Source organism: Nelumbo lutea, chromosome 8 (genome assembly GCF_056320005.1).
Source record: "Nelumbo lutea isolate HS-2025 chromosome 8, American lotus-T2T, whole genome shotgun sequence".
In the NCBI taxonomy this organism is placed as follows: domain Eukaryota; kingdom Viridiplantae; phylum Streptophyta; class Magnoliopsida; order Proteales; family Nelumbonaceae; genus Nelumbo; species Nelumbo lutea.
The window spans coordinates 21,953,769-22,022,256 of NC_142691.1; the positions used below are offsets into that span (position 1 = coordinate 21,953,769).

The 68,488-nt window shown below is 38.4% G+C and overlaps 3 protein-coding genes across 9 annotated transcripts; 1 reads left to right on the top strand and 2 right to left on the bottom strand.

Annotated features, from left to right (window-relative positions):
- The first annotated feature begins 8,854 nt into the window (after nt 1-8,854).
- LOC148843297 (putative WRKY transcription factor 40) lies at nt 8,855-10,401 on the top strand. The gene is made up of 4 exons (XM_088959871.1): nt 8,855-8,899; nt 9,024-9,281; nt 9,398-9,514; nt 9,838-10,401. Exons 1-4 carry the CDS (start codon nt 8,864-8,866, stop codon nt 10,180-10,182), a joined length of 756 nt encoding a protein of 251 aa, XP_088815997.1. The 5' UTR covers nt 8,855-8,863; the 3' UTR covers nt 10,183-10,401.
- Nucleotides 10,402-20,965: 10,564 nt separating this feature from the next.
- On the bottom strand, nt 20,966-25,006 carry LOC148843298 (uncharacterized). Of its 3 annotated transcripts, none has more exons than XM_088957637.1 (9): nt 23,251-25,006; nt 23,102-23,152; nt 22,917-23,019; nt 22,743-22,817; nt 22,502-22,652; nt 22,329-22,398; nt 22,154-22,219; nt 21,427-21,549; nt 20,966-21,333 (listed from the first exon to the last, which is right to left on the bottom strand). In XM_088957637.1, the coding sequence occupies exons 1-9, from the start codon at nt 24,488-24,490 to the stop codon at nt 21,161-21,163; spliced, it is 2,052 nt and encodes a 683-aa protein (XP_088813763.1). In that variant the 5' UTR covers nt 24,491-25,006; the 3' UTR covers nt 20,966-21,160. The 3 variants fall into 3 exon arrangements, with proteins under 3 accessions (XP_088813763.1, XP_088813765.1, XP_088813766.1); XM_088957639.1 differs by having other exon boundaries at nt 23,102-23,146; nt 23,251-24,998; XM_088957640.1 differs by lacking the exons at nt 22,154-22,219; nt 22,329-22,398.
- A 17,243-nt stretch (nt 25,007-42,249) lies between these two features.
- LOC148843299 (putative CRM domain-containing protein At3g25440, chloroplastic) lies at nt 42,250-52,587 on the bottom strand. 5 transcript variants are annotated; one of them, XR_016102860.1, is made up of 6 exons: nt 51,420-52,478; nt 47,437-47,911; nt 46,688-47,089; nt 44,774-44,928; nt 43,735-44,401; nt 42,250-43,140 (listed from the first exon to the last, which is right to left on the bottom strand). XR_016102860.1 is itself a non-coding variant. In XM_088956688.1 (5 exons), the coding sequence occupies exons 1-4, from the start codon at nt 51,527-51,529 to the stop codon at nt 44,776-44,778; spliced, it is 1,140 nt and encodes a 379-aa protein (XP_088812814.1). In that variant the 5' UTR covers nt 51,530-52,567; the 3' UTR covers nt 42,250-43,140; nt 44,774-44,775. The 5 variants fall into 5 exon arrangements, 2 of the variants coding, with proteins under 2 accessions (XP_088812814.1, XP_088812813.1); XR_016102858.1 differs by having other exon boundaries at nt 43,735-44,928; nt 51,420-52,587; XR_016102859.1 differs by having other exon boundaries at nt 42,250-43,177; nt 43,735-44,928; nt 51,420-52,587.
- Nucleotides 52,588-68,488: the final 15,901 nt, after the last annotated feature.

The following is a 68,488-nucleotide window of genomic DNA, read 5'->3' on the forward strand; positions in this document are numbered from 1 at the left end:
CATGGGGCTAAACAACGGGGGTAACCCATCCCCCTACATTAACCCCCCAACCATGGTGGCAGTGGGATTTGATCACAGGTCTCTATTCCGACAAATTGAGTCATCATTAGTTGGTTTTCTATAAAATTTTTTTACAAAAAAAAAAATCTTTTCTTTCTGAAATTAAAGAAAACAACTAACTAATATTTCATCATCCGGCAAAACAAAGATCTACAATAACATTTCAACAATACCTATCAAAGTGCAATCAAATAGGCCACACAACTAATAATTGTTATTTTAAAAACACATCAATCTTCAATACTCACAATTTCTAATAAATCATGAATACTTAATTGGAAAATAGGTATTTATAATATATATTATAATTATACTGGTTGGTTTAATTATCTACGGATTTTTCCTAAATCAACCAAAATTGATCAAAAAACCCAAATCTCTAAAAAAATGAAACTGAAACCAAACCACCTGGTTCAATTAGTCAGATTTTTCGATTTAAGGATGACAGGATTAATTTTTCCACCCCTAATGATAATTAAGCCACATCTCCCATGTTTGAGAGAATCTTAAACATTAAATGACGACAGGATCAATTTTTCCACCCTAGCCTATCCATCCCCTTCTTAAAAGTAGGGGTGGATTCGAGCCTAGCTGAGTCGAATATCTAGTTATTTGAGCTTGACTCGCAAAGACAATATGAGGCTTGAGCTCAATTCAAGATAAAGACTTGAGCTCGAGTTAAAAGCTCATAAGTTCAAGCTTGGCTTGGCTTGAGCTCGACTGAGAGTCAAATGCTTTATAAAAGTAAAAAATTATATAAAATTTTTATTTTTTATTTGATATTTAAAAATAATAATTATAATAATTAGTTATTATTATATATAAAAATGAAAATATTATATATATTTATGTATGTATACGTAGGGTGAACTAGTAGTCTTTTTCTATAAAAGTCTAAAGAAATCATTTCTCCTTTCCATTGGTTAATAGGTTTTTCTCTCTTTTTTATTAATTTAATATAGTTTTGTTTCATGGATTATTCTAGTTCACTAATAAAATGCAGTAAGGTGAGCTTTTGGTTATCTTCCTCAATTCAATTTTAAAATTATTATTTTTAATTAGGTTATTGATTTCATGTTAAACATATAAGCCCATCCCCTTAACCCCAACCTTAGTGGTAGTGGGATTTAATCCTAGGTCCTACTACAACTAACCAGAGAACCTAGCAAATGAGCCACTATCAGTTCATTTTCATGCTAAGCTTTTATCAGAATGTATAGAAAAAGTTTGAAGCTCATTATTTTTCTTTTAAAATACATTTTTAAACAACAGCCCATGCATTGCATGTGTCAGCGCTATTATAAGAAAAGACCCATGATTGGTTGAGGGTTTGAATTCAGGACTTATTATTCAACATGCATAATGTCCTCTTTGGGAGGGCTTAGGCTTTGGTTAAGTTGCATGAACCAAGCTGCTTTAAAGAAGCCACCAAAATTGTAAAAATATATTAAAGTGTAAAAATTTGCATGACACAAGGAAAAATGTGAAAACTTTCACCCAAAGTTGTAATAAAACAACAAAATATTAATAAAAATAATTAAATAATTATCTAAGAATTAATAAAATAATAAAATAAATTATAAAAATATGAAAAATGTATTAATAAGGAGTAAAATTTCCGTAACACAAGGGAAAATGAGTATTATAATAGTACAAAAAATTTATATATATATATATATATATATATATATATTTAGTGAGAAATGAGGAAATGAGAAAAAGAAAAAATGAAACATGAGCCGAATCTTCACATTTGTTGTCGAAACTTGGAACCCTGTAAGAAGAATGGGTTTCCCGCTGGAATCGTTGCAACATGCAATATGAGCAAGGAAAATGGGTTTCAATGAAAAATAATTAAAAAATAATAATAATGTAAGTATACCTAGCAAGTAGCAATCACTTCTACTAGAAGGAACATTTTCTGTCATTTGAAAAATAGAATGGGGGCATTCTAGACAATTGCCCACATGTGAAATGTCTTCGACCGCGTTTAACAACTGGGCAATGTCTAAACAAATCATATCTGAATTCGAGATTTAAATCACAAACGTCTCTTATCTCTTAAGAGGTTATGAGGGGTGATATGGCCGACCAGTCACGAATGACCACGTGGAGGTAGGTCATACTCAGCCAGATCGGCCCAATCTGATCACCCCGACCTATGTCTCAATTAATGGAAGACCACTGAGTCACTAAACGTCAGAGCGGAGCACATCATCCCGGCATTCTTTGATGATATTTTCCGATCTCCACGGAGGCGATACTCTGATCTTCCGTCTCTTGCATATTGGACCGACGACCTCATTTACTAATCACTCAAACCGTCCTCCAGCAGGGAAGTCGGGTGATTTACTCATCATCAAGAAGTCGATTATACCAAACACCACCTTAGTGAGATATTACTATTGGTGCTCTTAATTTATGTGCGCAATTAAATTTATGACAGTTGGACCACAAAACTCATGCTCTAATGGGCTTCAAAGGAAATCAAGATATGGAGTGTGAAAGAAAGATGTCTTTTGAAACCAGTGTAATATTTTGCTTGTAAAGCAATTTTTTTTTCGACCAACGGACCAGGGGAGACGGTTGAAATGGTAAACTGACAAGCACCAACCTTTTGTTATATATCCGAATAATGAATTGATTATTCTCCCCTTAAAAAAAAAAAAAGCATTGGCTTTGGTCAAAATCTGTTCGAACCATGAACTGGTTGAACCGGTCAGGAGTTTAATATGTAGATAGTCATTTAATTATTTTATTTTATATATCCTTTCTTGTTCCTTATCCTTTTCCTAGGAAATGTATCTACTTTATATTCAATTTGGAAAGAGTGCAAATGCAAATATATATATAAAACAATATAAAATATGAGGTTTTGCACTTGAAGATGTATGATCTATTTGTTCCTTGTTGGAGGGCAGCTTGGATGTTGAGCTAGCGAGTTCTTTGCTAGAAGGTGGTTTAAATGTCTAGCTGAACAATTCCTAGATGGAAGGTGGCTTGGATGCCGAGCTGTATAGTTTACTAGGGTGACCTGCAAGGAAACAATGTCAAAGTGCCCGAGTTGCTTTACCTAGGGTGGGCACTCCGACACTTAAGTTAGTGAGCTAGAGATTTTTGAGAAAACTAAAAACGAGAAAGATAGAGAGATGTAAGAGTTAAATTGCACATACCTTCTGAGGTTGGAGGTAAGGCCCTTATATAGGCATTGTTTGGCGTGGACTTCACACAACGCATCCGAGATCTCTGGGAAAATGTGCCCAATCGGTCCGAAGTCTTTGGAGGGAGCCAACTTTTGAGAACATTCGGTCTTTACACCTTATTTGATTTCCTCTAGAACATTCGGTGTGGGAGCCAACTTCTGAAAGACTTGGGAGTGACGAGATGCATGCAAAATTAGTCAGCGAGCATGTCTTCAGGTCGCCACCCGAACCTCAATCAGGTTGGCAAGCCCTTGAGGGAGGTCACTCCTCATGTCGAAGTCACTTTAGCCGATACTAACGAGGTGCCACAAGTCGGCTCTGGACGCAGTGTTGTTATTTGCCCTGAGTTATTGACGATGTCACCAGTTAGGTTTCCACTAGGTTGGCAACGGCAAGTCACCAGGTTGGCGGCAGAGGCAAGTCTTTAAAGGTATGTCGCTAGTTGGGATTCCATCATTTTGGTTATGGCAAGTCATCGCCTAGGAGGTGCCAAAGTGTCATATAGTTGTTCTGAGATGCCAAGTGTCATGATGTTAGTGGAGGGTGAAATATGCCCTCATCAATTGCCCCGCGCTCCTGAGCTAAGGTCAACTCGGCAAAGCGAGTAGCTTATTGTAAATCCTTTGGCCCATAATGACTAGTTTGATGATCTCATAAGCATCGGCCCAGGTGGCCAAAGCGGTTATAATTTCAATTGTTAAAATGATGCCAAGTTGGATAGATGGGGACTAACCTGCATAGGTCGGCCTACCTGTTACCAATACATTTCGATGTCAACTTAGGGGCCTTGGCGCTGACAACAGTTTGGTTTCCCCTTGTGATACATGTGTCACTGTTGGCATTTGAATAGTAAGCCGGTGCCACGGCTGCACTGCATCAATCATCGGAGGTGCTAGTCATCTAATTCTAGATGGAATTTTTTATCCAAAGGTTGTGTTTGGAAACAATGCAAATGGAGTGTAAATCTTGGTTCAGGGTAAATTTGCACTCTAGTTCACTTTTGCATGTGTTTGGCAACATTACATTTATGCATTGACAAATCAAAGACCAATGCATATTTACATCGATGATAAGATGTAAAAGTACATCAATAAAATGAAGTAAATTTGCATTCAAGTGGGCTTTTGATAAAAAAAAAAGCATATGCTTTATTGAAATTTATGTTTGCATCCATTACAATTAAAAGTCTATTTAGTAAGAAGATAAATTTGTCACCTAAATTTTGGAAGTAGTAGAAATACAAATATGTACAGCATAAATACATACAAAATAATATAAAGTATAAGGCTTTGCACTCTACATATTTGCCTTTGTACTCCTTCCAAACTCAGCCTTAACTGTTTTACCCTTTACACATTTATATTCACATTTATTTTCATCATTTAGAAACACAGCCAAGGCGAGATTCTCAAAAGTGAAAAACTTTCATTTGTAAAAATCATGATTGTCTATTTTCGCATTTCTCGCTATGTGACGTTAAAGTAATGAACACATGTAACTTGGTAACATATGAAAGCAAGGGTAAAAGTGCAATTTCCTATTTATGGTAATACCATTCGGTCAAAAGCCCTAAGACCCCTTTCTTTTTCCTGTTTCTACTTCTTACAACATCGATACAGTTCGAGGTTCACCAGAGATTATTGCCTCCCCTATTTGTAAGTAAGTGAAATGAGCACTTAGAAATTTTTTTACATCTCTCCCTTAAAATAACCTCAGCCTATCCTTGAAAAATATTAATACCCGTTTTAACAATTGTTGAAATATTTATCAAGTATTCCTTTAACATGTTTATTTTGCAGGTGGGATCAGATTGGTGCAACATTGTGCTTAATGAGTACTTAGAAATTATTTTTAACACCTGTCCTTTAAAATACTTCTACTCTACCCTTAAAAAAGATTAATACCCACTTTTGACAATTGTCACACTATTTAAAATGCTCATTTAATATGATTACTATGTTGACTGTTGTACCTACCTGATCTGGTCCCCTTACTTAGTTGTGCTTACTGGATCAGGTCCCTGTGAAAACCACTTGAGTGTTTAGATGCTACCCATCTTATTTTTTCATTCAGTTTATGATATTTTCTTGTTGGGTTTAAACCAATCAACGATTACCGTTAACAACGCAGAATTCACTGCAACAGCTGGTGAATTGAAGGCGATCTGGTATCCTTGTAATAGCTAAATCTGATCAACATCAGAACCTCATCTCGTCTCCTTATTTCCGTCAACTAGCTGTGACTCCCGGTGAACTCAAGGTGACATCATTTGAAATTTGAAAATTTATTAGAATATTTTAAAATTGAGAATATCCTAATCTTGTTCATCAAAAATTAAAACTAATGTATTCTATGCCTATGCCTTCGATTATGTGTTTCTAAATATCATTTGCCTCATTTTGTTGTGATGAAGGAATATTTGGCCCGACCTCACAGTTATGCAATACGTCGCAAAGGTAACAGCTTGGCACAAAAGCACGTCTAAGAAGTGAACACCAAGGGGAGAAACCAGCGGTCCAAACTCCGTACTAGGGGTCTGAACTCACCCTTGGCCCCAAACCAGACAGTAATCTGAACTGGTCTGCATGTAACAGTTCGGGACACACCTCGCCGAACTGGCCTGCCTTGTAGCAATTCGGGACACACCTCACCGAACTAGCCTGCCTTGAAGCAGTTCAGGACACACCTCACCGAACTGGCCTGCCTTGAAGCAGTTCAGGACCCACCTCACTGAACTGGTATGCCTTAGCAGAACAGAACATATCTCCAAACTCAAGACTTTGCCTCGCTCACCACTCCACATCGCCCTCAAGGCACCAAAACCAAACAAACCATACTATGCCTGACACCGAGGAAGTCCTTACCCAAGGGCGGCGCACCTGACTGACTTGGGATCTGACGCCTGACGGCCACACTCCAAATGGCCACCTGCCACCGCCTCCTGACACCGCCATCTCCAGTTATAGAGACGGCTCCAACAAAAGGCAGTGACGGTTCTGTCCCAGCAGAAAGGACAACACCCGAACTGACAGATGCAAGGGTAATCATACCCGACCTGACAAGGGCTTCGGAGCGAGTGCGCGAAGTGATTATAAAATGCCCCCTACCCCCAACAACAAGGTATGTGAACTTTGCGCCATCTGGTATATACTTTGCCTTTGAGAGTTTACTAACTTGAGCTTCGGAGTTATCTCACCGGGTTCCCCCCAGAGTTCCTTCATCTTTTCTGCTTCAGGCTCCCCGTCGCTCCATCTCAAAGGCGAAATCGTTGACAGCTAAGACCGGGCGGATTGTGCTCCATCAAGTTGGTTTGCCTTACAAATTCTATATATCATGCAATTCTCCGATGGTAATAGGCATATTGAATTGGATAAAGAAGCATGAAAAATAAAAGCCTTGGCACTTGGTGCCCATTTGAGAGCGTTTTCGTGTAGTGGCGTCTAGCATAATAAGATGGATTTCACATGAAAAGATAAAGCTAAAACAACTTTCTAGTGAAGCTAGTTTTAGTTACTTCTTCAATTCAACCAATGTTATTCAATCAAAGTTTAAGTCCTCCAAAGACCGAGCTCTTTTGTAAAATTGGGAGAGTTTTCATGTAGTTGCTTCTAGATTATGTTTAAAATTTTGACATGATACGCCCGATATGGAGTGTATTTTATTGTGTCTTTAAAGCTTCGATATCAGATACAGTGGAAAATATATAGTTGGTATCATTTTTTTCTATTGTATCTATCTGTATGGGCCTTGTATTGGTTGCATATTGGGCGTATCAATAGCATATTAATTGATATGTTATGAAAAAAGATAAAAAAAAAAAAAGCAAAACAAAAAAAAGAATAAAGAGGGAAAATAATGCTTCTTTCCTCCAAAATAAACATTCTTTCATCCCAAACAACTTTAAAACTCCAAACCTCATTCCTTAAGTGTTAGAAGTACAAAAAAAAATGTATGAAACAAGTGTGAATATTTTTCAAATCTTGAAAATATTGTAAAAATAGATAAAATTTTTCAAACTTTTTCATAAGATATTTTGATTTATTTTTCTTTTGTTTGAATAATTGAAAATGGTTAAATTTATGTTATGTACATTTCTTGTATTGGAAATCTCTCTTTTTTCACTTTTCTAGTCAAGCTACTTTTAATAGTTTATTCAAAGTAGTTCAGTGGAAGCAACTCAATCAAAACTGAAGCCCTCCCAAATGGCCCTAAGATATTTTAGACATTGAGTTCTACTTTATGAAGTGGGTCCATATTCACTTCTCTAAGTCATGTTTGGTGAAATCATTGGAGATCAAAAAATGACTGTTTGCTGAAACTTTTATTAGTGGCTTCTCCAAAGGCCACGGGATATGAAATTTGGATGGATTTGTATTGGGAACATCTCCGGTGCTTGTTATGGAGTAGAGTTCAAATTTCCACCTCACAAGCGGCTGCCCCACAACGTCCCACAGCATATCCTCACCGTGTATCAGAACATCTCTTGTGCTTGCTCCCAATACACGACGGGATGTATTATAGAACGTTGTAGAGCGGAGATGTGAACTCCATGGAGTGGGAGATGCATGGGGCAAACAGGATTTTTTGCCCACCACTACCTACCTACACTCTACCCAAAGTTAATTGCAGCCACACATCGCCATCTTGGTTTCATCCGAGATTTGGTGCGAGCACAAATGTGCAAACCTTAGTGACTAGACGATTACAAGTGAACACGCCAGTGTTTCATACTCATGGGCTCCACATGTGAGTCATCCCAAATGGTGTCTATCTGTCGCCATTGGAAAGATCCATGGATAGACCAAGCGTCCATGGACCATATTTCCACTCATGGCCGGTCTCTTCTTTGATATCCGACCGGTCTTCCCCCGAGTCGTCTGCAAATATTTCCAAGTCAACACCGCAGTTGCACTTCACATTCCTCTTTTGTTGTTTAATTTGTTGTTGGATATAGAGACTACCATGAAATTAAGAAAAGCAGAGATATAAATTCTGCTTTCTTGCTTTTATTGAAATTGAGGGGTTGACTCTGCTGAGACGAAATGTCCGAAAAAGAAAGTTTTAACTTTTAATTAGCGACCCCTCACAAGTTGAATCTTCTATGAGACAGACAGACCGACCCAAAGGGATTCCGTCCGCTTAATTATACATCTCCAGATCTCCTTGTATTAGCTCAAACATGGCGATACCAGAACGTGGCTTGTCTGCAATTCCTCATCCAAAATAAACGCTACGTTTCTTTTCCGAATATGGATAAAAATGAGTCCATTGATTTCTCATCCGACGGCACGTCGGGACCATGATGACGGAGAAAGGGGACGAAAAATATAAAAAAAGAAAAGAACTGCTGACGTTACGACTGTGATGTAAACATCCTTACGTTGCTTTTTGCATCTATCAAGCTATCATGATTCTTCTTCACAGATTGTATTGAACACTTTTTCGTCTACCTGTAATGGATTCTATTTTCTTCTCGTTCAGACTTAACCCAGATAGGGAGAGAGAGACTCGGTCGTCTTTATCAAGACATCTTAAATAGAGGATTCTCTCTCAGTGTTTGTTTTCCTTTTAATAGTCTCTCTATTGCCGGTTCAAAAACCATGGATGCACAACAAAACATCTCCACTGGAGAAAAGGTAGATTATATTGTATTGGTTTTATATACATCCCATCTCCTTGGTTTGATTAAGGCAGAAAGATTAATGGGAATTTGTATAAGATAAGGAGATCATTTATGTTGTATGTTATTCTTTTCTTCAGGTGCAAGAGCTAGAAGCGGAGGTAGAGAGTCTTAGGAAAGAGAACGAAAATCTCATCTTGTTGTTTGGTGTCATACACAGCAACTACAACAGCCTCAAATCCCAACTGCAACTGAGGCAGATACAAGAAAGGGGTGGCCTGTTTGCCTGCACAGAGAGTTGCTCAAGCCAGGAGTCAAACAAGAGAGTAAAGATTGAATTCCCTAAAGAAAAGACGTCACAGGTCTTGTTTAGGACTGATTCTACAGATACTAGCTTAGTAAGTTTCATCAAAAGTTCTTCATCTTTTAATTTCTGTTTTTTCTTTCTTTTTGGGTATTCTAAGCAAGAGTTCTCCATCTATGAAAAAACTATGTTAATCTCTTGCTGTTTTAGGTAGTGAAAGATGGATACCAATGGAGAAAATATGGACAGAAGATCACTAAGGATAACCCATCACCTAGAGCTTATTTCAGATGCTCTATGTCTCCAAGATGCCCTGTCAAGAAGAAGGTAATACTGTAATACTTTAACCAACCCAACTACCCTTTTAATTAATCCTTTACAATATTAAAATTTTTAATGATTGTATTTAAAAATGAAAAAAAAAAAATCCCTCCAACATGAGAAGCAATTTCCTGGAAGTTACCAATTCCTTTATTACTTTTAAGTGAATATATAGGTTATGTCGATAACGACTAAGGTATTGATTCTTTTAAAAGGAGTCCCCAGAAGATATTGACTAAAAATGACTTATGGAATAGTAAATTTATAAAGAAAAATTTAGTTTCTAAGTGGAAGCCACTCTTTTTTTTTTTTTTTCTTTTGGGTTCTAGGTGCAGAGATGCTTCTTTGATAGGTCACTTCTTGTCGCGACTTATGAAGGAGAACACAACCATGAACCAGATGCACGCCACGTTTCACCATCTCTAACAAATGGTTCAGTCATGGCATCAACCACCAGCTCCTATTCTCCCACAGTTAATCCTTTTGCACCAAATATAACCCTTGATCTAACTCTTTCTGGGACCAATCAAGAGATGAAAGAGCCCTCTCAGAGATTCGTAGAAGACAGCAAAAACAGGATTGAAGATTATGTAACTTTCTTAACGAAGGATCCAAACTTCACTGCGGCCTTAGCCGCTGCAGTTGCACGCTCAGTCACTCAATTTCCTCTTTAAATTATGTGTTTTTATGTTGCTCAATGGTCCCTTTTTTTACAGTGGATGTCAAAGCCACGTCACCCCACCCCATGGGAGACGGTGGCCTTGTTATCCACCGTTAAAGGGTTGTTTAATTCCTCCTCTTTAAAAGGATCAGAAGTTTTTTCAATTTTCATATGTTGAACAGTTGAAGTTGATGTAACAAAACAATTATAAGTATAAAAATTTAAAGAGCATCTTGAAATTTCCCGTTACTACCTTGGGTTATAATTTATTTATTTGTTTGTGGTAGGATATTTTTAACGAGGTTTAGAAATATCTAATACAAGAATTACTTATATTTGCACTCTTCCCAAATTGATCCTTTTGTCTTCATTTTCGTTGTTTTCCTTTCTTGTTTGTTGTTATAATTCAAATGTTCAAGCTACTAGGGTGAGCATGTAGTAATGCAAATGGATCGAATCGAATCGGATATAGATAAATTCAAATTTGATTTGTTTATATTTGAAATCAAAGCGGGATTATATCCATTGGATTTTAATCGAATACATATATTGAATAGTGTTAATGAATTAAACTAAAAATGTTCAAAATATCATATATTATTATTAATATGAACTAAAATGACATTAATATTGTACCTCATGAATAGAAAGAATCAAAAATAATATTCATGAAACTTGAACCTATGATAATTAAGTAAAAACACAACATAAAATTTATATTTCAGACCAACTTTAGGAATAGATGCAACATAAATTTTAAGTATATGCAATATTTAAGTGGAATCGAATCAGATAGGTTGATTAGGGATGGCTTCATGGATCAAATTCAGATAAACATATGTCGTTTGCATCCCTATGTGCCTTCTTTAGGGATCAATCGAACATTCGATTCTATCTGAACTATTCATATTCAAATGATATTCACATTGTTTAGAAATATTCATTGTTGACATCAAAAGTTTCTTACATTTTCATAACAATTTTTGCTTTGAACCCATATAATCCTAACCTGACTCAACCCATTTAACCTTAATTATTTTTTCATTGAATTGGGGTAGGATTCCTTGGTTCAACAACCCCGGGTTGAAGATTATGCTCAACTCTGCACTCTGGATTGGGCTAGAGTTTACCTCGGCTTTACCCAATTCGACCCTATTTGCACAACTAATTTGGAAACTAATATCTATTCAGTAAAGGTCTTTTAGAGGTACCTATGCAAACGAAGACTTCATTTTCTCATTGTTTATATGGAACTTAATAGATGCATGTAGTTTATATCTCCATTCTGACTAATTGTGCTTATAAAGAGAAATATCATAGACGCTAACATTTATAAATCTAGTCACTACTTTGAAAATGTACCAGGGAGAGGGTGTTTATAAAGAGGGAAGGGAAGGAAAGAAACCAAGATTCTCTTGATGCTCGGTGTGTATGTATCACATGTTCCGTCAGAATGCCAAGCTTCAAATGCTTGACATCACAAGGAATACTTATGATAAAGTATTCAACAAATCAGATTTTCCATGATCAGATCCAAGTGTGCTATTAACATTTTCCATGATAAAGTATTAACAATTTTTTTGGGAGAATGATGATTCAGCCCAGTATCAGAATTCTTAGGCCAAAAATATAATTGGAGTAGGTGGCAGTTCTAAATTGATGCAAATTCACATTCACAGGCGGAAATTGATGTATAGGGTGGGTGTATTTGACATTTTGAACTTTTGTAAGTCTGCAGTGGAATTCAGAATTCCACAGTGAGCTGCAGCATACTTTTTCGGTTTTTTTTTTTTTCCTTTTTTTTAGCTTATGACACCGTTACTCACAGGTGATATAGATTTAAGGACATCTTCGTTGACTGCAGATTCTTGTTTGATTTGATCCTATTATTTGTAGGGTTGAACATGGGTCTCAAATGTTTAGATTATTTAATCTTATCTGCACCTTATCACCCCTATTCTTTTAATTAAATCAGATCTGAGTAACCCTAATTTGATCCACTCATTGACAATCTTATGCCATTTCTCTAATGCTTTCAGTTATATATTTGTGTTTAACTGGATGTTGCCCATTCTTTGAAATCGGTGAATAAAATGGAAAATCATTGAAGTGAACATTCATACTTTGCTTTTGAAGACAAAAATGTTATAATGATTTTTATGTTAGGCAACTTAAAAGCTTAAACTATTAGATGAAGTTTCTAAATGGATTTTCATTCTCTAACACGCCCCTTTATATAAAAGCTCATCAGGTTTGAAGCTTGGACAAGCATAGACTCATACGTATCTTATGCTAAAATTTAATTGATTATAATGGAGGTGATAGGAATGGAATAATAAACTACTTCGTCAAACAGACTCTAATACCATGTCAAGGAACTGTATTAATTAGGTGAGGTCCTGAGTTGGCATCAGTGAATTTCAATACTAAGTTCATTAGAGTCTTTATGGCTAAAATGGCATTTAATTAACCAATGGATTTACATATTATAACTAAAGGAAAGGGACAAACAAAAAGTACATGGGTTGAAATAGTAATAAATGATTTAACAGTGGATATGACATTATATAGAACGCAATGGCAAATTAGTATTCATATAGCTGACTCCACATGGTTGGGATAAGGGGCTTAGATGATGATGATGATGATGATATACATAAGTTAACATTGATTAAGTCTTGGCAATTCTGAAAACCCAAAATTATCCTACATTAGCATTTTACTTTATTTTGGAAAATGAATAGAATTGCAACTTAAAAAATTTTCTAGCTTGTATAATGATGCTCAACATTGGGCAATGATAAGGGGATTAAGGCTGCATTTGGCATTCCTTATTTTAAGGATTTATCTCTTTTTTACACTTAAAATGCTCTTATGAACAATGAGGTTCTAACTACAAAAAGGAGATAAGCCCTTAAAATGAAGAATGCCAAATGCAGCCTAAAACAAGCTTGTGAGTTAGTGTTTAAGAAGATATAGACTTACATGATCAGTGCAGGACTATAGTAGAAGTAAAAGTATTGACAAAATTTAAACTTAGTGCATGTACAGCATCAGCGTAATCAAACAGCACACTCACTGGTTATGGCAATGTTTCGCTCAGAACTCTAAACTGTACTCTCAAGCACCAAACTGGGTAAAGCTATTGTGCTCAAGTTGTATGTTATTTCCTTTTTGATTGCTAATAAAATATTTCATATTTTGCCTAAAAAAATCTCTAACTTGTTAAATCAGCTTTGGTTTGAATAGAATCTAACTTTTTTAAGGAGAAAATTGCCACTACACAAAGTGGGGCTACTGGGCCCTGCAAAACTGGAAATCAAATTAATGAGGAGAACCTCTAACATGTTGCACACGCAAGAAAGAAAGAGAGAGAGAGATGGCACATAGAAAACTATGAACGATGAACCAATTTAACAACTACTATGCATATAATGAAGATCTGTATGTGTTCGAGAATAAAAAATTCATTCATGGACATCACTTAACAGCTTAAACTTTCTTTTTATGCTGAATGGTTCTTTGAGATACTATCAAACCCTATTTGACCAAGTGGCCGTGATCTCTCATTGCCCTCATTACAATTAATTAAATTTCAGTACAAAATATGGGTGGGATTTGTGTTTATATATCCACTCTTCAAACCCAATAGGCCCTCGTGTGAGAGGGCATGCTGCTTTATACATTTGGGTGCGTAAAACGTATGCAGTACTGTATCGAGATCCAAATCACCTTTCTAAAGATTGGATTTAAATGAAAATATTAATGAAAAATGACTTCCACATGCATTAGTAGCTAGATAGATGATGAGTGGAAATGTTTGGAGAGTAAAGATGCTTAGCCTTAAATATATTTGAGCTTGACTTACTAACTACCAAGCAATTAATGAAGAGCATTACCAAATGGAAAAAACAATGATCTAAACTTCACTAGGTAGATCATGTCCTTTTAAACAAATATTTTATCCTAGTTAGAGAACAATAACTTATTTAGAGAGGCCTCTCCTAAAAGCTTAAGATTTTTGGTCGATGGAAAGCCCTTTTTGATATGGTGTTCTACGAGAAAATTTATTCATTTTTTAAGAATTATGAGAAAAAAACACACAATGTAAATGTTTCATTTTACCATCACAATTATCTCTCTCCCGTGCAATCAACAGCTTGATTTGCCTATTTATATAGATTTGATTATCTAATCTCCAGCCTTGCTCCCCTGTAGCAGTCCAAGCTTCCGCTACAGTGGTTCAAGTGTCCCATTTGGCAGAGTTTCTGTGGCGATTGATTGAACCAAAGTTTTAAAAAACATCCGGAAATGAAATTGTTCTGATCACCAGTTTTTGGATCAACAATTTGATCATTCAGTTCGAATAGATGGTTCCTTCTAATAAACAAATTAAAAAATAAAAAATAGTCAAAAATCATTGAACGGATCAACGATTCGATCACCCGGATCAACAGCTTATTGACTTTTTTAATGATTTTTTGTCAAAAATCAATTTTAGAATTAAACGAAATCAATTACCTGAACAATTCTCCAGTCAAACGATTCAACTGTCTGAATCAACGGAGGTTCGAAAACCTGATTGAGCTGCACTGACAGAACCGATTCCAAGAAGTTACCTACTATAGCTTAGCCGAAAAGTCCGGGTAGTGGGCCCCTGGGCCCTGCAAAACTCGAACGCAAATCAGGTTTCAAACAGAAATTTAAGTTAAAATACCCAGTCCCGAGAAAAAGAGAACTATGAATGACGAAGCAATTTAGCAATTTCCATGCAGATAATGAAGATGTGTCTAAACTCTGAAGAGAGCTTTTCGACAATTTTGTTTTACACATCACTGTATCTTATTTATACCAGTCTGAAGCCGGTTCTTGACAACAAAACACCCAGGCACAATTAATTATTAATGTGTTTTGTATTCACTTCAATTTTATTTTAGTATTTCTGACTTTTCAGAAAGGACTCGAACTACTTTGAAGGTCAATTCAAGTAAACAGATTTCAGCCACACACTTCATCTGTTGAAGAGTACATTAGACATTACACTTTAATTATGATGTGATTGTTCATGTCTCTTTCCAGCTCGGTTCTTGTCAGGAATGAAACACGAGCAGCTAAGTTTGTAATCGTATTACAGTCCATCCTGGTCTGGTTTTGATCCAAGTCTTTGGTATAATAACCGTATTAAAAATATTCACTGTAATTGATGTCCATTCATTTAAGGGTCTGTTGAGTTCACGGTGAATTTGAATTGGAATCATAATAATCGTTTGGAATCCGAATTGAAATGGTTTTAATCGGAATTAGAATCAGAATTGATTGGAATAGATGGCCATTCCCTCAAATCGAAGAATACTATTATATAAGAAATGAGAATAGGATTTTGGTTTTGTCTAACCAAACAATTGAAATTAGAATAAACTATTTCAATTTCGTTTTGAATCTTTATTCCGGTAAACCAAGCAGATTCCAGTCCCCATTTTCAGCCTTAAACCGGACCTTAATTATATTTACAGTGTGAAAGTGCATTTATACCGCAAACAAACAATAAACGCAATTTTAAAAGAAAAAATGGGCCCAATGTAGAAAGCAAATATGGTCCAATTGGATTCCATTGGCCTCTATACTTTTCCTGTGTGTAGATGGGGAAAAGGTTTTATTAATAGGTCATCAATATTTTCTTTAGGTCATCCATCAAGTGGGTGTCTCCTAACTTGGTCCAGTGTTCCACATTCATTGGAACTTTTCCGATATATCTCAATAGTCCCAATTCTTTTTTATTAATTTAAGATATTTTCTAGAAATTTCTTAATTAATCAACAGAAACTTCTTAAGTGGATAATATTCCAGGTAGGGCTGCAACTTTTGTAGACCAGACCATTCAAAATGGGGCTTTTGCACCAGTTAGACTTGGATTTTGGGGTTATTGTCTAGTCTCCTCAATTGGGTTCCATTTGGGACCATTTATGTTTTGGATTTTGAGAGAGGGAAAAATCAGTTAATGGTATTTTGATTTTCATTTATCTAAATACACATATATTCATTTTTTAGATTGATGTTGGGTATATAGAAAATTCATTTTCCCTAGGCATCACAGCTGGATAAGTAACTTTTCCACTTGGGAGAAAGTTTTCAACACTTGCATAAGATAAAATTGCTTTATTGTTAAAACAGTCATTGTCTCATTTACCTAGAAAATAAAAGAACATGAACAAATGCACTTACCCATACAAACACGTTTATCTAGGTAAGTGGCTTGCTAAAAAAGGACAGGGCCTTGGATTGAGGCCTCAGATAGCCTAAGCCCAGCAAAACCCAATCAAAGCCTCGCCCTAATTTTGGCCAAAAATCCATTAATACAAGGTGGAGAGAGGAAATGGGAGATTTCTTTATAACTTCAAACTGATTGCATAAGTTTTCTATATTAACCCATTAATTTCTGCCATATAAGCCCATATCATCCATATAACACATCTTGTATTGGTTATTTTAACAATTAATATTATCTATTCAAAGTTCTCAACTTCTTATTTTCTAAGCATGAATACATGTAACAAAAAAATGGTTTTGGCCTTTAGGATGCATTTGGAAATGATGCAAATGGAGTGTAAATCTTGATTCAGGGTAACTTTGCATTCTGGTTCACTTTTTGTGTTTGGTAATATTATATTTTCCATTGATAAGTGACAGACCAATGCATATTTGCATTGATAATAAGATGTAGAAGTACATCAATAAAAAAGAAGTAAATTTGCATTCAAGTAGATTTTTTATAAAATAAAAAACATATGATTTATTAGAATTTGTATTTGCATCCATTGCAGCTAAAAGTTTATTTGGTAAGAAGGTAAATTTGTCAATGTAAAACTAACCCAATTTTACAATTTATATAAATCATTTTACAATCTACATATTTACATTCACACATATTTGCCTCATTTCCAAACGCAGCCTTATGTCCATAAACAGAGAATGAGAGAGGAATTCATGCAATCCTTTCGAGTTCTTGCTATACATATAAAAAAACTTCATACTTCTATAGGTTAGTTTTATTCCGTTTGTGAAGTCCAAGTGAAAGGTGCAAATGCAAAAGGTGAACAAGACCTTCAGACCCAATCAATCTGCCCAACTCAACCTGGGTTTGGGCTGCTCAACTCGAATTTTGACTTTTGGTTGGGCCTAAACTTTGACCAACCCACCAGGTACCCTTATCTCTAGGGATATTCCATAAATGACCTCCCTAGTATTTTTCCATGTGGAGGGATGACATAACAATTGCTCAACTAATAAGAAATCCTCTTTTTATTAGCTACAGATTCAATGCCCACCCTTATACACCCCTATCTTATATTGGGTTTTTCCACAATGATAATGATCAAATGTTCTGAAATATGATAATGATGTTTCCATGTGAAATTCGGAAGAAATTGATGATGCATTTGGGGTTGGTGGTTCAGGTTTCGGCCCAAGCTGAATCATATTTAAAAGGGACAAACCCACCTTAACCTCTAAAGCCCAAGGTGACTCAATTCTAGCCCAATTTGACAGTATTCTCGCCCATATCGATTTGCTTCATTCTTCAGGTATGTACTCCGAGTAATTGAGGACAACTCATCTTCTTAATATTTAACTCAGACCACTCAGACCACACTCCTTTATTGCCAGTACAATAATAGTCATGGGGTCAGAAGCCATTTGAATTTAGAATTAAATATAGCTTTAGAATAAGTATGAAAACGGCACGTGTAGAGTTAAGCAGAAGGGAAACCAATTGTGAGTTGGGGCCCATGGGCCATGTTGAAGCATTTAATCCCCACTTTGTAATTTCTTTTCTGCATTTAAGGTCTTTAGAAATTAAGGAATTTGGTGTACAGTCGGAGTCAACTGTAATGGGATTCTCATTCCCACAGGAGAGGTAGGAAGCCATTCGACCAAGAATGAGAATGAACCAAATGGACCTCAAACTTATTATACTTTTTCTCGGTAAATTTCTTTCAATTACCTCCTCTATATTTTCAAAAAATTTAATCAACCTCATAGATTTCAAAATTTTTTACCTTCTCCTCTTACACTTGTTTGTATCACTCACTTTCCCTCCTTCTAGATCCATCAATTAGACTACCTTGTCACATAACTCAAAATAATTCTAAGACCCCAAAACACCGCTAGTTAAACATGTTTACTTTCAATTTGATATGATTAAATTATCCTTGACTAACAAGGATTCATTCTCTTAGGGTTTGTTTGATTTGTAGTCTGAATCGGAAACAAAATCTTTTAGAATCAGAATCGGAATGATTTATTCATATAGTCTGTTTGGTTCAGACAAGAATTAGAATTAGAATAAATTAGAATGAGATTTCATTTCCTAGGAAGGGAGAGGGAATGGGGGAATGCCATTCAAACAGGAATAGGAATGGAATTCTATCAACTAAACATTTGAAAGACCCCTATTCTCATAAACCAAACGGGCCCTTAGTTTTTTCCAATTAATTATTTAGAGACAGTTAACAGAGATTTCTAAGAAGATATTACGAAAAGTAATATTATTATTAGCGCCTGTAGCTTAGTGGATAGAGCGTCGTTTTCCTAGATAGGTTCGACCCCTACCTGTCGCGTTTAAATTTTTTAACGATTTAAAAATCAACCTATTATTTTCTACAATCAATTTAATTAAGTAATGTCACTTCTCCAACCCACACAGAAACTTATCCGGTTATTCGTTGTCCTTAAGCTGTATTTGGTTTGATACAAGGTTTTCTTTTCCATCCAAACAAATGAGATTTTTGTATCCTGTCTTCATATCAGGGTTAGGGTTAGTTAGGGTGGTGAAGGGTGAGGGAGAGGGGGGTTTGGGAGATAGGTTAAATAAGAATAACTCAAATGCTGAGAAAAGGGATAGAAACAGTAGAAATCTATATTGGAAATGGTTATTCAATTAACTAATAAATAAAGAGATTGTCAAATTTTACAGTTAATTGTGATGGAAACGGTGTCGGCTCAGCATTATAAACAAGTTTAACAAAAAATGTCAAAAAAAAAAAAAGTTATTTGGTTGAGCCGTTTATTAGATAAATGGCTCTGATGATAGAGTCGTTTATCAAACAATAAAAAACGCCAAATCTGACATTTTTAAATTTGAAGACCATTTCTGAAGCAAAAAAACAAAAAAAAAAATTGAAGACCATTTTTTTACTGTTTGGCTTATATGGCGCTGAGGTGTAAAAATATTATACCAAACGTTTATTTTATAAATGTCATCAATGTTTTAAAAATCGACCCGGAGGTTGAACCGTTTTTGTTTATGGGTCACAGGTCACTGGTTCAACTGGCCGGGTTGAATGGTTCAGAACGTACCACATCAGCAATATATATATATATCTGTGTGTGTGTGTGTATTTTATATTTTTTAATTCAGTTTTTTATATTTTTATTTATAAAAAATATTAAAATTTGCAATTTAAGGCAAAAAAAAATGGATTTTTTTCATGAAAATAGTTGGACAAGGCACCTACAGCCTTTGGGACGCATAGATCTCAAAAAGTTACCCAAAAAAAATCACCCCAATCGGACGTCAGAGTACAAAGTTATGACTTCCGAAAGTTTACAAGTATTTAGTGTATACAACCTTGCAACCTGGTCACCAGGTTGAATGAGCCAACAGTCGAACTGTTCTTGACCAAATCAACGGTTTTTTACCGTCTGATGGGTCTTGACTGAACCAAATCCGAAATTTTGACTGGGTGACGGTTTGAATGGTTCAACCAGGCGGGTTGAACCTCTATCTCTAAAGTAAATTCAAGGCAATGCCGGATACATAAATTAAACCATATTTGAGGGCATTACTCAGTTCTAAAATGAATCTATCTATGGTCTATTTGGTTCACAGGAATAGGGGTCTGGAATCAGAATCGAGATAACTCATTCCAATTCTAATCATTTGGTTGAACAGAAATGGAATCTAATTTTCATTTTTGGTAAAATGGCATTACCCCATTTGAGAAAATGATCATTCCCTCTCCCTCTTTTGGGAATGAGAATCCCATTCCAATCGGTTCCAATTCTTATTTGAACCAAACGAATCCTTACAGATTAAGAAAACATATTAGAAGTGTGCATCATGGGCAGGGTTAGGTTGAACTTGAAGGTTTTTTAAGGGGCCCACTTCTCTTGACAGTAGAAGTGGCATAATTTTCGAGAGGCCCACAATTAGGACAAGGTTGTTACCCAATACTTTACTTGGCCCACTTTGATATAGGTCCGGCCCAATTAACTTTTTTTAATGGCTTTGTTAATGGCTCTCAGGACAGTCCACAGTTAACCTTTTAACTGCCCTAGTCGAAAGTGGACTAGCCTGAGACCTGCAGGTAACCGACATACAATACTTTTGTATACATAAACACAAGTGGGTCTGGAGCTACCTTTACAATTTTAACTAGTTAGTGTAACTCCACACCCGGAATGGTAGATAGAATGGGCTTGGATTGCGTTGGCCTCAGATCAGCCCAGCCCAGTCCATCTTGATGCCATGGAAAATTAAACTGAAACCACTTCGTTTCATGTAGCATCCATGATGAAATACTGAGTTCAGTTGACGGTCTTTCTGTTGAGTAATGAAACACCTGAGCCCAAATATGCATTCCTTGATTCTTTCTCATCAAATGGCGAAGATCATCTTATTAGCTTTGATGTTTGACTTTGATCCCTTGACTGGTAGCTTACTATCCAAACCAATGCATGAGTACATCACACTTAGAAACAGTGGGCCCATCCATTGTGGTCCTCAGTACTCTCACCACTGAAAGAACAAGCTGGCATTTTGTATTATGAAGGTGGAGTGGGGACACAGTCATTATATTATGTACAAAAAAGGACAAAAAAAAGAAAAAAAAGAAAGAAAATGAAAGATCAAGGGTCACAAAATTACATCACATGCATAGATGATAGAGAACGTGCGCGGTGCGCTACATGTTCTCGTCCTCTTCTTTCTCCGCTTAGGATGCCTTCTTCTCTTTTACTATTTCCACTATGGTGGGCCCACCCCCTTGTTTTTGTCCCCACTTTTCTTCTTGCATCGAAATAGATCCTTCTCCCGTCTCCTCCTCTCCCCAATCTTCTATTATCACAGACTGCTGATAGTATTTAAAGGCTACCACCAACATGAATACTGTACAAAGATACTCCGTTAATCATGTAATCAATTCTTCAATTTACCAAAACTACCCCTACACTTACTTTGATATGACGAGTATATCCTTACCTGCCCAAACGCGTGCTACTATTGATGATAAATTCCACACGAGGGTAAAAATGCCAAACGCCACGGCCTTCTTGTGCGCGCATGAATTCCAGGCATCCCGAAAGCGCCTAATCCAAAACTTGCCTACACGTAGGACACACTTGAAGCATTAGGGGGATTAATCATCTTGGCATATCATGTTCGGACGGTTGTGATAACACGCACAAAAGAATTGCTTTGACCTAGGGAGATCTCAATATACGGTCCTTCGGAAATCGGAATGGAATGCCCTTGGACTCGCATTACAATTACATGCACCAGTGGACAGCTATCACAATCAAAGAGAAGAGGTTCCAGGAAAAATACCATTGATGGGTCCCACCACAACTGATTGATAATAACCATCTGATCTGACCTCTTGTGTCTGATAAATAGATCACTAGATCTCAGGTGGACCTAATTCCAAGGCCCAAGATGGTGGGCCAAAAACAACAATAGGTCCGACCACCATTGATATATAGGTTAACATCATCCAACAGAGCACAATGTCATGACAGTGCCCAACTTTAGTGGACGATCCACATCAAACGGCAATTCAGTCACCAACTGAACCACCAAATGGTCCAAATCATCTTAGATGTGTGACCAGTGATTCTCTAACGTATTATAGTTAGTCCAGTTGAATTGCATACTATAATTTCTCAGAAAGGAAAAAAAAAACAGAAAATAAAATTAATTAATCTTTTACCGTATCCCGTTAATTGGGTGGAATAAGAAGAACAGATTTTTGGAAGCGTGAAAACTCCAAAAAAACCTGCACAGAGTGCACGGCCAAATGTCAGCCAGAATCCCTACAAAAATATGAACCCTTACGTTTTTCTTTCTTTTTTTTAATTAATAAACAAAAAACAACTAAACCTTACCCAATTTGGCCATCTTCCAGACGGTAATGGAGCTTCCACACCGGGCTAAAACAAACAGCAAAATTGCCAACTGCCATTCTCACAATTCCTGTTTCTTAGTAATTTAAGGGAGAGAGAGAGAGAGAGAGAGAGAGAGAGAGAGAGAGAGAGAGAGAGAGAGAGAGAGAGATTACCTTCATGGTGGTAGAAGGGTCTCCAGAGAACAAGCCTCTGAGCTTCAACAGAAACTCGTTTAAGTAAGGAAGAACTAATTTTATTAACCAAATTGCCTCTTCTTCCCCCACTACATGTGTCTGGTTTGAATCATCTATATCTATAGCTCCCCTGTAATTTTTGAAAAAGGAAATAAGTGAGAATTAAGAAACATATCTAACTTCTTTATTTAAGTAAACTTAGTGGGTTTGGGAGATTTACCTGCAGAGAATTGATTTGTAGACAAAAATTAAAGCAAGATAGATGAGACCCAGATAAGACGTTGTAGAAATTAAGCTGTTGAAAGTGAAAAAAAAAAAAAAGAAAATTCAGTTATGATGGGGATTAATGAGGGAGAAACGTCACTTCTCATTTTATTAGACTGGCACCCATTACCTGAAATTAAGGTCTTTAGTGAAGGAGGATGAAAGCAGGAAAAATGTCCCGATTCCAAACACAAATGCTGATCTCGATACGTCTCTCCACATGACTAAATCAACTGAATTTTTCAAAAAAAAAAATTCAAGTAGAGAAGTGAAAAAATAAAGAGAATTTTACTAAACGAATCAGAAGAGACTCACCAATGCTTTGTAATTTTCCATGGGTTTCTGGTTTACCATTTACTTCTGAAACTTCAAAGGCCAACAAGTTTCAAGAAGTGAGATACAAAGCAGAAAAAAGAAGCACATAAGACCAGGAACTAATATAACTGTAACCGGAAATGACTTACTTGGAGGTGATTTTCTAAGATCTTGATCAATTACAGGACGAGCAAAAACAGAGCGTCGCTGCTTATTCACATTTGGAGAGATGGGTGCCGATTTATCATGGCCCTGTTGAAGCTTGCTTTCTTCATCCATGGCTTTTTTCAGTTTTGCAAATTTATGAGCAATTAGAGAGTGGTCTGCAACAGGTGATGGGTTTTTATTCAGAACTGGAGAGATGGGTTTCGGAGTTTCATTGACCTGTGCATTCTTCTCTTCATTCACAACCTTTTGGGGTTCTACAGGACTTCGGGAAATCACAGGTTGACCTGGAGCAGGGGGTGGCTGTTTATTCACAATTGGAGAGAGGGGCTTTGGTGTTTCATCAGTCAGTTGAATCTTCTCCTCTTCATCCACAACCTTCTGAGGTCTTACGGGAATATCAACAATTACAGGTTGAGGTTGGTCTGCTACTGGGGTGGGCTGTTCATTGATGTTAGAAGAGGTGGAAATTGAGGTTTCATGAACCTCATCAACCCTCTTCTCTTCATTAACAGCATTTTGGGGTTTCTGTTCTTCCATCCTAATTTCCTTAACATCAACGCTCTTCTTCTCTATCCCAATCTCTGCAACATCTTTCTCATCGTCCCAATCACTTTCTTCATCACCATCAACCCCATCACCGTTCAAACCTTGTTTTTCAGGAGATCCGATCTCACCCACATTGCTAAAACTGGTTGAAATTGTCTTCTCCTTGCAATTCTCTTCAGGAACCTTAGGGGACTCAGATCTAATCTTCTTCATCTGAATTGGACTTCTTTCAATCCCATCAGCCAGCATTCCAAGCTCCTTACAAGACTCGTCAGAAGATCGAATCGACTCGGATCTCGTCTTCCTTAACTGAATTGGGCCCTTCTCTACCTGAATTGTGCTCTTCTCAATTCCATCAAGAGACACGCTAAGCTCAGCCGGAAATCTGTTCGACTGAGATCTCACCTTCCTCATTTGCAATGGGCTTCTCTCAATTTCCCCTGCAGATTCAGATTTCCACTTCTTCCTCTTCCCATCCACCCCAACACTCAGGGTACGATTCAACTTCTTGTAAACCTGAAGTCTACACCCACCACCCTCTTCAGTATTCTCTTCCCTATTGAAGACCTTGATCCCACCTTTAAACTCATCGCTCCTCATTCTGCTCTCCCAAACAGAACCCGCGACAACTTTCCTAGCTCCCGTTCTTTTTCTAGCAGTCTGAATCTTCTCCATTATATCTCCACACTCTCACTCTCACTCTCAATCGAGCACACTCACTCAGACAGCAATCAGAAATGACAACCCTTTACGCAGAAGCAAGAGCGGTTGGTGAAAAAAGACATTGAGAGAGAGAGAGAGAGAGAGAAAGTGGGGGAGAGGATTATGTCACAAGACTCGAGCTACTTTTCCTTCTAAAGATGGAGCAAGAGGAGAATTTTGGTGGGGCAGGATGATTCGTATTAATGAGAACTTTGGTTATTCTCGTCGGCTTTGCATCAAAGGATCTCTGAGAACTCTGTTTCCGAGGCACCCGAAAGTCCTGAGGCTCTCACATGCAGGGATGAGGACGATGAATGTAGCAGATAGGAGGCAGAGGGAAGGCGGAAGAGAGCTTCCGGAGTGTGGGTTTTTTCTCCTCTAAACTATATTTGTCCGGAGCTAAACTGCTAAAGCCAGAGGCCAGAGAAAAGTTCGCAATTTGTCCTAGTTGCTGTGCCAGGGGAGCCGTGGGCCTCTGAATTTTCCCAGGCGTCCATAAAAAATAAATAAATAAAAAGTGAAAATTATTGCCGTTTATTTTAAACGGGGAGATTATCGCTTTTCTGATTAACTTATACAAGCACTGGTCAATTAGTTGGATACTGGCTTGTTAAAAGACAACTTTACTCTTCTAAAATTTACCAATTTAATTAATTATGTTTATTAAATATTTACTTATTAATCTGATAATTGGGTTTGACTATGATTGAAAAGATTTGATATCCAAACAACAATTGAACAATAAATTGGAATCATAAACGTGGTAGTGAATAAGGTGTTATTTATCAAAATTCATGGGTACTATTTGGTGGCTCAAAACTCTTTTCATACCATATCTTTCTTGCATCATATATTTTCCCTTTCTAAAAACCAAATTAGAAAACATAAAATCAAATCAAAACTGAATTATTCAAAAAAAAAAAAAACTGAAATTGAAACTGCCTCCTACACCATAACTAGTCCGGATTTTCTGTCCATGTTTATCGCAACCACACATAGAGAACATCTCATCCTCTGCATAGTATTACACAGGGAGAGATGTTCTTAATTCACTGGGAGTGGTGTATTGTGGGTAGGCATGGGCAGGTTCTCGTGGGCAAAAGATCTGCCTCCCACTATAACCTCTAAAACCCCTACAAACCTTCTGTGTGGGAATGAGATTCAAACCCTAGTCTCTACTGCAACTAATTTAAGAGCTTCTTTGAGGACAGCTAAGCTGGTTTAACTGCTTTGAGACACTTGGATGGGGGAAAATCTTTTCTCACATTCTTACCACAAGACACTATGCGGCGTGTACATATTTCCAATTTACAGTATGTAATGTCCTGTGAATAGGGACGTGGGAAGAATTTGTGGAAAGGAGATTTGAATTTCTCATAATGTTATAGAGAAAATGTTAACCAGATTTGCCATTCAAGATGCTACCTGCACTCTAGACCTACCCACCGGTGGCTCAGTTGCTATGTAAATGGGTTTGTCTCGAGTCCCAGTGCCACTATTGCTTTCACCTATTTTTGGAGAAGAGTATTTGAGATAGTTAAAAAAATTAAAAAATTGTTATACCACACCCAAGAAAAATGAAGTACGGCCCTTAAACCAAGAAAATTTCTGCCGTTTTAATTAAGTTTTTCATTCGCCACTGTGATTCAATCTAATCTACCAAACAGTAATGATTTTGCATTCAATTTTTTTTTTTTTTTACAACAGGGATAGCCCATCGCCCAACCCAACCCAGGTGCAGGTGAGACTTAATCCCAAGTCTTGGATACGATCAACAGAAAACTTTACCAACCAGCTAATTGGCATTTTAGATAATGATTTTGTATCCATGTTTTATTGTCTGTCACAATAAAATGCAGCTACCATGATCACATCCGATGTAGCATGGTCCAACTCTAAATAGTAAACGGACAAACTACTATTTGCGATGATTGTGTACGTTTGCTTCTACATTTGCTTAATAATCACAAATTGACAATCAAGTGATGCCGATTATGTATTTTCTTAAAAAGTTTGGTTTCTATTAGAATTCCCAACAAAAGTTAAAAAAACAAAAAAAAAAAAAAAAAAACAGGTGGCCAAAACTAATATATTCTTTATAATTTCTTGAACAAAATGGTATTTTAGGTAAAATCTATTTTAATGGTGGGTCTGGATGCTTCTTACATGAGGGACATGGTGATTGAAGGGATCGCATTCTCATCTTGGCCTGGTTTATCCACCATTTTCTTTCACCTTCTGGATAATTCTGGATAATCATAATATGGTGTAAGAATTTTCCAAAATAAATTTTATACAACCAAAAGGTGTTCACATAGGCAAAATTTGCACCCAATTTAGATGTGCATATACTTGTTTATAACTATGATTTACATCAATCACTAGATTATGCAAAAATTATTTTTGTTTATCCGATATGCCCTGATTAGCAGAGAAAATTTATGTCCCAAAGACTGCTGCAAAATGTTTACTATCTTCTTCTTCATTTTCTCTCATATAAAGTTGTGATGACCACTTTATTTTACTGTGGGTAAGGATGTTGGAAGAGTTTGTGGATAGGAAGTGTGAACTGGAGTTTCACTGCCTAGTTTATTCCTAAGGCTTAAGCTTAGTTTGAAAAGAGCAAGTATGTACAGTACATAGTACAAATACGTGTAAAATAATATAGAATACAAGGCTTCGTATTCTATATATTTGTATTTGTATTCCTTCTACACTGATTTTATTGTGCATATTTATAATCTTTCTAAAACTGAGCCTAATGAATACCCTTCTTTACCTTTCTATTTTCCTAAGCACAACACAGGACCTAAAAAATTGTACCACCTAAAAAGTGTAAACCAAAATTTGGAATCTGCCTATTTATACACCCATACATTTGCACTAATGTAAATGAAATCTGCATTGCAAACAAATGAAAACTTAGTTTAGTACTGTTGGATTTTAATCTCATTAGGGATTAAATCCAGTGGGGTTTGATTGGTCAATTACATGAAAAAACACACTTACACACATGTTTTGAAAAATAACTTTTCCCTTATTAAAACCAGTTTTAGTTTATGCGACATTGGAAAGTTACAAGAATTGTTTTGGGTTTTTTAATAAAAGTCGATTTACACTCCTTAGATATAAAAGAGGAGAATATGGAGGCTTGTTACCGCGTAATGCGCGTGCACGCATGTGTCTGACACAATGAGGCACACTTTGCTCTCACTGACCGTTGATGTGATCAACAGCCATGATTTGATCGGGTGTGATCAAGAAACACAATTCAAAGTTAACAATCATTAACTGTTAACTACATTCTAAACAGTCACAATGTGCTCAATGTGCTTTTCTCTGAACCAACACCTTCCTCTACTCCATAACTCTTCAGAAACTATTTAAGGAGCATGAATCAAGAATTCACACACACAATTTCGAAAATCACTTTGTCTCTGTCTTTCAACCCGGTCTATTACTATCTCACAAAAGGTTTCTTCGAAGACTCTTCAACTTTACTGGTTGCAGATTCTCATACAATGCTCTATTGTATCTTGGGAACAGATTTGCCTATAACCTAACAACAAACTCAGTGAAATTGAATGAGGACAAATAACATTCTAAAGACAATGTTTTCAAACATGCCTCAAAACTTTTTCTCCAAGTTTCAATAACCACATTTTCCAACGGTTACAATCTGACTCAATTAATCTAATGTACAAAAGAATAGATTTGGACTAGATTTACTCAGCTCGAACAATGAATTAGGGTGTTTTATGGCATTGCAATGTGGGTTTGGACTCTATAAGGGTGAGGTACCATCCCTACACATGCAGTTAGTGGTGGTTAGTGGGAGTAGGGACAAAAAGGATGCACATAGGGCCCACCTTGTTTACACAATGTAGAGAGACTGCTTTCTCATGGATTTGTGACTGCCCTTCAATGGGAGTGGGCCGGGCTGCAAATGGACTGGATCAAATCAGTAAACACCCAAATGGATTGAGGTGGTTGCATGAATCCTATTTCGTCATTCTGTTTTGTTTAATATTATATCCATTATTAAATTATTAATTCTTAAATAATTTCTTTCATCATATTATTGACATCTGCTTCTGCATAATGAGGTTAGTTCATCAAGAGAAACCCTAAAACCCCCAACCTCGATGAAGGCACAATATATGCCAACTAGTAGTCTAATAAAAAAAAGCCATTACGCAGTGCTGGTCCCAACTATCTAGGGTCTTGAGAAGAGTAAACTAGACATGGTCCAAACCTTTGGCATTATTTTTTGCAAACCTTGGTGGTTTTAATATTTCACATAATTATAATCTTGCTTATAAAACCCTTAGTTTGGTGCAGGCTTGTAGGCAAATGAAATAATTTTGATTTTGCTCTGCTTAGGTGCTTATTACAACCGAGCGGCTGGATCTATCATTTAAATGGAATTGTAATCGCAATTATATATGTTAAGAAAAACTAAAGCAACCACGTGATAAGGGTTTTGGTAGAGACTGAGGATTATTCGTTTCGTCAGGATTACACAAGGACAGACTTTGTGCATTAAGATATATGACTACTAACCAATTATTTCTTCTGATCAGAGTTCAAAGTGATAAAGTGCAGCCTGGACACACCAAATCTTTCAATTGGACATCGAGATGAAGAGTTGGGGAATATAGGCTGGCTGTTCCCAACATGGCCATATTGTATAGTTTTTCCTTGTCTAGTAGCACCTATCATGTGGCACCATATTGAAATTAAGCAGATGCTCTGCCTATAGGATGATACACTGGCACACAGATGCTGGATGAAGCAAAGCCAACCATATGGGGTTATGGGGAGTTAGTTAGCTCTACAAGAATGCTGTTCCACCACCCATTTGGGAGGGCTTTCATACAGCAGCTTCTAGTTTTAAGGTGGGTCCCACTGGATTGCCTATAAATCATCTTTGATGAAAGCCCTAGTAAGCCGAATTCATTCACAATCATATAATGGGAATATCATGACAAGTGTGGTAGATGTTTCTAATGCATGCTGAGATCAAAGTATATGTGGGGCATATTGTGTGGGGCGCCAATGTGAACTCCAGACAGCCAAAAATAACTTTCTTAAAATTAAAAATATGGTTTTTCATGAATGCTCCTTTTATTGGCTTCTTGAAAGATTCCATCCTTCCAAACATGTCCTTACATCCATATTCATGAGAGTTTGATAAAGAAAATTTACTTTGGGACCGTCATACTGACACAACCCTCCCGTCTTGACTTGGATGGGCAACGCAGGACAAGCTCAACATTGACTGAATTACACAATTGATGAAAACTTCTGCCCTCAGTAAACTAGCATGAGATGTTGAAGCCCTGATTCCATTTTACATGCATGATCCGTAGCAATGTTTTAAAAACCGGTTCCCATATTGCCTAGTTTAATTGACAGACATGAGCCAACCCAAGTTCTAATGACCTCAAAAGAGGTATAATTCTGGCCGGTCCGATCCAGCTTCAGACCCTGTTCCTTAGCATTAGTATGTCCTCCATTTGTATAGAAAGTGGGAGTGTAGATCTGACAGTATTGTTGAATGGAATACATTATTTAGTGAGACAAACAGTCTCATCCTATAATGAAGGAATCATCACCTGGGTCCTGGGTCAGGTTCAGGTTCAGGTTCAGGGAAGCCTTAGTGCTCGATTTGTTCAGCTCATATTAAGACTTAAGATAGAGAGCGTTAATTTTAGTACACTGAGTATGGAAGTGGAAGTACTGGAGCTGCAGCTGCAAGCAAATCACAAATAAAGGGTCGTAAGGGACTTCTTTGTCCCTTATTAGAGAGTGTGGCCTTGGGATGCGCAAAAGGAGTATAGGGGACTACTATTGCCTCTTTTCGTAGTTTTGACCATTTAAAAGGAAAGTGAAATGGAATCTTTTTATTTTAGGGCTTTTTTTACTTTTGGAAAACAAAAACTCAACTCGTATTAGGTTTTACCACATCTGTGTTTTTGTGGAAGTGTTCAATAAATGACATTTTCTGACACCCGTTTTCCCTAAATTAGCAACAAAACGGTTTCCTCCAAACATGTGTAGAGAAACCGATTATATATATATATATATAATATACAATTGACATTTTCAGCGGTTTTGAAAGTTATATGGGGTTTTTTAATCACCTGAAGGTTGTGTTTTGTTTGACAGAAAATAAGAGCTGATTTGGATGTTGCAATTGTTTAATTTTTGTTGAAAATTATGATCTTGACTTAACTTCGGGTTTGGTTAGGATTGGGGCCTTGGCCAACTAGAACCTGACTTGGCTTTATATTTGTATGTTTAAATATTATATAAATATTTATTTATGCATATATGTTTTTTAAATATAATAATGCTAATATTGAAAAGAAAGAAAATTTGAAAAAATTAAAAAAATTAGACCAATCCGAACCCAACCTAATCCAAAAACTTTGGGCTGAATTAAGATTAGAGTTCAGGATTCTACTGTCTACAGCCAGATTGGATTAGGATTGACTTCAACCTAACCTAACCCGGCCCGAGCCATGGGTAATTAGCTCTTAGACGAGTTGGAGTACCGCAATTTGTTTGATGCTGGGAAAAATCATTAATCCCTTAAAAGCTCACTAAGGCTTACTGCTTACTTGCCAAGTTGCTTGGCTTTAGACAAAACATCAGTAAGGAATCTTGCTTTTACGCGATTTGGTAATTGATACATGAAGTTTCACTTAAATAAAGCAAGGTTCACATGTTCCCGCCTTTGCCTCTTTCCACGTGGCAAGTTCAACCCAGTAATCCTCACTAGTCACTACCTTGTCGACCGACAATCACAGGAAAAACGGTACGCCTCCGGCCTCTCCAGTCAAAAAAAGATCCCTTGCTATCGACGGCTGGATCTGCTCGGCATGTCTCCATGTCGCAAACGGCAAAGCCAAACAAGAATGCCTTGCCCAAAAGAAAAAAAGGAGGAACATACAAGATGGAATGTATTTTTTCACCTGGCCTCACCATCTCAGCCAAAGCCCACTTTGGTCAGTTGGGTCCCACCTCCAAAACCTGTTAATCTCGACTGCCAATGGATGGGCCATCCTTGACAGATAACCCACTCCTATAATCGGACGGTTGTAGATTATTGTTACAGGAATGTTTTTTCTGGTAAATGCCATATTGGTTTCCGTTTTGGCAATTGACTGTTGACTGACAGCCTAGATAATCTGGTCCGTACATTGTGGGCGATCGCCCAACACTTGATTCGTCCGCTTTTGGACTTGTGTGGAGTACGGAAGGAAGAGGACAAATTTTCGTCCCTCACCGACACCCACAAATTTGCTCTCTAATCTTGATTAATCTTGAGTTAATCCACATTTATTAAATAACTAGAGAGAGAGAGAGTCATCGTATATATGGGCTTCTCAGATTGGGCCCCAATTTTGTTCCGTCAACGGCACGGGATTTACCTGACACTACACACGAGAAATGAATTGCAGGTCCAGGATGAAGAGCTTTTTTATCCTGGGCCCTGCCCCTGAGTGAGAGAGTCTCAGACACACGGTGTTAATGAAGGCCACGTAGGCTGTTTTGTTTGTGCAGTTTTGTACACGTGCAAGTGACGGTGAAACGGATATTGGGATCTGTACCTCCTTTACTGCCTCGTTTTCATGCATGGGCAGGTTTCGGACTTTGGAATCTGGGGTCTGGACTGTTGTCTATTGGCTGTTGCCTGCCGATAGAGTGAGAATATGCGAGGTTGCTACTCGTAATTCAAGGTTTTGAACTTCGCACATTTCAGCTGGTTCGGACTTTAGTCCGTCATCCATGACGAAATTTTCCTAATTTTCGGGTCGGACTAAAAACCGGAATGCTCTTCTGGTTAAGGTTTTGCCTTCAATTTGTAAAAGTCGTCGTTTAACCGGAACTAAAAAACCATTGGTTTCAAATTTTTCAAATTTGGACAAATTTTTAAGTATGTGGATTTGGCCTTGGGCTCCAAACACCGGGTTCAATTATTTTTTGGATCGGATCCGAGATTTCTCAAATAAATTCAGCCCGCCCGAGCTCAATTTAATAATATAATATTATAATACTAATATATTATTAATAAAATATAAGGAAAAATTCCCCATTAATACCATAAACTTTGTGTGTAATGCCATCTTGATCCCCAAATTTTAAAATGCTATAATTCAATATCCAAACTTTTAAAATGACAATCCAGTTCTTGCCATTAATCAATAGTTAACCTGTTATTAAGTGACATTGCAAAAGGGAACAAATGCCCTTCGAGTGTCATTTAATTTTCTTTATCAACAATGTAAATATTGACAAAAAATTAACAATATCAAATCCTTACTTCTTTCATTCAAGAAAGTTGCATTCTAGTGACCCCAACTTTATTGAAATAGAAGAGGCAAGGATTTGGGACTATTAACTTTTTTTGTCAATACTTGGATAATTGGTAAGAAAATTAGATGATACTCGAAGGGCATTTGTGTTTTTTTTAAATATCACTTAACAGATGATTAACAACTGGTTAATTACAGGTATTGGATTGTCACATTTTGAAAATTTAGATATTAAATTTTCACATTTTAAAGTTTGAAGACCAAAATGACACTAGATTCAAAATACAGAATACTAATTAAAATTTTTCCCAAAATATAATTAGTATATCACAAAATTTCTATTCTGATCGGGCTTTGGGTTTTATAGGGCTGGGCTCAAGCTTCGGCCTAATCATTTTTCATTTATACAAAGATAAGTCCGGCCAAAAAACCCATCCCAGCCTGACTCATGATGAGATCTAATTTTACGACACTGATTTGTGGAACTGTTAATGGGTTGGGAGACTTGATAGAAACAAACCAGTTCCGGCCCAATTATATAGAATCTTTATATATATATATCAATTATGTAGAATCTGGATTTACATTATATGTACCGAGTTGAATTAGGTCGGTATTGGTTTTGGTTGTTCGAAAATCGAAACTGATTACGTACATAATTATAATACATAATCATATATGTGCATATTAGTATATGGGGTTGGGACTGGATATACCTTGACCCAAATGATGCCCGATAAATTGATTGCACCACTTGTTTTCTAGTAACTTTTTAACTATTTTTCTCATATTCTTAATTTATCTTGCTTTTACTTTAATCGTAAGTTGTTGGAGTGATTTTTTGGTACATCTTGTGTAGTTTGTCCTAGTTCTATCCAAAAAAATCCTTTAATTATCTCATTAATATTTTATTATATATTTGTATAATTAGATTTATATTTCAATGAAAATAAAGAGAACAGAATTATAAAACTCTTCCAAACTATAAAAATAAAACCAGAATTGTACAAAATATGGAGAAATACTAGCCACTTTCTTGAGCATTATATAATGTCCAGTTTCAGCAGGCTTATTTAAATGTGAAAATTTAATTTGGATATGTAAATTGCAGGGCTGAAATTGATATTTGGTATCATTGTAATTTTTTTATTTTTGAAATTCGGATTATGTACATATTTTATATTGTTATTTGTTATGAAATAGGCCCTTGTTTTTAAGGAACCCAGTGTTTTTTATGTTTTATTTTTTTTTTAAACCGGTTCAGAGGGGTCGGTTTAAGTGCTGGCTACCCTCTGAATCATGGATTGACATGATACACCCCCTATAGAGGTGTATTGGAAAGGCCCCGATATGATACGTATCGGCCAATATGAGCCGATATATATGAACTGATACGTAACGATATTTTAAACCATGGTTTAAGGTGTATGCCACATGATCGCTAGAGAACCCTTGGCTCTTTATGTGTTTGGAAATAGAAACCAAAATAAATTTGAGAAACTTTTATTCCCTATATTTTCACAACAGTTTGTTTTTTCAAGGATGTGTTCGGAAGATAAATAAAAAGTTGAGGAAATGATGCTGCACGTTATTTGCCTTTACTTTCTAGCCCTTTGCTTTTGCCATTGATGCCTTGCTTGCCGTAGAGGATGGCTTTGGCCCTGTTTATTTGTGTCTTTTCTTCATAGATGGTAGCCAAGGTGGCCCAGCTAAAAGGGGTTAGTTAATTTTGTTGCATCACTCTCCAAACATGTATCTTTTCATTAATTTCCTTTTCTTAGTTTTTAATTAAGATATGTGTTAGTTAATAGTTATAAAAGAAAAGCTATGGTATTTCTTAATTTAAGTATTATTACCCAAATATTTCTTAATTTCAGTATGAGAATCCTCCTCATACTGACCTCACAACATATCCCACCCTATATTGATAACATCTCTCCCTAAATAATAATATACAAATTAGCAGAGCGGCCTTACTTTGTAGGGGCTGTATTGGAATTGTAACATTGTTATTTGTTATATAAAAAAGACAATAATTTTTTAATAAGAAATTTGTGATTATAAGTACTCAAATATTGAAACTCATATAAAGGCTTGAAAGAAATCATCATGTGCTCAGTTTTTAAATATTGCTTCAACAAAGCATCTCATATGAAAGAACATGATCATACAGTGATAGTTCTGAGTTCTACTTCATAGTTATCCTTTGTTTCACATTGAGAACTCCTAATTGACCCCGAATGGTAGGGCCGTTCAGCCTAGGAACCATCCAAGTAATCGGTTCCGTTTTACCCAAAGTTGATCCCTGACCAAAAACTGTTTAATCAATCAATAACCCATTGACCCGGTCGATCTAATCGTCGACCCGTTCAACGGTTTTTGCCATTTTTATTTTTAATTATTTTTTATTTTTATTTTTTTGTTGTTAGAACGAACCAAACGATCAAACCATCGACCTAGAAACTAGTGGCCAGAATTCGTTTTCAGGTCATTTTTTCTAGATGTCAATAATTAGAAAAAACAACTTTGTAATTAGTCATGGGAAGGGTGAACATTGCGAGAGATTCCAAAACCTTGAAAGATAAATCCAAAGTGACCTTAAACGCAGACAAAATTTGGCAGTAAATCCATCAAACTAGAAAAGCCCAAGAAAAAAAAATAAGAAAATTGAGTCCATAGTTCCGCTTTGAGACAGAGCTAAACACATGCAATTAAAGAAAGAGCAGATCGCTTTGTAAGAAGATTTAAAAAAAATGCACAAGAAAACTCAAAGAAAAAACAAAAGAGATGAAATAAAATGGTGGTAAACCTTGGACCATTTTGGAGGATCTTGAAGAAGAAAACCAAACAAAAAAACAAAAAAAAACAAAAGCAGAAAATGATAAAAAAGGAACATACCTTCCTCAAACCGCACATGCTCTAATAAAACCCACAGAAGAAGAAATCTTTGAATAGTGAAAATCCAAAAGTATAAATAACCATGGTTTCCGAACCCTTATTGACCCGAATAATCAGACCATTCGGCCCGGGAACCATCCATGCAATTGGTTCCATTTTGCCCCAATCCCGGTCCCTAGCCAAAAATCGTTGAATCGGTCAACGACCCATTAACCCAGGCGATTGACCCGTTGACCCATTCAACAGTTTTGGCCATTTTTTAATTTTTTAATCATTCAATAAATAATTATAATTTACCTAAAAAGTTATATTTAAGGCTGATTTTAATAATCATTTTTTGATCAATTTGTTGATTTCTTAAAAATTGGCAAATTAAACATCAAAATAGTTAACAATACACAAGGTGTGGTGAAAGGGGAGACCACCCCTTTCCTTCTAAAAAGCTATATTTAAGGCTGATTTTAATAATCATTCTTTTATCAATTTGTTGATTTCTTAAAAATTGGCCGATCAAACACCAAAATAATTAATGATACACAAGGTAACACGTGGGGAAAGGAGAGACCACACATTAAGGGTTTAACTATGATATGGAAAATATATGATATCTGAAAAATTCATGACCAGTCAACTGGAATCATAAACATGGTAGCCAATCAGGTGTTATTTATCAAAATTCATGGGTGAGTTTTGATTGGTCAAAACTCTTTCCATACCATATATTTTCCGCATCATAGATTTTCCCTTCCTTTTAATATATGTATATAAGATATGAGAGATGTTTCCAATGTATGACTAAGATAATCTGTGAGGAGCACTCATGAAGAAAAGATCCAAACTCTCTTACTCTAGAGCAAGGTTCAAAGTATCGGAAACGTTATGTGTATCGGAAAGGCAAATTTAAGAGACATATTGGGATACACATTGGATACGCATAGATACGGACAAAAAATTAAGATATGCATGGAAACATATGAAAATGCTATAAATACTCTAATAAATCATAAATAAACATCAATATCACTAAATATAAGACATAAATGAGCTATTTATGCACAAAAATAGCACATTTTAGTGGGTTTTATGAAAAAAAATATTATAATCAATAAACGGAAAGTCGGGAACAGAAACATACTATCTAATTATGGACATAATAGATCAAGTAATTATTTTGCATGTTTTATTCTAATTTTCTAAAAACTAAATAATTATTTATTTTTATTCAAATAATTATTTTGCATGTTTTATTCTAAAAATTAAATTAAAATTAAGAAAAACAAATATGTAACAAAAATTGAATGGGTTTATGGACATAATAGATGAAATAAGTATTTTGCATATCTTAATCTAAAAGTAAACTAAATTTTAAAAAATAAATAAATATCAATGATTCAATGTTTTAAAACACAGAGGTGTTCCAATAACTAGAGGCGTGAGGCATAGTTCAGAATGCAAGAAGCATAAGCTTCCTTAAGAGGAGGAAGGATGAAGGAGGAAGGGGGGATTTCATTTTTTTCTTTATCTTTAATAAAAATCTTTTATATTAAAAAAATAAAAATTCATAACATTTATTAAAAGGGGGGTCTTGTCAATGCAAAGGCGAGCTCGCGATGGAGCAAGATTCCCCTAACTCTAAAATATAAAATTGGGCTACATCGAAAAGGGGGAAGGGGGTTTGGGGGGCAAAGCCCCCTAACCGAAGGGGTAGGGGGAAAAACATATTTATTTCCACTCATTTTTACACAACCTTAAAAAACTTAATAAATCTTGGCATCTTGCAAATTTATAAATGTTCTTAACAAATTTTTACAAGATTCGAGTCTTTAGAAATGTTAAAAGGCTTTTTGGAGGGTTTGGGAAAGAAAGAGGGCTTCTGAAATGGGTTTAGAATCCCTCTTTCGGAATCACTTCTATTTGTGTTTTAACAACAGTAAAATCGTTGTGTATCGGCCGATACGCTATTGTATCGGTTGTGTATCGGTCGATACACGACCGAAACTCATCGATACAACACTAATACGACGTCGATACACCTTCGGCATGACGAAAAGGAATGGTATGATTGATTTCAAACTGTTCCCTGTGCTGGAAGCCTTAAGATACAGTACGTATCGGCCGATAAGGGCCGATACATGACGAAATTTTAAACCTTGCTCTGGAGAACATGCAATAAATACCCACTAAGTAACTGTGCTGACATGGAAAAGAAAACTATCCACATGGAAAATCCAATGGATCATTTTTAGGGGTTTGTTATTCCACATCAGCCCTTCATATCGTGGAAGTACCGTGTCACAAGATAGTACTTCGACCTTCAATTATGAAAAAAAAAATTAAAAACAAAATGAAGACTTAGGATGAATTCATCTCCCCATTATTTCTCTTAGGGGTCCAAGTTGACCTTGGATAGTTGGATTGGCCCGAATTATTGGATTGGCTCGAATTAGCATTTTACACTGGTTGGTGGTTGGGCCTTCCGGCCAGATCCACTCAAATTTTGACAAAGTCCTTATTCAGTACAGCGTAAATAGGTAACCAGTTTATTGGTTCAACCATTTGATTGTTTATCCCATTAAATTAAAAAAAAAAAAAAAAAATCTGAGAGACAATTCACAGATTTGATTATTTGAACAATGGGTGAGACATTTGAGTTCTCCTAATTCCGTATACCTAGAATGCAATTGTTCGCATCAACTCATTATTTCTCTCTTAATATTGTTTCCGAAATCTCGATCCTCTTAAAAATTTGTAGTTTTTTTAATTTAGAAAGTAAAACATAGGACAGGACTATTTAAAGTTTTAAATTCACCCACAATCAATAACTCTATGTTTGGTTTGAAGGAAAAAATAAGGAAAGAAAAGGAAAGGAAGTGAAATGTTTACAAATCTTGTATAAGTTTTCCTGTATTTTCCTTCTTTCTCTACTCTTTCCTTCAAACCAAACATACCTTTTATCAGTTCATACATTGCACAAATCTCTTCTAATTATAGCAAAAAGACCAATACATGGTTCTCTTTATGATTTTTATTTTTAAAAAAATGTAAAATTTATAAAACTGACAATGATTTGGTTCTAGCAGATAGACTCAAACCCATTGAACCAATTATATTGATTCTGGTTATGTAATTTTGTCCCAATTAATAATTAGTTTAGTTTTATTCTTGGTTGTTCCAAACGGATTCAAACACGAATTGATTAATTTGTTAATAATATAAAGGTTTCTTATTTTTTTATAAATTTTATTATATTTTACATGTAAAAGGGTAAATTTGATAAATAATATATAAGATGATTTTGATTAAAAACACTTAATTTATTGATATATTAACAATTTATTATTTTACTGTAATTTTTATGTAAGATTATATTATCAAAAAACCAAGTTTTTATTTGGTATTTATTTAAATATTTATAGCTGCCAGTAGTATCGGGTCTAATCGGGTTAAAGTTGGTTATTAATCAAGATGATTCTGAATCTATGGTTTTGTCCTAATTAATAATTGGAATGGGAGTGATACAGGATGTCTCAATCTAGAGCCAACCTATTAACAGCCCTAAAAATTCAGTTCACAAGTAAGTTTCTTTCTTTTTTTTTTTTCCTCTTATTTTATTTTTCTTATTTACCACCGTCTACCTCTCTCTTAACTTCTAATTCCTGAGCTTCCAATTTGCTCTCTCTTCTATTACAAAATGGTTTTTTTTATTCTTCATAATTCTCCCCTCTTGCTTTCTCTCTCACCACTAAAATCTCCCCTCTTATATTGGAATATTTTTAATGTTCATGCATTGTAAATCAGTGTAGCTGCATGACCCTTCTACTAAAAAGTTAAAAATAAGATAAATATTGCTTTGAAGAATAGACTTGAAACTACCTTATTTATTTATTTATTTATTAATAATTATAATAATATATTAATTTAATCCCAAAAATGTTTTCTTTTAACAGGCACATTTGGAAGTAATAATGTATTTTATATAATAATGCATTCTGTTAATGGAGACTTGGGAAACTCAAGACTTGATAAATTACTTTTAGGCCCCATTCGCTTTTCGATAAATTATTTACTTGAGTAAGCTTTTCTGGGAAACACTTATCAGGGTAAATGCATTTATCCATGTTCTTTTATTTCTCATGTAAATAAGGCAATGATCATTTTAGCCATAAAAATCTATTATTAAAAAGGGCATTTTTGTCTCATTCAAGTGTTGACAACTTTCCCCCTATGTGGAAAAATTATCTACCCACCTAGGCGATGGATATCACTTACCCGGGTAAATACTACCCAAGAAAATAAACTTTCCCTGATCCCATATAAATCTAAAAAATGAACATGGGATTCTTGATCAATGAGAACCCAAGAAAATAAATCACCTCCCAAAAATCCCATATTCATTTTTCAGATTTTGATTCCATCTTACTCCGCTGTCCCACACTGCACTTTTTTATTCCATCGTGTCAATGTCATATTCATATCCATCGTGACCAATTTGGCAAAACGTTCAACTCTATTATTGGGTTCTCGGTTCCAATAGCCTTCTGCCTGCGTTGGAACTCGTGGGCAAATTTCAATGTGTACCACCACTACCATATTTCCGTATTTTGCCAAGTCAAGACTAGTTCCTTGGCTATCATCTCTTCTATTTCAGTGTTTATCACCACTACCTTATTTCCGTATTTTGCCAAGTCAAGAGTAGTTCCTTGGCTAGCATCTCTCTCTTGGAATAGAAGATAGAAGCATACAACAACCTCAACCATGGTTTTGAAAATCAGACCAGACCAGACAGCTAGATCGGAAAAACCGGGAATCGGTCATCTGATCAATTCCGTTTTCCTCCAAAACCGCTTTTTCCAAAAACCATTGATTTTGGTCAACAAACCACTGACCACTGAACTGTCTAGTTAATTGTTCGAACCGTTTGAACAATTTGACTATTTTTTAATTTTTTTATTTTTTTGTCAGAATGGGCCAACTGTTCGGGTCAAACAGTCGGACCATTCAAACCGGTAACCAGACCCCTGACCGGTTCAGTCACCGGTTTGGTTATAAAAACCATGACCTCAACTGCCCCCTAACTGTCTAACCACACTAAATTTGTTTAAGCAATAAAGGTTTTACTTTTTAACCTTTAATCCAATTTAAAAAACTTTAAAAGATAGAATTGTATTAATAAAAGTTATATTAATTAATTTTTAATATTTCATTCTTCTTTCATTGTCCAAACATCCCCAATTTAAAATATATTTATATCTTAGTTATTTCAATCTTAAATTTAGTGTTATTAATATAATTATAAGATTTATCAAAACATGCTAGATATTCATATTTGCCTGAATCGCTCCACCGTATCTATACTATACTGATACACTTTGCAATACCGAAATTTAGAACCTTGGTATACAACTGTAGACTAGAATCCAAGAAACTAAGACCAGGCTTCTCAAGAAAAATTTAAGGCTGTATTTGGTTTGAAAGAAAAGATAGGGAAACCTGTACAAGGTTTGTATAGGTTTCCCTACCTCTTCTTTCAAACCAAACACAGCCTAAAAAAACCCTCCATCTCTGCAACAATAGGACTTAGACAGCTCCACAATCAGATCTAACCAGCCTCAGCCAAACCTTGGTTAATCTACTTTATCTTCTAGAAGCCTCAAGTTATGAGCTTGGTTTGCCGTACATCTCAGATTAGGATCCCATCTACTTGTGGAACTAGTAAACACGTGTGTGCATTTTCAGATACAAAACACATTTGGAAAAACGAAGGAATGGCTTCAACAAAGTGACAAAACTACACTACCATACCAAGACAAAGGGAATTACCTTTTTCCTTAATAATATTTAGCTATTCCGTCCATCACTCCACTCTCAACCCCCAAAAATATATCATTTCATAAATTATCCTCTTATTTATTTGATTCTCGATCGTCCAACCAGTTTGGACTGACTTCCCATGTTTTAGTCTTAAGACATAGGGTATATATAACAAACAATTCGTGCTTCCTTTATACAGGCAAAAGATTTTTTTTCATTTCTTAAGCTTAGCTATTGTTATATTATCCTATTCATAATGGTTCACCATAAGGGGGCCATTATTTGGTTAATGGTAAAATTCCAGGCTGGCAAGCTTAAGAATGTGAGTATGAATCTGAGGGCATACCAAATCTACCCCTCCCAAGATCCCAGATAGCTGGGACCAACATTGGGTAATGGCCTCCATAATGGTTGACCATAGAAGGGAAGAAAAGGTCCAACCAGGTTGAATTGGCCTACACGCAACATGGTATACCTCAGACTAAGCCTTAAACATCGGGCGAGTGTAGAACAGTTGGTGTTTCCTTACCATATGTCCATCTCTGTTTGCCTGCATGACTAGGGCTGTAGTGGAGGACCAATTACAGTGACCAAGCATTTGACCATTCAAGGCTGTTAGATAGACTACCAAAATTTTGCCGACATGCAACGTGGTAAAGAGCCCATTGTCGTTCAGCAAAATACCAAATAATTGCCCAGTTTCCGAAAAACCAATTCTGGTGTCTAAATATGTTTTTCCATAAAAATATTTCTGAGTAACAACTACTGGCAAGGTGATAGTCTCACTATCACAGGTTATTTCACAAAATTAAAGACTTTACAATCATCCCTTAGAGAGGCAAGAGCTGCTACCTCTCATACAAAGAAAAAAAACAAATCACAACTGTGCACTGAATCAGCTAGACCTGTTCACCCCTTTTTAGCCAAAGCATCCGCCATCCCATTTGCTGATCTTTCACCCATTGTATCCTTAAATTCATATTCCTGGTTAGCCAAGTAAATTTTTTTCATTCACACCTGTAACACCAAATTATAGACTCAGGATTCCTTAGCCATTCTACCACCAGTTTGTCAAGTTAAGCTCACTAACTATCTGCACCCCTTGGATTGCAGCAAGCAGTTCAGCTTTGAGAGAGTCCCCCATACACAGGACCAGAAAACAGTGCTACAAGTTTACCTTCTCCATCTCTCACCACCCTTCCAATTCCACAAAAGCCTGGCTTATCTCGGCAACTCCCATCAAAATTCAGTTTAGCAAAACCTTCAATCGGTGGTGTCCAGGCCACCTCCACTCTATCCTTCCCCTTAGAGCTTTTAGCAACTATCTCCCAATTCCTCCAAATGTCGTCGAAGGAGAACTGGGAGAACAACTCCAGTGTCTTTATCCAGTGGATGACTATAACCATCACACGAAACCTGATTTCTTCCATGCTTCTCTCCTTTTCTAAGAAGATTCTTGCATTTCTTTCTTCCCAAATGGTCCAAATCAAGGCTGCTCTAATACGTCTTCACAATATCGTCCCTCTCTTCTTTGGCCAAGTAAAACAGGAGGGATCAAATAACATAGTAACCTCTGTAGGTAACGTCCACCTGCACCCAAACAAAGAAGAAAACTAAAGCCAAAAATCTGCAACAAAGAGGCAAGAAATCAGTAAGTGGAAATAACTCTCATTATTGGATTTGCACAAGACACACCAGTTCGGGGAGAGGCAGGAGTTAGGCCTTCTCTTCTGAAGAAAGCCCATAATATTTATCTTCCCATGAACTACTTCCTAGCAGAAGGCTCTTACCTTGGTTGAATGGGTCTACACCAAAACTCTTTGATGGGAAAGGAAGAAACTGAGGAATCACAAAAGGTCTTGAACAAAGAAGCACAAGAGAACAAGCCCTTAGGGTTGGGGGCCCAAATCCAACTTATCCGGTTTACCAGGTTTCAAGCAAACATTTTGAAAGAGTTGTAGAAGGTTCGGACAAGCCAAATTTTCGTTATCCCTAAGACCTCTATGGAATCCAAAGTCCCAACTAAGGTCCATAGAATTTGAAGGGGAAACAACAAACCTTGATACAGACTCATTTTTATACAAAGAAACTGAGTATAATGAGGGGAAAAGTTCCATTAACGGACAAGAACCAAGCCAAATATCCTCCCAAAATTTAACAGAAATCCCAAAACAAACATCATACCTGATGAAGCGGAGAAAGTGAGGTAGGATATTGCGAATAGCTTTCCAAGGCAAGGCCAGAGTAGATCTGTTGGATACACCTGCATCCCAACCTTCCATGTATGCTGGCTATTACTTCATGCCACAGTCTATCCTTTTACACCAGCCACCTCCAAAGCCATTTCCCTAACAATGCCTTATTCTCTTTATCCACACAACCAATACCCAATCCTCCTTGTTGAAGATTTCTACAAACCACCTCCCATTTAATCAAATGATCATTCCTTCCATCATCCGGCTACCACAAGAAGTCTCTCATAATCTTCTCAATTCTCTTGGCTTCTTTTTGGGGAATTCTAAACACTGTTAGGAAATAGATTGGCAGGTTAAAAAGAGTGGATTTGATCAGGGTAATCCATCCTCCCAGAGATACATAATTCCTCTTCCAAGCTGCCAGTGTCTTTGCACATTTCTCGCTATGGGGTTCCAGAATCTACTTTCCTTTTGCACCTAAAGGCAGTCCTAGGTAGGTCAAGGGCCAACTAGCGATAGAACACTCCAAAATATTTGCAACAAAGTTCAGTTCCTCTTCCTCTAAGTTAATTCTTGCTATGCAATTCTTATCAGAGAGATGAGCTCAAAATTCTTCACCAGCTCCTTCAGATTCCTTATCAAACTTTGCTCTCCACCTTCAGATTAAAGATGAGCACTTGGTGCTTTAATACATGATTCATGACTCTTTCTTGTAATTTTGAATGCAGCTAGGATTATGTTCTTGCCTGAACTTAGTTAGCTTAGAAATGAAAATCATTGCCTGAGATTTCACTAATCATTACATGGACATGACAATCATAACCAGATAGAGGCTGAACTAGGATCCAAAGCTTCAGCCACCTATATGGTTGGATTCAACTTAAATATTACATTTGTGGTCACGGGGCAAGAAAAAGCCCAGTAAACAAGAGCATCCCAATATTACCAACCCTACAGGAGATTTCCCTTTATTTTTTTCCTTTTAGCCATATTTAAAATATATAAAAGCTGATATGAAAGAGAAATACCATCAGATATTAGATGTAGAATTGTCTGATGCAGTCTCTTTTCCCTTTCTGTATCTAGCAAGGTGCTTATGGTACTCTTCTAGCTCTTTCTCCAACTTTTCAATAAACTGGCTTGTGTGTTCAAGGGACTGTTCATACCTATATTTTTCCAAGGCCTGCAACATTCAGAGAAATAGAAGCGCAGAAAGAGAATATTAGCATATTGAAGCTAAGATTTCACCATATATGTGCAAGATAAGAGTATAAATAATAGTCACGTCTGAAATGACAGATACATTCTAATCAGGTTTAAAAGAAGAAAGACACATAAAATAGGAATTTCCATCTTTTCCATATCTGGAAACTCAAAGCCTTCACCAACACCACCACCACCAACAACAACAACAACAATTCTATTTTTGTAAAACATCTATAAGAGCAAAAATGGTAGTAAAATCTCAAGCTGAGAGCAAGAGAAAATGGATTCAAGTCAGAGAGCAGCCACTTTGTGAACACACCCCCCACCCCCCAAAAAAAATCTGGGACCAACATTGGGTACCAGTCCTTAGCTATAAGAGAAAATGTTACCTGAAGCAAATATTTAGAATCAAGAAGCAATAAATCCATAAAATGAGTTTAGAAAAAATAGGATACCATGATGGACAAAAGGCAGGCAATATGAATAGTATCAGGCATAAACTCATCAGAGTTGAGTTCACTCAAAATGGGGAGAAATGATAAAGAGTTATAGAGATAAAGACATAAAGCTGAAGGAAGGAACAAGGAAATTTTGCAGTGTTGCACTTCCCAGGATGCCCAGCTTGAGAACAATTCATTATATTGAGAAACCCAACCATTTGATCAGAAAGTAACTTTATCCACAGTTGACTTTGGCACATTATTGCATCACATGAAATCTCATAGCAATTTGATTTGTGGATATGGAGATATTGTCAACTAGATAGCTACATGGGATATTTTCATAATAAATAGTAGCTATTTTCTGATTATATGGTCATTTTTATTTTACTTTGAGCTTGTATAAAATTTGGAAGTTATTGTTATATTAGATTAGTTGTAATAGTAATATTGATGACATTAAAAGTTACATTTAAGTCAAAGTCATAGTTGTCAGTCAACTAGGTTTTGTCCTGTTCAAAGTTAACAGGTTTTGGTGTTAGTTTTAGAATGGGAGAACAGAATTTAAAAAGAAGATAAGGGTTTACAAAAAGGACTGCCCAACCCTCCTCATATAAGATAACAAAGTATTGATTTTCCTTCTTTCAAGTAAGGGTGATCATCAAAAACCGATAAAACAAACCAAATATTCCGGTTAACCGAACCAGTTGGTTTAGTATTTTTGAACAACCGAAGTTACTGGTCCAATTTCAGTTAACCAATACAAAAAACCAGCAGTTAACTGCACCAACCAGTATATTTTTTATATATAAATGATATATATGCATTATATATAAATATATAATATATTATTTATTCTTTATAAAATAATATATTATATGTATTTCTAGTATTTTTATTACATATTTGTATATTATTTATAATATATATTATAAATATCAAAAAACCAAAAAAAAGACGAACCAAACTGATCAACCAGTTAACTGATTGGCTTCAATTCGATTTAAGTTCACGTTTTTCCAATAACTGGTTCAGTTTGGAAAATTGGCCCACAGTTAAGTTAACTGAACCATGAGCACCCCTAGTTTCAAGGTTTGGATATTCCCAGCTTCTCAGGGTGCTGATGACAAGGTCCATAACATCTGCCATTAATTATGCACCTCTATAACTCTTTCCCATATTCTCAGGGTTCTTATTAATTATGCTCTTTTTTCTTTATCAAAATGCAAGTGAATAAATAAAGCTACTGAATCTTTTCTTTCCAAGATGAAATAGAGAATGGAAGGAGACCAGTACCTTGTTCTTGGATAGGGTATCTGGAGGTGACATAACCTGTGGTTGGACATAATTCTTTCCACGGTAGAATATTATAGTATTGTTGGCTTTTATATCAATTACAATGCCTTTACTTAGCCGTGCAAGTTCTTCAGCATATTCATAAACCTGCCCAGGCTTGCAGGGTTTACAAACAACCTTCACTGTTTCATGCTTCTTCCAATGGAGATGCATATTGAGAACCACACCTCCAAATACTCCACGTCTTCCAACTATGACATAATTCTTCTTCTTCTCACCAGTGCGCTTTAGGTAAAATCTTTCTTCTTCAGTCAAAATTTCCGGATCATATGTTTCAGCCGGAGCTTTAGGAACATCAAATTTCCTCAGCTTTTCAATCAGCCACAGCTCCTTCCGTTTAGCCTGTGGCAGGTAAAATTAAATTTGACAGTGATATTGATCTAATATTTTGCATTACTGGAGATATATATATTTGCTGAAAACAGAAGAAAGACACTAATGCAAGATGGAATATGTGATATCCCCCTCTTCTCCTCCTAGTGAAATCACTTGAAAATAGTAAATCCTACAGTGAGGCCAATATAAAGGCTCAAGCTCATAGATAATTTAAGGATTTCCAGAAAGAATGAGAATGTACATAAAGAATTTATTCATGTAATTTTTATTTAAAACTTGTCTAGAACATCTACACGGTAGAAAGAAAGTGGCATCTTAAACAGGGAAAGAAGAGTTGCATTAAGTATACCAACCTTTTCAAGTTTGTATCTAATCCTAACTTCTGGATTTGGGGACCTGATCTTCTTCTTGGCCTTGAGTCGGTAGAATCTGAGTTCATTTAGTTTTGCTTTTTTGGACATCTTCACACGTTTGGGCATCTTCTTCCCTTTTATTTGGGACCCATTCTTGTCAGGCAGTAACTTATCAGGGCAAAATCTAACCACATCATTGTCTGTTTTTAGCATCACTGGAACATTGCTCATGTATTTAACTCGTTGCCATTTTAAAAGAGCACTATGGATTTCATGCAAATTTGTATTTTTTGAGCACAAAGATGAAAACAGAGTAGATGTGCATAACGATTCTAAGCTACAGCTAGTTGCTCCATAGCTTCTCTGGTGTGCACATGCAACATAAGTAAAAAAAGGTTTAAAGAAAATTGTCCTCTGCAAATATAAGAGTCTGGGCATGGCTTGAATTGGACAGCAGAAACAGGCCAGAGAATCCCTGTAAAAAGAATGCTAGCTATTAATCATAAAGTAGTACAAAGAAGTCATCAGATAAACATTATTATCAAACACTGCAGTGTCCCTAAAAACCAATATTATTGAAGGAGAGGATCTTGCTTAGCCTTGAAAGACCATCAGATTTGAAAGCCAAGGAGAAATTTACTCGCTTTCTTATTCATTCGAGCTTCTACGCAGACTAAAAGTGGGAATTGGAAACAGATAAATAAATCTAAAATACACATACATAGATAACTAATCCACGGAAAGAGAACAACAAATTCTACTTCAGGCAATATTACCAGAATTTGGCCATTTTGGTTCTTTAGAAGTTCATTTAAACAATAAGGGTTTCTGACACATGTCCATCCAGGAGTCTGATTCAGCAAGATGAGAAAACATGGACTCGTCGAAATGTTTATGGAAAAGTTTATACTATTAAAATAGTTCATATTTTATGCTTTCTAAGATTATATAACTGCAAAAAATAATGCCTTGATTACCAAGTTACATTTGTTACATTGTCTGTTCATTTATATCAAATAAGCCAGGAGACAGAAGGGCAAGGAGATAAGTGATCTGTGGCAAGTTGAAGGGGCTACAAGGGATAGGGGCTGACCGAAAAGGGCATGGTTTGAAGTATCAAGAAATGATTAAGCACTTATTATTTAACAATGGATATGACACTAGACAGAACAGAAAGGTAAAACAGGATTCATGTAGCCAAGCGCCCCAAGCCCATATAGTTGGGATAAGCAGGGGTGGAGCAAAGCATGGTGGGGGGTCCTTAGCCCCCCCCCCCCCCCCCAAACTTTTCTGTTAAAAGTCTTAAAACCACTATCTATATAGTTAGTAAGTAGAGACAGGGTCAGAAGCATAATTAAGTGGGTCCCCCTAACCTTGAAAGTCCCACTAAAATGTAGGATCACTCCCTAACCCTCCTTCAACTCACAAAACTAAAAATTTTGTTTATTTTTCTTAATAAAAAAAAGAAAAAAACTGTTAATAGACCCAAACCTTCCTGCCCCATTTCTCTCCAAACCCTACCTCCTCTACTCCCTATCTCATTTTCTTATTTAACTTGCTCTCCCCAAAAGAAAGTTCCTGGCTCTGCCACTAGGGACATGGCTTTGATGATGATGATGTTAGGAGACAGAAAATGTCATGTAAAAATGTCCTCAATAATCCATGGACTGTGGTGAATGCATGTCTGACACAAACACATTGTTCATTTAGGAGAGTCCATGTGACAAATGACCTTGAAATTTGAAATTAGCACATGATGGAGGCTTTTAACTTAGTCGGCCCCATATAGTTCAGACAAGGAAAAAATGACAGAGGCTTTAAACTAGCTCCATGGAAAAAGTAATGGATTGGGGGAAAAAGGATTCCACCTTAGCTTCATGTGTGAAAATATATTTTATGGACAAATTTCTAATCCTGGTATGTTTAAACATCACACTTGTTTTGTCCAAACAGAACATCAAATATTTCGTTTTCAAAATTGAACCTCAATAAGTCCATTTCATTTTTAATCAGTAATAATAAATTAACAATCACAAATTCACAACACAACACTATTAATAATAATATATAATAGAACGAGTGAGGAAGAAATGCACGTATCTTTAGAAAACAGTATAAGTGAAGAAGCTGTGGTGACCAAGAGAATCAGGAATGCTTCTGTCTTGGGCAGCCATGCATGGTTTGTTTAAAGGAAAGCCTTACAATGCTTTTTTGACTGTTAATTTTTTTCACAGATATACTCTTTTAGTTTCTTAATTGTAGGGGTGGCCACGAGCCAAGCTCTTCACGAGCTACTCGAGCTTGGCTCGTGAAAAGCTTGGCTTGACTCGGTTACAACCAAGCTCGAGCCTAATAGAGCTCGGCTCATGAGGTTCGCGAGCCAAGCTCGAATATACATATATATAATAAAATTATAGAAAATAATATATATATATATAATAAAAATATTATAATTCTTAATTTTTTAATTCTCAAATAAATTTTTTTTTATATATAATTTTTTATTTTTATAAAACATTTTTTCTCAAATTGAGATCGAGCTTACGAGTTTTTGACTCAAGCCAAGCTCGAGCTCAAGCCTTGTACTACCTTGGCGAGCCAAGCTCGAGCCTCGTACTATTCAGCTTGGCTCGTCACGAATCCACCCTTAAGTATGTTGTTTTGTAAATCCTCAATGTACAGTCCCTAATTGTACAATGCAAGGAACAAGTAAACATCTTAAAGTGACATTTCTCAAGAAATAAAAGTATATAGAAGGCTTAGTAAATGAAATCTCAGGCCTACTAAGTCAGTCTACCTACCCCCTTCTCTGTCATCTGCTGATCTACAAATCTACATGAACAAGCTGTTCAACCGGTATGCCAAAGCTTTAGCTTCTCAAATAAGATGCCTCTGGGGCCAAGGGCCAACTGAACCATGTAAACATCCATCCAATTACTGATGGAAATCACCTTCCTCAGTCAACCATTCTAATCCACTTGAAAATGAATGGAAGAAAGATAAAAAGGACTGGAAAGTTTTCTCTTCTCTTCAAGTATGAAAGAAAACACTAGTAAAGAACTAAAGATCATTACTTTTGAGAAACCATTCTCATTCAAAACCCTTTTGCAACTTAAAGTTGCTGATTGTAGAAACAGACCTATCCACTGGCAAAATCAGAACGACCACCAATGGGAAAGGGAATCCACATGGTTGACATTCATAACAAAATGCATGGAAAGTTTTCTCTTCAACCATTCTAATCCACTTGAAAATGAATGGAAGAAAGATAAAAAGGACTGGAAAGTTTTCTCTTCTCTTCAAGTATGAAAGAAAACACTAGTAAAGAACTAAAGATCATTACTTTTGAGAAACCATTCTCATTCAAAACCCTTTTGCAACTTAAAGTTGCTGATTGTAGAAACAGACCTATCCACTGGCAAAATCAGAACGACCACCAATGGGAAAGGGAATCCACATGGTTGACATTCATAACAAAATGCAATACATGTAAGGTCTGACCAGCCCTCAGTTCTAGAGAAGGTGCATTCAGATAAGGATGAGTTGGGAGAAAAAGAAAAAAGGAAAATGGAAGTTTCAACTATATCATGCAAATCCAGTCGAAGCTGACAGTTCAGCAGACTTTAGTTGGTGACTTCACAGTCAGCTACTCACAGATCATGTTACTAACATTATGCTACCATAATTAGCCTCAATCAGCAATCAGAAAGAGACTAGCCCATTGTACTAATTGTTGAAATAAATGCTAAAATACGCAATTAACCTAATTAATCTAACCAATATTTAAGTGGAAGAATTATAAACTATCTCGTTACTATAAAATCCAAAATGAAATCTTGAAAGTGAACACGATGAAATGGATGCAAGGTGATATCCAAACCACAAAAATAAAAAAGAAACATTTTTTATCAGTAAAATTAAAAAGAAACATTAAACTACAAAATCCTTGAAAAAGAACGAACCTAGAGGTGAAGAAGCAATACCTGGATGAAAGAGAGTGATCGAATACAGTGTCTCGATACAAAGAAATCATTACGGAGGAGTGTATGGATTGAAGCCTCTTATGACTGAGGAATCGAACCAGAGACGCCATGGAAAACTCAGACTATGTTTTTCACGAAAAAGAAAATTTACTGAAAAACCTCATTAGCTGCAGCGTAACGACTACAGGGGACTCGGGCTGGAATCGTCTGTCTTCCCACTCTGTCCGCCATCAATGTCCTCCCATTTAGGGAACGCCACCTCTCCTAAACGCGGGACTCCCTTAGTCCATGTGCGAAGAAAGATACGAACTTCCGTCTCTCTAAATCACTCTTCTCCTTTCCTTCGGCGACTGGCGACTAAGTGATACAACACGAAATGGTGGTATTCGTACCACAAATGCAATTCAAATTTGTAAGTTATAATAAACCATAACCAAATTGGCCATATTCGAGTGAAAGTCCCTTTAAAAATGAAATGCTTGATGATAAAATCTGATTTTAGAGATCATATTGATGATAAAATCACCCTACTCAGTAACCTGCCTCCTTGTCTCAATAACCTGTACAAATCACACGCTTGATAATCATTCATTACTCAGTGCCACTTCCATCATCTGTTTGCTCTTTTATCGAAATATAGCTTTAATCGTAAACGATGTCAAGCCACAACCGAGAACCGAACCAGTACCGACCTTCCCTATCTCTATCCACTCCCCCTCCTCTCTATTTTACACCATTCAAATTATTGAAACAATCAACAAAACCACTCTTCACCCTATACTCGCTCTTACTTCACCTCTACTTCAACTGGTATTCGGTGGATTAATTTAACGATGATGAACCCGTAGGCCTTTGTCAGAAATTTGTGGAAATATACCGTTCGACTAAATGACCAAAAGAGTTGTCATAGAAACAAACAGATTGAAGGATATCTAAAAGGCTTGTCTCCTCCAAACTCCCTCCATCCCCCTCCTCACATCACAGGCGACTCCTTGCAGTTTGTCCAGCTCCTGCATGCTGGTCGGATTCGTCAATACGTGTTTTGAGTACCCGTCCAGCTACCCAATTGCCTTGCCGAATTTGAAGCCATCGTCATGAAACCTAGGGTGGATTCAAGCCGAGCGGAATATCCGGCTCGAACTCGGCTCAAGATCATACTACAAGGCTCAAGCTTCGAGCAACAACCTTGACCTCGAGCTCAAGATTATAAAATATTTTTATTATATATATATTAAATATCAAATATATATATATATATATATATATATATATATATATATTCGAACCGCGAGATTTGTAGAAATATAAAAGATGCAGAAATTGCACAAGTTTTGTAGAAATTAAAGAAAATGTATAAAATTACAAAAAATATAGAAATTTTGCAAAAAAAAAAAAAGCATGAAAATGACAGCATCTTTGATGGCTTGAAAATGGATCTGGTTTCTTTTGCCATGGAGGCATGGAGCTCTTAGCCTCTGGTTCCTCTGATGAGCAGCTCATTGGAGCTAGGATTCTTCAAAAGTTATCAACCAATCTCAAGTTTTCCAAAGACACCGCAAAAAATAGGTGCATCTATATCAATAATTGAGACTGGTGGAGATGTTGGACATTCACAGCAAGAAGAGATGAGGCAAGCTGCAGCAGAGATATTGTCAGAATTAGGAGGGAAAAAAACAAAATTCCCTCCATGTTGCTGGAATTCCTGGTGTGATGGAATCAATGTCATCGCTGCTCTACACTTGTCGGAGTTCCAATGATGCAGCCGATGAATTCTGCCAGAGACATGTAGTCACTTTCGTCTTTGTATTCTGAAGAAGCATGCTAGAGACCATGATAACTGTTGATGGAGCGCGATCCGACTGGTCTTAGCTGTACGCTACCTTGCTTCTGAATTCGGGGTAGCAAGGGACCTGAAACGAAAGAGATGGGAAAGCTCCGGGGGGAACCCGGTGTAGAGGCTCCGAAGCTCAAGTTAGAATCCTTCAAAAGCAAGGTAATGCCAGATAGCGCAAAGTTTGCATACCTCCCCGTTGTCGGGGGGCAGGGAGCTCTTATAGTCACTTCGTGTACTCGTCCCGAGGCCCTTGTCAAATCGGGTATGATTAACCTTGCGCTTGTCAACTCAACCGTCGTCCCTTCTGTTGAGACAGAACCGTCACTGCCTAACCGTCTAACTGGAGATGGCGGCGTCAGTGGCGGTGGCAGGTGGCCGTTTAGAGTGCTGTTGCCAAACGTCAGATCCCAAGTCAGTCAGGCGTGGCGTCCTCGGGCACGGACTTCCCTGGTGTCAGGCATGGTACGACTTGTTTGGCTTTGGCGCCTAGAAGATGATGCGAAGTGCTGAGCGAGGCGGTCTTGGGCTCGGAGGTATCCCGGACTGTTACAAGGTGGGTCAGTTCGGCGAAGTGTCCCGAGCTGTTACAAGGTGGGTCAGTTCGGCGAAGTGTCCCGAGCTGTTACAAGGTCAGCTCGGCGAAGTGTCCCGAGCTGTTACAAGGTGGGTCAGTTCGGCGATGTCTATCCCGAGCTGTTACAAGGTCAGTTCGGCGAAGTCTATCCTGAGCTGTTACAAGGTGGGTCAGTTCGGCGGTGTGTCCCCTTGTCCCCGCCTAGGCTTGGCCCCTTCTGCCGAGCTGTCGTTTCTGCCACGTGTCACATAATGAAGAGGTCGGGCCAAATCTTCCTTCAAAAATTGCCCCCCACTCCTTGCGCCGAGGATCTTGCCATAGTGCGGGGAGTTTTCACGAGGTAGCTGGTGGATTTGTCCCGTCCTTCAAACCTTTACTGTACGAGACGCTTTTGCTAGGGTTCTTTCGATTTCCGAGGAGGCTGGGAACGTGCTTACTCAAGAACGCTGGTGGTTGTGACCGAAACCAACTCGCGCCGCTGGGACGTGATAGGGCGTCGGCCTCAGTGTTTTCGGACCTCGGGATTTGCCTGATGATGTGTGACTAGAAGTTGAGCAGGGCTTCTTTTACTTTGGCAAAATATGCGATCATGGAGAGATCACGTGCCTCGTATTCGCCGGTAACTTGGTTTACCACGAGCTGAGAATCGCTACAGATGACCAAGTGCTTTGCCTTAACCTTTCGCGCTAGGTCCAGCCCGGCGATCAGTGCTTCGTACTCTGCCTCGTTGTTGGATGCCGTGAACTCAAAACGTAGTGCGTACTCTACTTTTGTGCCGCTCGGGCCGCACAAGACTATTCCAGCTCCGCTGCCCTGCCGGTTTGAGGAACCATCGACTTGTGGAGCTTCGTGGCTGAAAGTGCACTCGACGAAAAAATCTGCCAAAGCTTGGGCCTTGATAGCGGTTCTCGGTTTGTACTGGAGGTCGTACTCGCTGAGTTCGATGGCCCATTTCGTCAGTCGCCCGGAGACTTCGGGTTTGAGTAAAACTTGTCTAAGAGGTTTGTCAGTTAGGACGATGACAGTGTGAGCCTGGAAATACGGGCGGAGTTTCCGAGCTGCTATTACTAGGGCGTATGCTAGTTTTTCTATCTCCGGGTACCTTGCCTCTGCTCCCTGCAAAATTTTACTAACATAATATATGGGTCGTTGGACCCGGTCTGTTTCCTTTATTAGTACCGAACTGACCACCTCGTCGCTCGCCGAGAGGTACAGTTGTAAGACCTCGCCCACCTCGAGCCGGGCTAAGGTTGGTATACTAGCGAGGTAACCTTTTAGTTCGTCGAACGCAAACTGGCAGTCCTGGGTCCATTCGAACCCTTTGCCTTTGACTGCCTTGAAGAAGGGTAGGCAGCGGTCTACTGACTTAGATAAGAAGCGGCTTAGGGTGGCTATGCGACCGTTTAGCCTCTGAACCTCTTTTACTTTCCGAGGTGGTTTCATATCTAGAATGGCTTTTATTTTGTCCGGGTTGGCCTCAATGCCGCGCCGATTGACAATGTAGCCTAGGAACTTGCCCGAGGTGACGCCGAAGACACACTTGTTGGGATTCAACTTCATGCTAAAGTGGCGCAGGATTTGGAAAACAGAGTCTAAGTCTACATAGCACTCTATCTTCGTACCAATCAGGGGCCGAAATAGCTTATTTACAAGTCTTTGGAAAGTTGCCCCGGCGTTTTTTAGTCCAAAGGGCATGACTTTGTAGCAATACAGGCCGAACTCGGTTATGAAGCTGGTTTTTTCCTCATCGGATGGGTCCATCCTAACTTGGTTGTAGCCCGAGTAGGCGTCCAGGAAGCTTAGCAACTCGTTTCCCGAAGTCGCGTCCACTAGGCGGTCAATTCTAGGGAGGGGGAAGCAATCTTTCGGGCAGGCTCGGTTCAGGTCGGTATAGTCGACGCACATGCGCCACTTGCCGCTTGCCTTTTTTACCAACACCGGGTTGGCCACCCAGCTCGGGTAGTGGACTTCCCTTATGAAGTTTGCTGCGAGGAGCTTCTCAACCTCCTCGTCGACCGCTCTCCAACGTTTTGGGGCTAAGTTGTGTTTCTTCTGTCTAACGGGTCTGACTACAGGGTCAGTATTAAGTTTGTGAGTTATCAGTCCGGGGCTAATGCCGGGCATGTCGGCCGCGGACCAGGCAAAAATATCTAAATTTTGAAGTAAAAAACTCACCAGTTCGGCTCGTAGGGAGTCTTTGATGGAAGCTCCGATGCTTAGTGTGCGAGCTGGGTCCGTAGCTGAAGTCGGGATTGCGACTGTTTCCTCCGTGGGTGAAGCTCGCTCCTCACCTTGCTCCGCCGGCCGCTCCAGCTCGAGGTCGTCGGCCGCCTTGGTTTTTCCCTTTAGGGCGGCAACGTAGCACTTGCGGGACTCGAGCTGGTCGCCCCGCGCTACCCCTATACCGAAGTCCGTAGGGAACTTCATGGCCAAATAGTAGGTGGAGACCGCCGCCCGTAGGACATGCGTGATCGGCCGCCCTATTATGGCATTGTATGGGGAGGGGGTCGCGACTACCAGGAAATCATGGTTGAGTCTGACCGCACAAGGCCATGTGCCGACTTCCACAGGGACAGTTACTTTCCCGAGGGGCCTAACTTCCTCTCCGCTGAAACCTATCAGGGGAGTGTTCGCGGGCTTCAGCTCGCTCCTCTTTAACTGCAGCTGGTCAAATGCCGATTTGAAGAGGATGTCCGCTGAGCTGCCCGAATCTACGAGTACGCGCCTGACCTCGAAATTGCTTATCCTTAGCTTAATGACAAGCGCTTCATCATGGGGGTAGTGGACTCCTCGCGCGTCGTCCTCCGTGAAAAAGATTGGCTCTTCGGTCTTTGGTCTCTTTGGGGGGTTCCTTTCTTCGAGGGACGCTTCGCGAACTGAAGTCCGGGCTGCTACCGAGGTACACCCCGCTACCACCGATCCTCCCACTATTACATGGATGGTTCCCCAAACTGGCCTCTCTTCCGGAGGCTGCTTCTGCAACGGTTCGGCAGGTCTGTTGCTAGACTCAGGTGCATCCCTTTCGCGCTCCCCTTGCCGACATGCTTTATTATTGTTGTGCTGTACAAAGTTTCTCAAGTATCCGCGACGGATGAGTCCCTCTATCTCGTCCCGGAGGTTATTACACTGTTCGGTGCTATGACCATGGTCTCTATGGAAACTACAATACAAATTCTTGTTTCTATCGTTCGGATTTCCCTTCAGGCGAGGTGGCCACTTAACGTACGGAGCGTCTTTGATCATCATTAACATCTCTGTCCACCTCGTGTTCAACAACGTGTAGTCCGTCCGAACTGCTAAGGGGGCCCGGAAGGACTGGTTCGGCTTCAGCTCTCGGGTCGGGTTTTTTCTACTCACCAGGTTGGAGAGCTCGCCTTCTCTCTTTCTTTTCTCGTTCCCGCCTTCGGTTCGTTGGTTGATCTCTTCCTCTGTCCTCATGAACTTATCCGCGAGTTTGAGGAATTCGGCCACGGTCGCGGGCTGGTTGGCCACCATGTGCCATTTGAACTCTTTGCGCGTCACACCTCTTTTGGCCGCCGCGAGCTGCACTGTGGGGTCCAACCGCGGTATTTGCAAGCATGCCTCGTTGAACCGCTTGATGTAGCCCCGAATAGATTCTCCTTCTCTTTGGACCACTCCGAAGATGCTTTCCTCTGTTCTGGGGCACCGTCGGCTGGTGACGAAGTGTGTGGTGAAGACTTGCACGAACTAGGCCCAGCACTTTATCGACCCGGGGGCCAGGTTTCTGTACCAAGTGCGGGCTACCCCCCTGAGGGTGGTGGTAAAGGCCACGCACATGCACGATTCGCTAGCCCAGGCGAGGTGCATTTGCGACTGAAAGACGTCAACGTGGTCGTTGGGGTCGAAGGACCCATCGTACTTGTCCAGAGGTGGGAGTTTGAAGTCTCTGGGTAAGGGGACCGCCAGGAGTTCCGATGCAAGGGGGGAAGGAACGGAGAGAGCTGGGGTAGCCCCTACCTCGTCCGAGCTCGTGGCTTTGCCTCTGAGTTCCGACAAGGCGCAGGTGGTGGTTTGGCGACTTCGCCGGCGCCTTCGCCGTTGAGCGGGCCTTGTGCTGGCGCTGCTGGCCTCCGTGTTACCGAGCTCGATGGGCCCGGAATGCTGGTATTCCGTCGCCAAGGCGCTGAATCGATTTTCGGTGAGTGGGAGCTCGGGCTTGGAGCACCGGGGTGCCGACCTCGCGGGCGAGGTTCCCGACCCACCCGCGGGTTGCGAGGCGGGGATGACATTTTTCTCTCTTCGGCCTGGGGACGAGGCCTAGCTGTTGGGGTGGTTTTGGGGCCGGGAGGCCTTCGCCTGGCAGGGGCGCCCATCCTGTGGGGAGGCCTTGACCGGCCTCGGGGCGGGGTGGCGAGGTGGAAGTAGTGGTTGGTTCAGTGGCAGTTGGGGGAACTGCTGTTGATAGTGATACTGGGAGATGTTGTGCAACACTTGGTGCTGGTGTTGCTGGAACTGTTGCATTTGGGCTTGCATTGCCCGCATGCACTACATCAGGTCCTCCAATCGGTCTTGGCTAGCTGCCAGGGGGACGGCAGTTGGTTCAGTGAAAGTTGTCTCAATGGGGAGGGGAAAGGGGACGTTTGTGGTAGGAGGGTTTACGGGTGCCACTGCTTGTGGCGTGTTCAGGATGGGGATCCCATCCGCCAAAAAGGGGGATGGTGAACTGTCCAACGCACACTACGGGGACCTGAAGTTGCTCCCCAGTGGCGTTTGTCTCCGTGCCGCGTCCGGTGTTGCTGGAGGAGGCCATGAGTGTTGGGTTTTTTGAAGAAGAAAGGGGGTATTGAAGTTTGGAGGGAGGCTTTTTGAAGCGTTTTCCCACAGACGGCGCCAATTGATGGAGCGCGATCCGGCTGGTCTTAGCTGTCCGCTGCCTTGCTTCTGAATTCGGGGTAGCAGGGGACCTGAAACGAAAGAGATGGGAAAGCTCAGGGGGGAACCCGGTGTAGAGGCTCCGAAGCTCAAGTTAGAATCCTTCAAAAGCAAGGTAATACCAGATAGCGCAAAGTTTGCATACCTCCGTTGTCGGGGGGCAGCGAGCTCTTATAGTCACTTCGTGTACTCGTCCCGAGGCCCTTGTCAGATCGGGTATGATTACCCTTGCGCTTGTCAACTCGACCGTCAACCCTTCTGTTGAGACAGAACCATCACTGCCTAACCGTCTAACTGGAGATGGCGGCGTCAGTGGCGGTGGCAGGTGGCCGTTTAGAGTGCTGCTGCCAAACGTCAGATCCCAAGTCAGTCAGGCGTGGCGTCCTCGGGCACGGACTTCCCTGGTGTCAGGCATGGTACGACTTGTTTGGCTTTGGCGCCTAGAAGATGATGCGAAGTGCTGAGCGAGGCGGTCTTGGGCTCGGAGGTATCCCAGACTGTTACAAGGTGGGTCAGTTCGGCGAAGTGTCCCGAGCTGTTACAAGGTGGGTCAGTTTGGCGAAGTGTCCCGAGCTGTTACAAGGTGGGTCAGTTCGGCGAAGTGTCCCGAGCTGTTACAAGGTCAGCTCGGTGAAGTGTCCCGAGCTGTTACAAGGTCAGTTCGGCGAAGTGTCCCGAGCTGTTACAAGGTGGGTCAGTTCGGCGATGTCTATCCCGAGCTGTTACAAGGTCAGTTCGGCGAAGTCTATCCCGAGCTGTTACAAGGTGGGTCAGTTCGGCGGTGTGTCCCCTTGTCCCCGCCTAGGCTTGGCCCCTTCTGCCGAGCTGTCGTTTCTGCCACGTGTCACATAATGAAGAGGTCGGGCCAAATCTTCCTTCATCAATTGCCCCCCACTCCTTGCGCCGAGGGTCTTGCCATAGTGCGGGGAGTTTTCGCGAGGTAGCTGGTGGATTTGTCCCGTCCTTCAAACCTTTACTGTACGAGACGCTTTTGCTAGGGTTCTTTCGATTTCCGAGGAGGCTGGGAACGTGCTTACTCAAGAACGCTGGTGGTTGTGACCGAAACCAACTCGCGCCGCTGGGACGTGACAACGGGTCATTTCAAAAAGGCACGCCACTACTGTACGTGCGCCGTCGACTGTCAGGGAGACGTGCGGCGCGTCAGCTTCGAAAAGACGTGTGTCAAAGCGACGTTGGTTTCAAAAAAGACGTGCTGACGTTTCGCTTTTTTCGGAAAGACGTGCGCCAATCACATCTCGACTTTAAGGGTTGTGCGGTCGGTAAGAACGTGGGCCGTCGGATCATCTTCAGTCTCCACGGTCGATTCTTGGTTACTGTAGCTATAAATAGTGGGGGACTCCGGTTGGTTTGTCACTTCTGCGGTTTGTCTACTGAGTTCGCGTCCAACCCTTCAGCTCGCGTCAAGGCTGGTTATACAGTCTTCACGGTTTTTTGGCTTGTTCTTCAAACTTTCCAGTGAGTACTTTCTTGAATCTATCTTTCCCCTAATGTCTATCTTTGATAGCTCAGACGATTCTTCGAGTAGGGCCGACGTAGGTTCCACCAACCAAGCCGTGTCCCCAGTCTGCCTCAGTGATCCTGAGGTGGAGCTTGAAGACTATGAACCAGTGGGCCGAGTTGCTTCGGGCAGTTTGGCGTCTACCTCCTGCCGAGGTCGGATGCTAGACAGGTTTGGTCCTTCGACCATGACGCTTGAGGGGCTTCAATCCATACTTCTGTCTTACAATCTTCCTGGGGGGTACACATATTTCATTCCTTCGGGTAGCTTTCTTTGGGAACACGGTCCCGACGAGATCGTGATTTTTCAAGAGCAGCTCGCTGCAGGGTTGCGATTTTCTTTCCATCCCCTTCTTGTCGAAGTCATAAACCACTTCGGTGTCACCATTGGCCAGCTTCATCCGAACTCTATTCGGAACCTGGTGGGGACAATATCCCTTTTTTGCGAGCAGAACTTCTCCTTGGACTTAGAGATATTCTCCTCTATCTTGATGCTCAAGAGACAGGCAGGTCCTCTTCCTGGGGGGAGACGGGCGTATTACGTTATTCCTCGCCAGCGTTTTAAGCTTCTACACGATCTTCCTAACAAGGTCCCGGCGTGGAAGCGGGACTACTTCAGCGTGCGAAGTGCACAAGGATGGCCCTTTCAGACCGGGTGGGGTGAGGCTGCTCCCGATTTGGGCGTAACTCTTGATAAAAAGACGGTAAAGGGTCTCCGACAGTGGGCACGGCAAGGCTTAAAGTGCCACCACTACTTAACGGAGACTAAGCTTTTTGCAGCCGGCTTGAGTTCGGGTAGGTCGGGCTAAATCTTCCTTCATCAAGTGTCTTCAATTAACAAATTCCTACTGCAAAAAGAAAAAAAGATGTGACTTGTGAGGATTGCAGGTTGAGAAGCGCTTGCAATGCTGGCATTTGAGAGAAAGAGAAACTGTCATTGGATATTGAAATTGGGGTAACTACAAAAGCTTGTTCTGGCACTCTGGGGGAACTAATACGCTGCATACATTCAGCAAGAAATTTGAGCAACCTTGTGCCTATAGTGAATTGGGTTGCTTTCTCAGAGTACAAAATAAGATATCCTAATTTGTCCATCTATCTCATTGACATGTTCTCAACGCAATACAGGAAGTAATGATTGGACTTGCAGCAGAAAGAAATTAATAATGGAATGAATTGAGATGCATGAAAGATATAATAAATGGATTGAGATTACTTTCCCCTTAATCCCATGCTGTCGAATGATCCAAACACCAGGTTGAATAAACTTAATTTCAACAAACTTATTTCCTTCTGTATGGCTGACTCCAACCCTAATCTCAAGCGCTAAACTTCAAAATCCTGAGGAAAAGGGGGCAGTATCAGCAGATTTCTCTAAGAGAGGAAGAGAGGTAGAAGATAAGGGAAAAGGACAAAAAAAAAAAAAAAAAGAGAAGAAATGGGGAAGAAAAAGGAGAAAAGAGAGGAGGAACTCGTTTACTTGCAGCGAGAAGGTGAATAGTGTTTGTCGAGAGGATATTTGGCTTGTGTGTGCGATGGTATTTGGGCGCCAAACTAAATCAGCGACTATTTTGGTTGAATCGGTAGAGTAGCTTCAACGGTGTATAATGGGAGACCTGGCTAGCCTGGCTTCGGTGATGTTGAGGAAGAAAATTAGAGTATCGAACAATGAATGAGAAGGGAGGGAAAGTTCAATGTTAAAATTAAAATTGAAAATGAATATTTTATTTTTAATATATATTAATATTAAATACAGTTTACGGTAGGAATGGCAACGGGAAGAGGATGATATTCCCCGCCTCGACCCCGATTCTGAAATTAACTCATCCTTATAATCAATCTTCATCGGAGAAAATTTGTCCTTCATCCCCGATCGCCGATTGCCAACGGAATGGATTCCCCACTCATTGTTATTCAGTACTTTTTGCAATAAAATATAATTAATTTATTTTTTAATTATTTTTAGTATTTTAATTAAAATATATGATTTTTAGAATTTTCAGATTTTTAATTAATTGTTTATGTTTTTGCATTATTATTCTATATGTTTTTTATTGGCACGCCCTACTAGGTCATGATTAGGGGGGTGCAAGTTAGGATTGTCAATGGATTGGGTTTGGGTTGGGTCCAGTTGGAATCAAAATCCACCTATAAGAAATTTTAAGGACCTATAACTGAATTGGGCTCAACAAGGTTTGTAATTTTTAGACCTATAACCAAATGGACAGGTTCTTGGGGCAATTGGCTCTAAGGATAATGCATTAGGACCTAAAACCGACCCATTGACTGCCCTAGTGCAAGTTAGGCTAGGTTATGTCAAGTATTGGTAAACCAAAACCAACCTTAGTTGTGGAACACTCTACCATAACATTAATCAAACTCCAAAGCTTCAAGTTAGGTTGGGTTCATATTTTTTAACTCTAACTTTACCTTAAATATTAGCCTAATCCAACCCTTCTCAAAATTTTCAAGTTATAGGCCTAGTCATGCACTTAAATTGAATGAGTCTGGATCTCCTACCCATGAGAACTTTGTCCATGTTTATTGCAGCCATACATGGAGAACAACTCATCATAGTGTTATGTAGGGGGAGATGTTCCCAATTCACGGGGAATAGTGTATTGTGGACAGGCGTGGGCAGAGTTCTTATGGGCATGAGATTCAGAGTCAAATTGAACACTCACCCCTAATGAACAAACTAGTTAATTAATATTAGTAAATCAACCTTCTCGTAAAACTTGTTTTAATAGCTCTTTGAAGTAGCTTGAAATTGGATTCGTTTATTGTTATTGTACGATAAAAAAGTTAACTTAATTTGTTACCCCTTGGATTCTCAAAGCTTCTCCATCCCCATAAGGACAGAGAACCCGTCACTGTCTCGGCTGTGCTACCGGAGGCTCTGGGGAAGTCGGAATAGGAGAGCACTCATCTTGGGGTGGGTTTACTATTTAGATGCTTTCAGCAGTTATCCGCTCTGCACTTGGCTACCCTGTGTTTATCATGGGCATGATAGCTGGTACACCAGAGGTGCGTCCTTCCCGGTCCTCTCGTAATGCAGCTCAATCAAAACTAAACCGGTCCCTCTCAAACAAACTGTAGGTTTGTATGGGGGCTAAAAAAAAACATTACATTTCATTAGGGGTGGATTCGAGCTGAGTCGAGTCGAATAGTACCAAGTTCGAGCTTGGATCAACTCGGCTGGTTTTATATTTTATAAAAAATATTAAACTAAACCAGCCCCTCTCAAACAGACTGTAGGTTTGCATGGGGGCTATAAAAACATAACATTTCATTAGGGGTGGATTCGAGCCGAGCCGAGCCGAATAGTACCAAGCTCGAGCTTGGATCAGCTCGACTCATTTTATATTTTATAAAAATATTAAACTAAACCGGCCCCTCTCAAACAAATAGGTTTGTATGGGGGCTAAAAAAACATAACATTTCATTAGTGGTGAATTCGAGCTTAGCCGAGCCGAATGGTACCAAGTTCGAGCTCGACTAAAGACTATTCTACAAGGATTGAACTTGAGCTCGAGCTCGGTTCGAACTAGAACCTTAAACTCGAACTCGAGCTCAAGTTTGACTGAAACTGAGCTGAACCGAGCTCAAATAGCTCATAAAAAAACTCGGCTCGTTGCCATGCCTACATTTCATACTCTAAGTTTGTAAAGTGAATGTTCAATCAATTGCATTTCATCAAACAATGTCTAGACCTTTTCATATTCATCAATCTCATAGCCCACAATAATGGATCCTTTGAACGTATCTATGATGGCGGGGGCAGAAATGACAACCTCAATGATCAATTCTATACTTAGTAGGTTGACCATAACCCCTACAATGTAAGAATAACACCAAAAGAATTAATATATATATATATATATATATATATATATATATATATATATATATATATATATATATATATATATATATATATATAATAGAAAGAGGAAAGAGGGAACATCACACAAGTATCTCTTTCTCTCTCTTTGGGCAGCCACCTTAAATTTTATTAATCATTATCAAAAGGAAGGTAAACAAGAATAGGGATGTAGCCCACCTTACTCATAATCCAACAAGATGCAAACATTCCTCACAAACACAAACCTCCCTACAAGAGGAATAAAACAATTAATAAAAAGAAAATTGAGTTTCATTACAAGACCGGACTCTTGGAATAGTTAGAACTTTATTGTCTAAATATCTCTTAATCCCTTTTGGTTCTCTCTAATATAAATAGGGGTGTAAATTGGATGAATTGGGTTAGGTTAAGGGCCAACCTAAATATGAATCATAGCTTGAACAATAAGTTAATGTCAAAACCCAATTTTTCCCACCAGTACATGGGGTGAACGAATGTATATCTTTTCATGGATAAAGAATAAAATGGAAAGAAATAATTTAATATGACCTTTTGGTTATTTTCGTGAATTCAATTTGAAATTTTATTTTTTAACTTGTTTATTGATCTCATGTTAAGCACATATTTTTTGGCTTTATAGGATTACACAATGGGGGAAGACCATCCCCCAAACCCTTAAACCCCTAGAGAACCTATCAACTAGACATGTTCATGGGCTGGGCCAAGCTTTAACTGGAGAGTGATGGGCGACGATTTTCTGAACTGCCAACGTTTCAGATCTGAACTCACCACAGGGTTGGTGAACTAAGGAGAGAGAGAGAGAGAGAGAGAGAGAGAAAGAGTAGATGCTGTCCATTTGGGTTCACAGCAGGGATGGCGGTTTTCTGAACTGCCAATGCTTCAAATCTGAGTTCCATGTTGCAATGTAGATGTAGATGCTATCAACCTGATGTTCGAACTTGGGAGTGTTTGGAGCAGAGCAAAGCTCGAAGAAATGGGGACTGGTTGCTAGCTTGCTGCTACTGGAGTATAGCTCGAAGAAATGAAGACGTCATCACGCTGCTGAGAGATAGTTGAGAACAGAGCATGGGGAGATGTCGTTGCCTTGCCGGTCTCCAGATCATTGCTTGAGTGTAGATTGTAGAAGCGCCACCATCATCCGCCATTGTGAAGGGGATTAGGTCTTCGAACTTCAGACAAAACAGGGATGAGTTTGAATGAACATTTGGGCTGGGGTTAGAAATATTATATTTTAAATAATATATATTATTAATATTTTTATATATTGTTGGGCCAGGCCAGGTTTTTTTGTGAAACCCTGAGCCTCGCCTGAAATCAGGTTGGGCTTAGATAATAGGGCCCGAGCCTAGGCCCATGGACCTATTAACATGTTCAAGCCCGACCGCGGCTGGGTCAAGTTGTTAGGCTACTCGGCCCATGAACAAGTCTACTATCAATTAAATCACCACCAATTGGTTATCATGATAAACAGTTGATTTATGTTTTTCTCATAATATATAAGTTTATAAAGGTATAAGTTTGAAACTTAAAAACTAAAAAGAAAAAGAGAATTGTCTTTTCCTCCCATTCCCATTCCCCTTCCCTCTCCCTTGTCATTGTTTTTCCCTCCCTTCCATTTGTATCCCAACCCTAGTTTGTTAATCTCAAATACAAAGGATGATCTAATAAGCCGCTTTACAGACGTACTATTAGATCCATACAGTTAGTTGTAAGATCAGAGGACGTTAAGGATGAAATTAATTGCCAATGCAGAATGATAGTTAAATTTTGGAGCAGTGTTTTTGAACTGTCATTGATCCAGACGGTTGGAATGTTCGGCCTAAGAACCAGGCAATCGATTATGTTGTTTCTTGGCCAAAACCAATTGACTTGGTCAATGACTCGTTGTTCTCAGCAGTTGAGTCGTAATTTCAGACAACGTTTTTTGACCTTTTTATTTTAATTTATTTTTTATTTTTTATTTTAATTGGAACTAACCATATGTACAATGACCTATTACACTTTAATCTCTCTCTCTCTCTCAATAACTCTATACAATAAATACACCAGTACGCCATAATATAATCATTTGTCGTAATCATATGCATTCTGATACATAAACTTTCTCTTCTTAGTGTACGTTTGCCATAACTTCTAAAATTGATTATCAACAATTATATATTTATAAATATTAAACATTTGATTATACATACACATTTTAGTTCTATTATTTTTCAATGATTACTAATTTTATCCTCATATCTCGCAATTTATATAAACAATAAAAGTATAATTTTTAGGGAGAACGACTGTTCAATCCACCTCATCAGAATTCTTAGTTTCATCGTACAGGTGGAATGAATCCTAATTACGGATTTGACATCAATCCACAGAGAGGATGCGATTTATAGAAGGGCTACTAGAAGACTACGGGGGACTGACTTCAGAATTCTGCAGTGGACTGTAATGTACTTTTCCGTATTTTCTATGTGCAAAACTTATTTAAAATTATATAAACCTTAAATATATTATCATTAATATATTTTTCATAATTTATTATAATTTCCAGCATATCCATGCATATCTTAATTTTTTTTACCATATCTAACTTTTCAATGCATTGAAGCTTGAGTAGGGTGTACATGTAAAACAGCCCTTAATTTCATGTCAATGGTTTTTTATTAGATCTAAGCCCCTGTCATTTTCAGGCATGGTTCAAAGTATCGATATGATACGCCCGATACGGGGCATATTTTATCGTATCTTTTGGAAAATATATGGTCCGAAACGCCTATTTCTAGGTGTTTTGGACCCCCAATTTTTTTAATAATAAAAAATATGCTAAAAGCTTCCCAAAAAACCAAGATGTGAAAAAAACTAAAAAAAAAAGTTTCAGCCATTTCTAAGTACCGATGCGATATGACCGAAACTCATATCTATCGATACTTTGAACCTTGTTTTCAGGTAAATTGGGGAGTGGGGGGTGGGGTTGGTCAACGAGCATTTTTTTCTAGGTAAATATGGGACTCACTATAATGGCACTTTCTCCCCGATAAGTCATTTACCTAAATAACTGATTTACCTCAAAACCAAAGGGGCCTAAATAGAATTAAAGGTCGTTTATTAAAATGCCTCTATGGTTTATTAAAGGTCATTTATTAAAAGGCCCCTATATTTTTATGAATTTACTAAAACTTATCCTATAGTTTGCAATCAATTTACTTAATCAAACTTCTACTAAATAAAAGTGGAAAATGACAGTTTTAACACTAACATCCATTCAAATAAATTTAATAAAAAAACAAAAATACCATTTTGCCCCTTGTAAAACACAAAAAAAACTCTTTTTCTCTAACTGGTCAATTTTATTTTCTATACAAAAAAGTGTTAGGGGAAAACTTTATTTTATGGACCAAATTATCCTCGGTTATGAATCCACTCATGACTCTCTCTCTCTCTCTCTCTCTCATTCTTGTTCCCTCAGTGGCTCACTCACTGTTCATAGGTGATGAAGAAAAACAACAAGCACCGCTCCGCTACTAGATTGAAGCACTGTACGAATGATGTTGAATCCATGAAGTAACAAGATTTTCTTTTGAAGACCTTTCCATTTTGTTTTCAGTTTTCATCAAGGTTTTAAAAACCAACCCTGAAACAGAACCATTGTGGGCTGTGGCCACCAGCTTCTGGGTTTGTGGTTCGACTGTCCAAGTCAAATGGTTCGGATTGGTTTCATTATTAGGGCAAATTAATCTTCTAGACTTTTAAGTAATTAGGTTTGCATGAGAAGCTGTGGTTGTCGGTTGAGAAAGAAAGATAGAAGAAGAAATGAAGGAAAGAGAAAGAAAGAAAGAAAAAGGGGTGGATTGTGGAACTATAGGAGAAGGCGATTCTCTTAGTGATGAGATCCTTATTGCACTTGAAGGAATTCGAAGAACAAAGGAATTAAATATCAGCCGTTTGATACTGGAAGGTGATTCAAAGGTGGTGGTTAGATGGCTGAAGAAAGAGGACAGCAGATTATGGCACTTTAACAATGAAAAGAAGCAATTCTTATGGTTATGCAGGGACATTGAGATACAATTCAATTGGGTGAAGAGGAATGCCAACTCATTTGCGGATGGAATGGCTAAGCAAAGGGTGAATAGGGAGTCAGTCTTTTGGGCTAGTCTTTAATTTTTTCCCTTTGTATTCTGTTTTTGGGGAGCTAAGATATTTTATCTCCCCTCCTGTATCCATAATCTCTCTTTTCTTTTAATTTTAATAAAGCTGATGTTATTGATAAAAAAAGAAAAAACAAAAGAAAAAAGAAAGAAGAGAAGAGAAGAGAAGAAAAAAAAAAAAAAGGAAAAGGAGAGAAAGGAAGGACGGATGAGGAGGAAGAG

What these genes read in the sequence shown, in the direction of transcription:
- LOC148843297 (XM_088959871.1), top strand. Translation starts at nt 8,864, where the DNA reads ATGGATGCACAACAAAACATCTCCACTGGAGAAAAG. An exon ending in ACATCTCCACTGGAGAAAAG is followed by an intron (nt 8,900 to 9,023) that starts GTAGATTATATT and finishes TCTTTTCTTCAG; the next exon opens with GTGCAAGAGCTAGAAGCGGA. An exon ending in GATGCCCTGTCAAGAAGAAG is followed by an intron (nt 9,515 to 9,837) that starts GTAATACTGTAA and finishes TTTGGGTTCTAG; the next exon opens with GTGCAGAGATGCTTCTTTGA.
- LOC148843298 (XM_088957637.1), bottom strand. Translation starts at nt 24,490, where the DNA reads ATGGAGAAGATTCAGACTGCTAGAAAAAGAACGGGAGCTAGGAAAGTT. An exon ending in TCTTAGAAAATCACCTCCAA is followed by an intron (nt 23,153 to 23,250) that starts GTAAGTCATTTC and finishes TGGCCTTTGAAG; the next exon opens with TTTCAGAAGTAAATGGTAAA. An exon ending in ACCCTTCTACCACCATGAAG is followed by an intron (nt 22,399 to 22,501) that starts GTAATCTCTCTC and finishes TGAGAATGGCAG; the next exon opens with TTGGCAATTTTGCTGTTTGT.
- LOC148843299 (XM_088956687.1), bottom strand. Translation starts at nt 51,529, where the DNA reads ATGGCGTCTCTGGTTCGATTCCTCAGTCATAAGAGGCTTCAATCCATA. An exon ending in TTAGATACAAACTTGAAAAG is followed by an intron (nt 47,090 to 47,436) that starts GTTGGTATACTT and finishes TACCTGCCACAG; the next exon opens with GCTAAACGGAAGGAGCTGTG. An exon ending in ATACCCTATCCAAGAACAAG is followed by an intron (nt 44,929 to 46,687) that starts GTACTGGTCTCC and finishes TGAATGTTGCAG; the next exon opens with GCCTTGGAAAAATATAGGTA.